The 68120-nt window shown below is 62.9% G+C and overlaps 8 non-coding genes across 8 annotated transcripts; all 8 read right to left on the bottom strand.

The window, feature by feature from the left end:
• Positions 1–5510: 5510 nt before the first annotated feature.
• On the bottom strand, positions 5511–5629 carry LOC131868384 (5S ribosomal RNA). The gene has a single exon (XR_009366842.1). It is a non-coding gene; the product is annotated as a 5S ribosomal RNA (ribosomal RNA).
• A 7804-nt stretch (positions 5630–13433) lies between these two features.
• Positions 13434–13552, bottom strand: LOC131868383 (5S ribosomal RNA). Its single transcript, XR_009366841.1, has one exon. It is a non-coding gene; the product is annotated as a 5S ribosomal RNA (ribosomal RNA).
• A 7804-nt stretch (positions 13553–21356) lies between these two features.
• LOC131868382 (5S ribosomal RNA) lies at positions 21357–21475 on the bottom strand. The gene has a single exon (XR_009366840.1). It is a non-coding gene; the product is annotated as a 5S ribosomal RNA (ribosomal RNA).
• Positions 21476–29278: 7803 nt separating this feature from the next.
• LOC131868381 (5S ribosomal RNA) lies at positions 29279–29397 on the bottom strand. The gene has a single exon (XR_009366839.1). It is a non-coding gene; the product is annotated as a 5S ribosomal RNA (ribosomal RNA).
• Positions 29398–37202: 7805 nt separating this feature from the next.
• LOC131868379 (5S ribosomal RNA) lies at positions 37203–37321 on the bottom strand. The gene has a single exon (XR_009366837.1). It is a non-coding gene; the product is annotated as a 5S ribosomal RNA (ribosomal RNA).
• A 7804-nt stretch (positions 37322–45125) lies between these two features.
• LOC131868378 (5S ribosomal RNA) lies at positions 45126–45244 on the bottom strand. Its single transcript, XR_009366836.1, has one exon. It is a non-coding gene; the product is annotated as a 5S ribosomal RNA (ribosomal RNA).
• Positions 45245–53049: 7805 nt separating this feature from the next.
• LOC131868377 (5S ribosomal RNA) lies at positions 53050–53168 on the bottom strand. Its single transcript, XR_009366835.1, has one exon. It is a non-coding gene; the product is annotated as a 5S ribosomal RNA (ribosomal RNA).
• A 7805-nt stretch (positions 53169–60973) lies between these two features.
• Positions 60974–61092, bottom strand: LOC131868376 (5S ribosomal RNA). The gene has a single exon (XR_009366834.1). It is a non-coding gene; the product is annotated as a 5S ribosomal RNA (ribosomal RNA).
• Between the last annotated feature and the right edge of the window lie 7028 nt (positions 61093–68120).

The raw sequence follows: 68120 nt of genomic DNA, 5'->3' as shown, positions 1-68120 counted from the left end.
GCTGCCCACCACGGTGCGCAACGCCGGTGGGCACCCGGGAGTGCTTCGAAGTGTGCTCCAAGGTGCTGCGTGCACGTTGTCGGAGCCCGGTTTGCCCCGGGTGCGCACCTCGCGTGCACCTTCGTCGGGGTGGGCACCTTGGCTTGGTTTGCCCCGGCTGCGCTCCGAAGCGGGGTTATTGGAGCGCCGCCTCTTTTTTTGTCGGAGCGTTTGGTGGGGTTTCTCGCATTGGCTCTTCCGAGGCCCGGTTGCCACCCTGGCGCGCACGAAGTCGGAAGTAGGGTTAATTGCCCGGGTGCGCACCTTTGCCAGGGTGGCACCTTACCTGGGCTGCGCACCAGGGCGGGCTCAAGATGGCACGCGCGTTCCGTTTTTTTCACTATCTTTCAAAACGGAAATTTTAAAATCTCCTTTTTTTTTTGCCTTTTCTGGAAATTAGTGAAGGCAGCGCATCAAAGGTGCGCACCTCGCTGCCCACCTTGGTGTGCTCTGAGGTGCGCACCCGGGAGCGCTACGAAGTGTGCTCCAAGGTGCGGCGTGCACGTTGTCGGAGCCCGGTTTGCCCCGGGTGCGCACCTCGCCTGCACCTTGGCCGGGGTGGGCACCTTGGCTGGGTTTGCCCAGGGTGCGCTCCGAAGCGGGGTTACTGGAGCGCCCCCTCTTTTTTTGTCAGAGAGTTTGGTGGGGTTTCTCGCATTGGCTCTTCCCAGGCCCGGTTGTTGGGTGCGCTCCCACCCTGGCGCGCGCGAAGTTGGAAGTTGGGTTAATTGCCCGGGCGCGCACCTTCGCCAGGGTGGGCACCTTGGTGCGCAAACCTTGGCTGGGCTGCGCACCAGGGCGGGCTCAAGATGGCACCAGCATTCCCTTTTTCTCACTATCTTTCAAAACGGAAATTTTAAAATCTCGTTTTTTTTTTGCCTTTTATGGAAATTAGTGAAGGCATCGCATCAAAGGTGCGCACCTCGCTGCCCACCTTGGTGTGCTCCGAGGTGCCCACCACGGTGCGCAACGCCGGTGCGAACCCGGGAGCGCCCCGATGTGTGCTCCAAGGTGCGGCGTGCACGAAGTCGGACCCCGGTTTGCCCCGGGTGCGCACCTCGCGTGCACCTTGGTGCGCACACCTTGGCTGGGTTGCGCGGCCTGGTGGGCACCATGGTGCGCACCAAGGAGCGCTCCGAAGTGTGCTCCAAGGTGCGGCGTGCACGAAGTCGGAGCCCGGTTTGCCCCGGGTGCGCACCTTCGCCGCGGTGGGCACCATGGCGTGCACGAAGTCGGAGCCCGGTTTGCCCCGGGTGCGCACCTCGCGTGCACCTTCGCCGGGGTGGGCACCTCGGCTGGGTTGCGCGCCCTGGTGCGCACCAAGGAGCGCTCTGAAGTGTGCTCCAAGGTGCGGCGTGCACGAAGTCGGAGCCCGGTTTGCCCCGGGTGTGCACCTCGCGTGCACCTTCGCTGCGGTGGGCACCTTGGCTGGGTTGCGCGCCTTGGTGGGCACCATGCAGTGCACGAAGTCGGAGCCCGGTTTGCCCCGGGCGCGCACCTCCGCCAGGGTGGGCACCTTGGTGCGCACAACTTGCCTGGGCTGCGCACCAGGAAGGGCTCAAGATGGCACCCGCGTTCCGTTTTTTTCACTATCTTTCAGAACGGAAATTTTAAAATATCGTTTTTTTTTGCCTTTTCTGGAAATTAGTGAAGGCAGCGCATCAAAGGTGCGCAACGCTGGTGCGAACCTGGGAGCGCTCCGATGTGTGCTCCAAGGTGCGGCGTGCACGAAGTCGGACCCCGGTTTGCCCCGGGTGCGCACCTCGCGTGCACCTTGGTGCGCACACCTTGGCTGGGTTGCGCGGCCTGGTGGGCACCATGGTGCGCACCAAGGAGCGCTCCGAAGTGTGCTCCAAGGTGCGGCGTGCACGAAGTCGGAGCCCGGTTTGCCCCGGGTGCGCACCTCGCGTGCACCTTCGCCGCGGTGGGCACCATGGCGTGCACGAAGTCGGAGCCCGGTTTGCCCCGGGTGCGCACCTCGCGTGCACCTTCGCCGGGGTGGGCACCTTGGTGTGCAGACCTTGGCTGGGTTGCGCGCCCTGGTGGGCACCATGGTGCGCACCAAGGAGCGCTCCGAAGTGTGCTCCAAGGTGCGGCCTGCACGAAGTCGGAGCCCGGTTTGCCCCGGGTGTGCACCTCGGGTGGGCACCTTGGTGCGCATGCCTTGCCTGGGCTGCGCACCAGGGCGGGCTCAAGATGGCACCCGCGTTCCTTTTTTTTCACTATCTTTCAAAACGGAAATTTTAAAATCTCATTTTTTTTTGCCTTTTTCTGGAAATTAGTGAAGGCAGCGCATCAAAGGTGCGCACCTCGCTGCCCACCACGGTGCGCAACGCCGGTGGGCACCCGGGAGTGCTTCGAAGTGTGCTCCAAGGTGCTGCGTGCACGTTGTCGGAGCCCGGTTTGCCCCGGGTGCGCACCTCGCGTGCACCTTCGTCGGGGTGGGCACCTTGGCTGGGTTTGCCCCGGCTGCGCTCCGAAGCGGGGTTATTGGAGCGCCGCCTCTTTTTTTGTCGGAGCGTTTGGTGGGGTTTCTCGCATTGGCTCTTCCGAGGCCCGGTTGCCACCCTGGCGCGCACGAAGTCGGAAGTAGGGTTAATTGCCCGGGTGCGCACCTTTGCCAGGGTGGGCACCTTACCTGGGCTGCGCACCAGGGCGGGCTCAAGATGGCACGCGCGTTCCGTTTTTTTCACTATCTTTCAAAACGGAAATTTTAAAATCTCCTTTTTTTTTTGCCTTTTCTGGAAATTAGTGAAGGCAGCGCATCAAAGGTGCGCACCTCGCTGCCCACCTTGGTGTGCTCTGAGGTGCGCACCCGGGAGCGCTACGAAGTGTGCTCCAAGGTGCGGCGTGCACGTTGTCGGAGCCCGGTTTGCCCCGGGTGCGCACCTCGCCTGCACCTTGGCCGGGGTGGGCACCTTGGCTGGGTTTGCCCAGGGTGCGCTCCGAAGCGGGGTTACTGGAGCGCCCCCTCTTTTTTTGTCAGAGCGTTTGGTGGGGTTTCTCGCATTGGCTCTTCCCAGGCCCGGTTGTTGGGTGCGCTCCCACCCTGGCGCGCGCGAAGTTGGAAGTTGGGTTAATTGCCCGGGCGCGCACCTTCGCCAGGGTGGGCACCTTGGTGCGCACACCTTGGCTGGGCTGCGCACCAGGGCGGGCTCAAGATGGCACCAGCATTCCCTTTTTCTCACTATCTTTCAAAACGGAAATTTTAAAATCTCGTTTTTTTTTTGCCTTTTATGGAAATTAGTGAAGGCATCGCATCAAAGGTGCGCACCTCGCTGCCCACCTTGGTGTGCTCCGAGGTGCCCACCACGGTGCGCAACGCCGGTGCGAACCCGGGAGCGCCCCGATGTGTGCTCCAAGGTGCGGCGTGCACGAAGTCGGACCCTGGTTTGCCCCGGGTGCGCACCTCGCGTGCACCTTGGTGCGCACACCTTGGCTGGGTTGCGCGGCCTGGTGGGCACCATGGTGCGCACCAAGGAGCGCTCCGAAGTGTGCTCCAAGGTGCGGCGTGCACGAAGTCGGAGCCCGGTTTGCCCCGGGTACGCACCTCGCGTGCACCTTCGCCGGGGTGGGCACCTCGGCTGGGTTGCGCGCCCTGGTGCGCACCAAGGAGCGCTCCGAAGTGTGCTCCAAGGTGCGGCGTGCACGAAGTCGGAGCCCGGTTTGCCCCGGGTGCGCACCTTCGCCGCGGTGCGCACCATGGCGTGCACGAAGTCGGAGCCCGGTTTGCCCCGGGTGCGCACCTCGCGTGCACCTTCGGCGGGGTTGCGCGCCCTGGTGGGCACCATGGTGCGCACCAAGGAGCGCTCCGAAGTGTGCTCCAAGGTGCGGCGTGCACGAAGTCGGAGCCCGGTTTGCCCCGGGTGCGCACCTCGCGTGCACCTTCGGCGGGGTTGCGCGCCCTGGTGGGCACCATGGTGCGCACCAAGGAGCGCTCCGAAGTGTGCTCCAAGGTGCGGCGTGCACGAAGTCGGAGCCCGGTTTGCCCCGGGTGCGCACCTCGCGTGCACCTTCGCCGCGGTGGGCACCATGGTGTGCACGAAGTCGGAGCCCGGTTTGCCCCGGGTGCGCACCTCGCGTGCACCTTCGCCGGGGTGGGCACCTCGGCTGGGTTGCGCGCCCTGGTGCGCACCAAGGAGCGCTCCGAAGTGTGCTCCAAGGTGCGGCGTGCACGAAGTCGGAGCCCGGTTTGCCCCGGGTGCGCACCTCGCGTGCACCTTCGCCAGGGTGGGCACCTCGGTGCGCACACCTTCTCAATGTTTTCTTGCCTTTTCTGGAAATTGGTGAAGGCAGCGCATCAAAGGTGCGCACCTCGGTGTGCTCCGAGGTGCGAACCCGAGAGCGCTCCGAGGTGCCCACGAAGTCGAAAGTCGGGTTAATTGCATTGTTTTCCCCGGGTGCGCTCCGAGGTGCGCAACATCGGCGCGCACCAAGGAGGGCTCCGAAGTGTGCTCCAAGGTGCGCACGATGGCGTGCACCTCTGGTGCGCACGATTCGGAGCTCGGTTTGACCGGGGTGCGCACACCTTGGCTGGGTTGCGCACCTTTTGTGCGCTCCAAGGTGCGCACGAAGTCGGAGCTCGGTTTGCCCCGGGTGCGCACCTTCGCCAGGGTGCGCACCTTGATGCGCACGCCTTGGCTGGGCTGCGCACCTTGGTGGGCGCCATGGTGCGCACCTTTCGTGCGCTCCAAGGTGCGCACGAAGTCGGAGCTCGGTTTGCCCCGGGTGCGCACCTTGGTGGGCGCCATGGTGCACTCCGAGGTGCCCAAGATTGGTGCGCACCAAGGAGCGCTCCGAAGTGCGCTCCAAGGTGCGCGCGAAGTCGAAAGTTGGGTTAATTGTCCGGTTTGCCTCGGGTGCGCACCTTGCGTGCACCTTCGCCAGGGTGGGCGCCTTGGTGCGCACACCTTGGCTGGGCTGCGCACACCTTGGCACCCGCGTTTCCTTCATTTTAAATTTTTTTTTTTTACAATCTCTCAAGTGGGAAATTCTATAATCTCAACTTTTTTTGCCTTTTCAGGAAACTTTTGAATGGAGCGCATCATTGGTGCGCTCCGAAGTGTGCTCCAAAGCTCTCTCCAGCTGCGTGCACCTGCCCCGGCCGCGCACCCGGCCCCGCCCAGCTTCGCTCACCTGTCCCGGGCGTCTGGTGCGGAACCTTAGAGTAAGAAACATCACCGTGCACCTTGGCCAACGTGCGCGACTCGACCGAGCGCGCACTGGCCGAGGTGCACACCGATTTCACCTGGGTGCGCGCGCAGCACCTCGGGCGCACCGGGGTGCGCGCACAACGCCCGGGTTGCACCGTGGCCTGTGTGCTCGGGGCGCCTCGGGTGCGCGCTCGGTGTCGCCCCCGCGCGCGCGGTAGTGCGGGCAGCGCACCCCGGCCCGGCCCGGCCCCGACGAGAACGCAAACGGGCAAAAGGTTTATTCAAATAGCATTGCGACGCCCGGCGAAAAACTAAAAAAGGGTGCAACACCGGGACTTCCCGGGAGGTCACCCATCCCAGTACTACTCCGGCCCAAGCGCGCTTAACTGCGGAGTTCTGATGGGATCCGGTGCACTAACGCTGGTATGATCGCACCCGTTATGAGCTTGTCGCAGTGTGTACTTAGCAAACCGCGACCCACGTGCGAATCCACCCCGGCCACCCACCCCCGTCGAGGTGCACACCCTCCCTCGCGAAGTGCGCCCCGTTCGCCAAGTGTGAGCCCTGCCCGGGTGCGCGCACCTTGCTAGGGCGTCGGGTGTGCACCCGGCCCGGCCTACGTGCGTGCACCTGGAGGGGGCGTCGTGTGCGTGCAGTGTCCCGTCTGCAACGCGGTGCCCACACACCACCTCGGGCGCAACGACCTGCGCTCACATGTGGGCCGAGTGCACCTTGGTGCATGTTCGGGGCGCCTCGGGTGCACGCTCGATCTTGCCCCGGTGCACCAAGGCGCTCGGTTTGCCCCGGGTGCGCACTTGGTGCAAGGTGGGCACCCAAAATAGGGATCAAGCACCAAAACACAAGTTTCGGGATGCAAAATGGGACCCAAGGACCACAAATGCGTTCCAAGACCCATGATGGGTCCACGAGAACAAAAATGTGTTCCGAGACTTAATAAACAAATATTGGGTTTTAGGAGAAGAAACATGCTCTGATGCCCAAAACGAGAATCGACCCCGAAAAGGCCACAGGCCAAAAGTGGGATGCGAGACAAAAAAAAATGGGACCCGAGGACCAAAATTGGGTTCCCAGGTCGAAGACAGGGCAACCGGACAAGAAACGACCTCTAAGGCTCGAAATGAGTCCCGACGACTAAAACTTGACAAGAAGCACCCATCAGGCACCCAACTCGACACCCATGGGATGCCGACCCACCCGGGCTTCCACCTAGCACACCTTGGCACCCACCCACCCTCGCACCCAACCTCGCACCCAACTTAGCACCTTTGAACCCACATTGGCACTCACCCTGACCCTGGCACCTTGGAACCCACATTGGCACTCACCTTGACCCTGGCACCCACCTTTGCACTCACCTTGGGACCCACCCTGGCTCCCACCTCGGCACCCACCCAGACACCCACCTTGGTTCCTTGGCACCCACCTTGGATCCTTGGCACCCACCCCGACACCCACCTTGGCACGCAACTTGGCTACTTGCCACCCACCTTGGCTCCTTGACGCCCACCCCGACAACCACCCCGTGACCTACCCTGGCTAGGGTTGGTGCACACCCACCCTGGTGCCCACCTTGGCACCCACCCTATGACCCACCTTGGCACGCACCTTAGTACCCACCCCGTTACCCACCCTAGGACCCACCCCGTGACCCACCTTGGCCAGGGTGGGTGCCTTGGTGCGCACAACTTGCCTGGGCTGCACACCAGGGCGGGCTCAAGATGGCACCCGCGTTCCGTTTTTTTCACTATCTTTCAAAACGGAAATTTTAAAATCTCATTTTTTTCTTTTTTTTGCCTTTTCTGGAAATTAGTGAAGGCAGCGCATCAAAGGTGCGCAATGCTGGTGCGAACCCGGGAGCGCTCCGATGTGTGCTCCAAGGTGCGGCGTGCACGAAGTCCGAGCCCGGTTTGCCCCGGGTGCGCACCTCGCGTGCACCTTCGCCGGGGTGAGCACCTTGGCTGGGTTGCGCGCCCTGGTGCGTACCAAGGAGCGCTCTGAAGTGTGCTCCAAGGTGCGGCGTGCACGAAGTCGGAGCCCGGTTTGCCCCGGGTGTGCACCTCGGGTGCGCACCTCGCGTGCACCTTCGCTGCGGTGGGCACCTTGGCTGGGTTGCGCGCCTTGGTGGGCACCATGCAGTGCACGAAGTCGGAGCCCGGTTTGCCCCGGGCGCGCACCTCCGCCAGGGTGGGCACCTTGGTGCGCACAACTTGCCTGGGCTGCGCATCAGGAAGGGCTCAAGATGGCACCCGCGTTCCGTTTTTTTCACTATCTTTCAGAACGGAAATTTTAAAATATCGTTTTTTTTTGCCTTTTCTGGAAATTAGTGAAGGCAGCGCATCAAAGGTGCGCAACGCTGGTGCGAACCTGGGAGCGCTCCGATGTGTGCTCCAAGGTGCGGCGTGCACGAAGTCGGAGCCCGGTTTGCCTCGGGTGCGCCCTGGTGGGCACCATGGTGCGCACCAAGGAGCGCTCCGAAGTGTGCTCCAAGGTGCGGCCTGCACGAAGTCGGAGCCCGGTTTGCCCCGGGTGTGCACCTCGGGTGGGCACCTTGGTGCGCATGCCTTGCCTGGGCTGCGCACCAGGGCGGGCTCAAGATGGCACCCGCGTTCCTTTTTTTTCACTATCTTTCAAAACGGAAATTTTAAAATCTCATTTTTTTTTGCCTTTTTCTGGAAATTAGTGAAGGCAGCGCATCAAAGGTGCGCACCTCGCTGCCCACCACGGTGCGCAACGCCGGTGGGCACCCGGGAGTGCTTCGAAGTGTGCTCCAAGGTGCTGCGTGCACGTTGTCGGAGCCCGGTTTGCCCCGGGTGCGCACCTCGCGTGCACCTTCGTCGGGGTGGGCACCTTGGCTTGGTTTGCCCCGGCTGCGCTCCGAAGCGGGGTTATTGGAGCGCCGCCTCTTTTTTTGTCGGAGCGTTTGGTGGGGTTTCTCGCATTGGCTCTTCCGAGGCCCGGTTGCCACCCTGGCGCGCACGAAGTCGGAAGTAGGGTTAATTGCCCGGGTGCGCACCTTTGCCAGGGTGGCACCTTACCTGGGCTGCGCACCAGGGCGGGCTCAAGATGGCACGCGCGTTCCGTTTTTTTCACTATCTTTCAAAACGGAAATTTTAAAATCTCCTTTTTTTTTTGCCTTTTCTGGAAATTAGTGAAGGCAGCGCATCAAAGGTGCGCACCTCGCTGCCCACCTTGGTGTGCTCTGAGGTGCGCACCCGGGAGCGCTACGAAGTGTGCTCCAAGGTGCGGCGTGCACGTTGTCGGAGCCCGGTTTGCCCCGGGTGCGCACCTCGCCTGCACCTTGGCCGGGGTGGGCACCTTGGCTGGGTTTGCCCAGGGTGCGCTCCGAAGCGGGGTTACTGGAGCGCCCCCTCTTTTTTTGTCAGAGAGTTTGGTGGGGTTTCTCGCATTGGCTCTTCCCAGGCCCGGTTGTTGGGTGCGCTCCCACCCTGGCGCGCGCGAAGTTGGAAGTTGGGTTAATTGCCCGGGCGCGCACCTTCGCCAGGGTGGGCACCTTGGTGCGCAAACCTTGGCTGGGCTGCGCACCAGGGCGGGCTCAAGATGGCACCAGCATTCCCTTTTTCTCACTATCTTTCAAAACGGAAATTTTAAAATCTCGTTTTTTTTTTGCCTTTTATGGAAATTAGTGAAGGCATCGCATCAAAGGTGCGCACCTCGCTGCCCACCTTGGTGTGCTCCGAGGTGCCCACCACGGTGCGCAACGCCGGTGCGAACCCGGGAGCGCCCCGATGTGTGCTCCAAGGTGCGGCGTGCACGAAGTCGGACCCCGGTTTGCCCCGGGTGCGCACCTCGCGTGCACCTTGGTGCGCACACCTTGGCTGGGTTGCGCGGCCTGGTGGGCACCATGGTGCGCACCAAGGAGCGCTCCGAAGTGTGCTCCAAGGTGCGGCGTGCACGAAGTCGGAGCCCGGTTTGCCCCGGGTGCGCACCTTCGCCGCGGTGGGCACCATGGCGTGCACGAAGTCGGAGCCCGGTTTGCCCCGGGTGCGCACCTCGCGTGCACCTTCGCCGGGGTGGGCACCTCGGCTGGGTTGCGCGCCCTGGTGCGCACCAAGGAGCGCTCTGAAGTGTGCTCCAAGGTGCGGCGTGCACGAAGTCGGAGCCCGGTTTGCCCCGGGTGTGCACCTCGCGTGCACCTTCGCTGCGGTGGGCACCTTGGCTGGGTTGCGCGCCTTGGTGGGCACCATGCAGTGCACGAAGTCGGAGCCCGGTTTGCCCCGGGCGCGCACCTCCGCCAGGGTGGGCACCTTGGTGCGCACAACTTGCCTGGGCTGCGCACCAGGAAGGGCTCAAGATGGCACCCGCGTTCCGTTTTTTTCACTATCTTTCAGAACGGAAATTTTAAAATATCGTTTTTTTTTGCCTTTTCTGGAAATTAGTGAAGGCAGCGCATCAAAGGTGCGCAACGCTGGTGCGAACCTGGGAGCGCTCCGATGTGTGCTCCAAGGTGCGGCGTGCACGAAGTCGGACCCCGGTTTGCCCCGGGTGCGCACCTCGCGTGCACCTTGGTGCGCACACCTTGGCTGGGTTGCGCGCCCTGGTGGGCACCATGGTGCGCACCAAGGAGCGCTCCGAAGTGTGCTCCAAGGTGCGGCGTGCACGAAGTCGGAGCCCGGTTTGCCCCGGGTGCGCACCTCGCGTGCACCTTCGCCGCGGTGGGCACCATGGCGTGCACGAAGTCGGAGCCCGGTTTGCCCCGGGTGCGCACCTCGCGTGCACCTTCGCCGGGGTGGGCACCTTAGTGTGCAGACCTTGGCTGGGTTGCGCGCCCTGGTGGGCACCATGGTGCGCACCAAGGAGCGCTCCGAAGTGTGCTCCAAGGTGCGGCCTGCACGAAGTCGGAGCCCGGTTTGCCCCGGGTGTGCACCTCGGGTGGGCACCTTGGTGCGCATGCCTTGCCTGGGCTGCGCACCAGGGCGGGCTCAAGATGGCACCCGCGTTCCTTTTTTTTCACTATCTTTCAAAACGGAAATTTTAAAATCTCATTTTTTTTTGCCTTTTTCTGGAAATTAGTGAAGGCAGCGCATCAAAGGTGCGCACCTCGCTGCCCACCACGGTGCGCAACGCCGGTGGGCACCCGGGAGTGCTTCGAAGTGTGCTCCAAGGTGCTGCGTGCACGTTGTCGGAGCCCGGTTTGCCCCGGGTGCGCACCTCGCGTGCACCTTCGTCGGGGTGGGCACCTTGGCTGGGTTTGCCCCGGCTGCGCTCCGAAGCGGGGTTATTGGAGCGCCGCCTCTTTTTTTGTCGGAGCGTTTGGTGGGGTTTCTCGCATTGGCTCTTCCGAGGCCCGGTTGCCACCCTGGCGCGCACGAAGTCGGAAGTAGGGTTAATTGCCCGGGTGCGCACCTTTGCCAGGGTGGGCACCTTACCTGGGCTGCGCACCAGGGCGGGCTCAAGATGGCACGCGCGTTCCGTTTTTTTCACTATCTTTCAAAACGGAAATTTTAAAATCTCCTTTTTTTTTTGCCTTTTCTGGAAATTAGTGAAGGCAGCGCATCAAAGGTGCGCACCTCGCTGCCCACCTTGGTGTGCTCTGAGGTGCGCACCCGGGAGCGCTACGAAGTGTGCTCCAAGGTGCGGCGTGCACGTTGTCGGAGCCCGGTTTGCCCCGGGTGCGCACCTCGCCTGCACCTTGGCCGGGGTGGGCACCTTGGCTGGGTTTGCCCAGGGTGCGCTCCGAAGCGGGGTTACTGGAGCGCCCCCTCTTTTTTTGTCAGAGCGTTTGGTGGGGTTTCTCGCATTGGCTCTTCCCAGGCCCGGTTGTTGGGTGCGCTCCCACCCTGGCGCGCGCGAAGTTGGAAGTTGGGTTAATTGCCCGGGCGCGCACCTTCGCCAGGGTGGGCACCTTGGTGCGCACACCTTGGCTGGGCTGCGCACCAGGGCGGGCTCAAGATGGCACCAGCATTCCCTTTTTCTCACTATCTTTCAAAACGGAAATTTTAAAATCTCGTTTTTTTTTTGCCTTTTATGGAAATTAGTGAAGGCATCGCATCAAAGGTGCGCACCTCGCTGCCCACCTTGGTGTGCTCCGAGGTGCCCACCACGGTGCGCAACGCCGGTGCGAACCCGGGAGCGCCCCGATGTGTGCTCCAAGGTGCGGCGTGCACGAAGTCGGACCCCGGTTTGCCCCGGGTGCGCACCTCGCGTGCACCTTGGTGCGCACACCTTGGCTGGGTTGCGCGGCCTGGTGGGCACCATGGTGCGCACCAAGGAGCGCTCCGAAGTGTGCTCCAAGGTGCGGCGTGCACGAAGTCGGAGCCCGGTTTGCCCCGGGTACGCACCTCGCGTGCACCTTCGCCGGGGTGGGCACCTCGGCTGGGTTGCGCGCCCTGGTGCGCACCAAGGAGCGCTCCGAAGTGTGCTCCAAGGTGCGGCGTGCACGAAGTCGGAGCCCGGTTTGCCCCGGGTGCGCACCTTCGCCGCGGTGCGCACCATGGCGTGCACGAAGTCGGAGCCCGGTTTGCCCCGGGTGCGCACCTCGCGTGCACCTTCGGCGGGGTTGCGCGCCCTGGTGGGCACCATGGTGCGCACCAAGGAGCGCTCCGAAGTGTGCTCCAAGGTGCGGCGTGCACGAAGTCGGAGCCCGGTTTGCCCCGGGTGCGCACCTCGCGTGCACCTTCGGCGGGGTTGCGCGCCCTGGTGGGCACCATGGTGCGCACCAAGGAGCGCTCCGAAGTGTGCTCCAAGGTGCGGCGTGCACGAAGTCGGAGCCCGGTTTGCCCCGGGTGCGCACCTCGCGTGCACCTTCGCCGCGGTGGGCACCATGGCGTGCACGAAGTCGGAGCCCGGTTTGCCCCGGGTGCGCACCTCGCGTGCACCTTCGCCGGGGTGGGCACCTCGGCTGGGTTGCGCGCCCTGGTGCGCACCAAGGAGCGCTCCGAAGTGTGCTCCAAGGTGCGGCGTGCACGAAGTCGGAGCCCGGTTTGCCCCGGGTGCGCACCTCGCGTGCACCTTCGCCAGGGTGGGCACCTCGGTGCGCACACCTTCTCAATGTTTTCTTGCCTTTTCTGGAAATTGGTGAAGGCAGCGCATCAAAGGTGCGCACCTCGGTGTGCTCCGAGGTGCGAACCCGAGAGCGCTCCGAGGTGCCCACGAAGTCGAAAGTCGGGTTAATTGCATTGTTTTCCCCGGGTGCGCTCCGAGGTGCGCAACATCGGCGCGCACCAAGGAGGGCTCCGAAGTGTGCTCCAAGGTGCGCACGATGGCGTGCACCTCTGGTGCGCACGATTCGGAGCTCGGTTTGACCGGGGTGCGCACACCTTGGCTGGGTTGCGCACCTTTTGTGCGCTCCAAGGTGCGCACGAAGTCGGAGCTCGGTTTGCCCCGGGTGCGCACCTTCGCCAGGGTGCGCACCTTGATGCGCACGCCTTGGCTGGGCTGCGCACCTTGGTGGGCGCCATGGTGCGCACCTTTCGTGCGCTCCAAGGTGCGCACGAAGTCGGAGCTCGGTTTGCCCCGGGTGCGCACCTTGGTGGGCGCCATGGTGCACTCCGAGGTGCCCAAGATTGGTGCGCACCAAGGAGCGCTCCGAAGTGCGCTCCAAGGTGCGCGCGAAGTCGAAAGTTGGGTTAATTGTCCGGTTTGCCTCGGGTGCGCACCTTGCGTGCACCTTCGCCAGGGTGGGCGCCTTGGTGCGCACACCTTGGCTGGGCTGCGCACACCTTGGCACCCGCGTTTCCTTCATTTTAAATTTTTTTTTTTTACAATCTCTCAAGTGGGAAATTCTATAATCTCAACTTTTTTTGCCTTTTCAGGAAACTTTTGAATGGAGCGCATCATTGGTGCGCTCCGAAGTGTGCTCCAAAGCTCTCTCCAGCTGCGTGCACCTGCCCCGGCCGCGCACCCGGCCCCGCCCAGCTTCGCTCACCTGTCCCGGGCGTCTGGTGCGGAACCTTAGAGTAAGAAACATCACCGTGCACCTTGGCCAACGTGCGCGACTCGACCGAGCGCGCACTGGCCGAGGTGCACACCGATTTCACCTGGGTGCGCGCGCAGCACCTCGGGCGCACCGGGGTGCGCGCACAACGCCCGGGTTGCACCGTGGCCTGTGTGCTCGGGGCGCCTCGGGTGCGCGCTCGGTGTCGCCCCCGCGCGCGCGGTAGTGCGGGCAGCGCACCCCGGCCCGGCCCGGCCCCGACGAGAACGCAAACGGGCAAAAGGTTTATTCAAATAGCATTGCGACGCCCGGCGAAAAACTAAAAAAGGGTGCAACACCGGGACTTCCCGGGAGGTCACCCATCCCAGTACTACTCCGGCCCAAGCGCGCTTAACTGCGGAGTTCTGATGGGATCCGGTGCACTAACGCTGGTATGATCGCACCCGTTATGAGCTTGTCGCAGTGTGTACTTAGCAAACCGCGACCCACGTGCGAATCCACCCCGGCCACCCACCCCCGTCGAGGTGCACACCCTCCCTCGCGAAGTGCGCCCCGTTCGCCAAGTGTGAGCCCTGCCCGGGTGCGCGCACCTTGCTAGGGCGTCGGGTGTGCACCCGGCCCGGCCTACGTGCGTGCACCTGGAGGGGGCGTCGTGTGCGTGCAGTGTCCCGTCTGCAACGCGGTGCCCACACACCACCTCGGGCGCAACGACCTGCGCTCACATGTGGGCCGAGTGCACCTTGGTGCATGTTCGGGGCGCCTCGGGTGCACGCTCGATCTTGCCCCGGTGCACCAAGGCGCTCGGTTTGCCCCGGGTGCGCACTTGGTGCAAGGTGGGCACCCAAAATAGGGATCAAGCACCAAAACACAAGTTTCGGGATGCAAAATGGGACCCAAGGACCACAAATGCGTTCCAAGACCCATGATGGGTCCACGAGAACAAAAATGTGTTCCGAGACTTAATAAACAAATATTGGGTTTTAGGAGAAGAAACATGCTCTGATGCCCAAAACGAGAATCGACCCCGAAAAGGCCACAGGCCAAAAGTGGGATGCGAGACAAAAAAAAATGGGACCCGAGGACCAAAATTGGGTTCCCAGGTCGAAGACAGGGCAACCGGACAAGAAACGACCTCTAAGGCTCGAAATGAGTCCCGACGACTAAAACTTGACAAGAAGCACCCATCAGGCACCCAACTCGACACCCATGGGATGCCGACCCACCCGGGCTTCCACCTAGCACACCTTGGCACCCACCCACCCTCGCACCCAACCTCGCACCCAACTTAGCACCTTTGAACCCACATTGGCACTCACCCTGACCCTGGCACCTTGGAACCCACATTGGCACTCACCTTGACCCTGGCACCCACCTTTGCACTCACCTTGGGACCCACCCTGGCTCCCACCTCGGCACCCACCCAGACACCCACCTTGGTTCCTTGGCACCCACCTTGGATCCTTGGCACCCACCCCGACACCCACCTTGGCACGCAACTTGGCTACTTGCCACCCACCTTGGCTCCTTGACGCCCACCCCGACAACCACCCCGTGACCTACCCTGGCTAGGGTTGGTGCACACCCACCCTGGTGCCCACCTTGGCACCCACCCTATGACCCACCTTGGCACGCACCTTAGTACCCACCCCGTTACCCACCCTAGGACCCACCCCGTGACCCACCTTGGCCAGGGTGGGTGCCTTGGTGCGCACAACTTGCCTGGGCTGCACACCAGGGCGGGCTCAAGATGGCACCCGCGTTCCGTTTTTTTCACTATCTTTCAAAACGGAAATTTTAAAATCTCATTTTTTTCTTTTTTTTGCCTTTTCTGGAAATTAGTGAAGGCAGCGCATCAAAGGTGCGCAATGCTGGTGCGAACCCGGGAGCGCTCCGATGTGTGCTCCAAGGTGCGGCGTGCACGAAGTCCGAGCCCGGTTTGCCCCGGGTGCGCACCTCGCGTGCACCTTCGCCGGGGTGAGCACCTTGGCTGGGTTGCGCGCCCTGGTGCGTACCAAGGAGCGCTCTGAAGTGTGCTCCAAGGTGCGGCGTGCACGAAGTCGGAGCCCGGTTTGCCCCGGGTGTGCACCTCGGGTGCGCACCTCGCGTGCACCTTCGCTGCGGTGGGCACCTTGGCTGGGTTGCGCGCCTTGGTGGGCACCATGCAGTGCACGAAGTCGGAGCCCGGTTTGCCCCGGGCGCGCACCTCCGCCAGGGTGGGCACCTTGGTGCGCACAACTTGCCTGGGCTGCGCATCAGGAAGGGCTCAAGATGGCACCCGCGTTCCGTTTTTTTCACTATCTTTCAGAACGGAAATTTTAAAATATCGTTTTTTTTTGCCTTTTCTGGAAATTAGTGAAGGCAGCGCATCAAAGGTGCGCAACGCTGGTGCGAACCTGGGAGCGCTCCGATGTGTGCTCCAAGGTGCGGCGTGCACGAAGTCGGAGCCCGGTTTGCCTCGGGTGCGCCCTGGTGGGCACCATGGTGCGCACCAAGGAGCGCTCCGAAGTGTGCTCCAAGGTGCGGCCTGCACGAAGTCGGAGCCCGGTTTGCCCCGGGTGTGCACCTCGGGTGGGCACCTTGGTGCGCATGCCTTGCCTGGGCTGCGCACCAGGGCGGGCTCAAGATGGCACCCGCGTTCCTTTTTTTTCACTATCTTTCAAAACGGAAATTTTAAAATCTCATTTTTTTTTGCCTTTTTCTGGAAATTAGTGAAGGCAGCGCATCAAAGGTGCGCACCTCGCTGCCCACCACGGTGCGCAACGCCGGTGGGCACCCGGGAGTGCTTCGAAGTGTGCTCCAAGGTGCTGCGTGCACGTTGTCGGAGCCCGGTTTGCCCCGGGTGCGCACCTCGCGTGCACCTTCGTCGGGGTGGGCACCTTGGCTTGGTTTGCCCCGGCTGCGCTCCGAAGCGGGGTTATTGGAGCGCCGCCTCTTTTTTTGTCGGAGCGTTTGGTGGGGTTTCTCGCATTGGCTCTTCCGAGGCCCGGTTGCCACCCTGGCGCGCACGAAGTCGGAAGTAGGGTTAATTGCCCGGGTGCGCACCTTTGCCAGGGTGGCACCTTACCTGGGCTGCGCACCAGGGCGGGCTCAAGATGGCACGCGCGTTCCGTTTTTTTCACTATCTTTCAAAACGGAAATTTTAAAATCTCCTTTTTTTTTTGCCTTTTCTGGAAATTAGTGAAGGCAGCGCATCAAAGGTGCGCACCTCGCTGCCCACCTTGGTGTGCTCTGAGGTGCGCACCCGGGAGCGCTACGAAGTGTGCTCCAAGGTGCGGCGTGCACGTTGTCGGAGCCCGGTTTGCCCCGGGTGCGCACCTCGCCTGCACCTTGGCCGGGGTGGGCACCTTGGCTGGGTTTGCCCAGGGTGCGCTCCGAAGCGGGGTTACTGGAGCGCCCCCTCTTTTTTTGTCAGAGAGTTTGGTGGGGTTTCTCGCATTGGCTCTTCCCAGGCCCGGTTGTTGGGTGCGCTCCCACCCTGGCGCGCGCGAAGTTGGAAGTTGGGTTAATTGCCCGGGCGCGCACCTTCGCCAGGGTGGGCACCTTGGTGCGCAAACCTTGGCTGGGCTGCGCACCAGGGCGGGCTCAAGATGGCACCAGCATTCCCTTTTTCTCACTATCTTTCAAAACGGAAATTTTAAAATCTCGTTTTTTTTTTGCCTTTTATGGAAATTAGTGAAGGCATCGCATCAAAGGTGCGCACCTCGCTGCCCACCTTGGTGTGCTCCGAGGTGCCCACCACGGTGCGCAACGCCGGTGCGAACCCGGGAGCGCCCCGATGTGTGCTCCAAGGTGCGGCGTGCACGAAGTCGGACCCCGGTTTGCCCCGGGTGCGCACCTCGCGTGCACCTTGGTGCGCACACCTTGGCTGGGTTGCGCGGCCTGGTGGGCACCATGGTGCGCACCAAGGAGCGCTCCGAAGTGTGCTCCAAGGTGCGGCGTGCACGAAGTCGGAGCCCGGTTTGCCCCGGGTGCGCACCTTCGCCGCGGTGGGCACCATGGCGTGCACGAAGTCGGAGCCCGGTTTGCCCCGGGTGCGCACCTCGCGTGCACCTTCGCCGGGGTGGGCACCTCGGCTGGGTTGCGCGCCCTGGTGCGCACCAAGGAGCGCTCTGAAGTGTGCTCCAAGGTGCGGCGTGCACGAAGTCGGAGCCCGGTTTGCCCCGGGTGTGCACCTCGCGTGCACCTTCGCTGCGGTGGGCACCTTGGCTGGGTTGCGCGCCTTGGTGGGCACCATGCAGTGCACGAAGTCGGAGCCCGGTTTGCCCCGGGCGCGCACCTCCGCCAGGGTGGGCACCTTGGTGCGCACAACTTGCCTGGGCTGCGCACCAGGAAGGGCTCAAGATGGCACCCGCGTTCCGTTTTTTTCACTATCTTTCAGAACGGAAATTTTAAAATATCGTTTTTTTTTGCCTTTTCTGGAAATTAGTGAAGGCAGCGCATCAAAGGTGCGCAACGCTGGTGCGAACCTGGGAGCGCTCCGATGTGTGCTCCAAGGTGCGGCGTGCACGAAGTCGGACCCCGGTTTGCCCCGGGTGCGCACCTCGCGTGCACCTTGGTGCGCACACCTTGGCTGGGTTGCGCGCCCTGGTGGGCACCATGGTGCGCACCAAGGAGCGCTCCGAAGTGTGCTCCAAGGTGCGGCGTGCACGAAGTCGGAGCCCGGTTTGCCCCGGGTGCGCACCTCGCGTGCACCTTCGCCGCGGTGGGCACCATGGCGTGCACGAAGTCGGAGCCCGGTTTGCCCCGGGTGCGCACCTCGCGTGCACCTTCGCCGGGGTGGGCACCTTAGTGTGCAGACCTTGGCTGGGTTGCGCGCCCTGGTGGGCACCATGGTGCGCACCAAGGAGCGCTCCGAAGTGTGCTCCAAGGTGCGGCCTGCACGAAGTCGGAGCCCGGTTTGCCCCGGGTGTGCACCTCGGGTGGGCACCTTGGTGCGCATGCCTTGCCTGGGCTGCGCACCAGGGCGGGCTCAAGATGGCACCCGCGTTCCTTTTTTTTCACTATCTTTCAAAACGGAAATTTTAAAATCTCATTTTTTTTTGCCTTTTTCTGGAAATTAGTGAAGGCAGCGCATCAAAGGTGCGCACCTCGCTGCCCACCACGGTGCGCAACGCCGGTGGGCACCCGGGAGTGCTTCGAAGTGTGCTCCAAGGTGCTGCGTGCACGTTGTCGGAGCCCGGTTTGCCCCGGGTGCGCACCTCGCGTGCACCTTCGTCGGGGTGGGCACCTTGGCTGGGTTTGCCCCGGCTGCGCTCCGAAGCGGGGTTATTGGAGCGCCGCCTCTTTTTTTGTCGGAGCGTTTGGTGGGGTTTCTCGCATTGGCTCTTCCGAGGCCCGGTTGCCACCCTGGCGCGCACGAAGTCGGAAGTAGGGTTAATTGCCCGGGTGCGCACCTTTGCCAGGGTGGGCACCTTACCTGGGCTGCGCACCAGGGCGGGCTCAAGATGGCACGCGCGTTCCGTTTTTTTCACTATCTTTCAAAACGGAAATTTTAAAATCTCCTTTTTTTTTTGCCTTTTCTGGAAATTAGTGAAGGCAGCGCATCAAAGGTGCGCACCTCGCTGCCCACCTTGGTGTGCTCTGAGGTGCGCACCCGGGAGCGCTACGAAGTGTGCTCCAAGGTGCGGCGTGCACGTTGTCGGAGCCCGGTTTGCCCCGGGTGCGCACCTCGCCTGCACCTTGGCCGGGGTGGGCACCTTGGCTGGGTTTGCCCAGGGTGCGCTCCGAAGCGGGGTTACTGGAGCGCCCCCTCTTTTTTTGTCAGAGCGTTTGGTGGGGTTTCTCGCATTGGCTCTTCCCAGGCCCGGTTGTTGGGTGCGCTCCCACCCTGGCGCGCGCGAAGTTGGAAGTTGGGTTAATTGCCCGGGCGCGCACCTTCGCCAGGGTGGGCACCTTGGTGCGCACACCTTGGCTGGGCTGCGCACCAGGGCGGGCTCAAGATGGCACCAGCATTCCCTTTTTCTCACTATCTTTCAAAACGGAAATTTTAAAATCTCGTTTTTTTTTTGCCTTTTATGGAAATTAGTGAAGGCATCGCATCAAAGGTGCGCACCTCGCTGCCCACCTTGGTGTGCTCCGAGGTGCCCACCACGGTGCGCAACGCCGGTGCGAACCCGGGAGCGCCCCGATGTGTGCTCCAAGGTGCGGCGTGCACGAAGTCGGACCCCGGTTTGCCCCGGGTGCGCACCTCGCGTGCACCTTGGTGCGCACACCTTGGCTGGGTTGCGCGGCCTGGTGGGCACCATGGTGCGCACCAAGGAGCGCTCCGAAGTGTGCTCCAAGGTGCGGCGTGCACGAAGTCGGAGCCCGGTTTGCCCCGGGTACGCACCTCGCGTGCACCTTCGCCGGGGTGGGCACCTCGGCTGGGTTGCGCGCCCTGGTGCGCACCAAGGAGCGCTCCGAAGTGTGCTCCAAGGTGCGGCGTGCACGAAGTCGGAGCCCGGTTTGCCCCGGGTGCGCACCTTCGCCGCGGTGCGCACCATGGCGTGCACGAAGTCGGAGCCCGGTTTGCCCCGGGTGCGCACCTCGCGTGCACCTTCGGCGGGGTTGCGCGCCCTGGTGGGCACCATGGTGCGCACCAAGGAGCGCTCCGAAGTGTGCTCCAAGGTGCGGCGTGCACGAAGTCGGAGCCCGGTTTGCCCCGGGTGCGCACCTCGCGTGCACCTTCGGCGGGGTTGCGCGCCCTGGTGGGCACCATGGTGCGCACCAAGGAGCGCTCCGAAGTGTGCTCCAAGGTGCGGCGTGCACGAAGTCGGAGCCCGGTTTGCCCCGGGTGCGCACCTCGCGTGCACCTTCGCCGCGGTGGGCACCATGGCGTGCACGAAGTCGGAGCCCGGTTTGCCCCGGGTGCGCACCTCGCGTGCACCTTCGCCGGGGTGGGCACCTCGGCTGGGTTGCGCGCCCTGGTGCGCACCAAGGAGCGCTCCGAAGTGTGCTCCAAGGTGCGGCGTGCACGAAGTCGGAGCCCGGTTTGCCCCGGGTGCGCACCTCGCGTGCACCTTCGCCAGGGTGGGCACCTCGGTGCGCACACCTTCTCAATGTTTTCTTGCCTTTTCTGGAAATTGGTGAAGGCAGCGCATCAAAGGTGCGCACCTCGGTGTGCTCCGAGGTGCGAACCCGAGAGCGCTCCGAGGTGCCCACGAAGTCGAAAGTCGGGTTAATTGCATTGTTTTCCCCGGGTGCGCTCCGAGGTGCGCAACATCGGCGCGCACCAAGGAGGGCTCCGAAGTGTGCTCCAAGGTGCGCACGATGGCGTGCACCTCTGGTGCGCACGATTCGGAGCTCGGTTTGACCGGGGTGCGCACACCTTGGCTGGGTTGCGCACCTTTTGTGCGCTCCAAGGTGCGCACGAAGTCGGAGCTCGGTTTGCCCCGGGTGCGCACCTTCGCCAGGGTGCGCACCTTGATGCGCACGCCTTGGCTGGGCTGCGCACCTTGGTGGGCGCCATGGTGCGCACCTTTCGTGCGCTCCAAGGTGCGCACGAAGTCGGAGCTCGGTTTGCCCCGGGTGCGCACCTTGGTGGGCGCCATGGTGCACTCCGAGGTGCCCAAGATTGGTGCGCACCAAGGAGCGCTCCGAAGTGCGCTCCAAGGTGCGCGCGAAGTCGAAAGTTGGGTTAATTGTCCGGTTTGCCTCGGGTGCGCACCTTGCGTGCACCTTCGCCAGGGTGGGCGCCTTGGTGCGCACACCTTGGCTGGGCTGCGCACACCTTGGCACCCGCGTTTCCTTCATTTTAAATTTTTTTTTTTTACAATCTCTCAAGTGGGAAATTCTATAATCTCAACTTTTTTTGCCTTTTCAGGAAACTTTTGAATGGAGCGCATCATTGGTGCGCTCCGAAGTGTGCTCCAAAGCTCTCTCCAGCTGCGTGCACCTGCCCCGGCCGCGCACCCGGCCCCGCCCAGCTTCGCTCACCTGTCCCGGGCGTCTGGTGCGGAACTTAGAGTAAGAAACATCACCGTGCACCTTGGCCAACGTGCGCGACTCGACCGAGCGCGCACTGGCCGAGGTGCACACCGATTTCACCTGGGTGCGCGCGCAGCACCTCGGGGCGCACCGGGGTGCGCGCACAACGCCCGGGTTGCACCGTGGCCTGTGTGCTCGGGGCGCCTCGGGTGCGCGCTCGGTGTCGCCCCCCGCGCGCGCGGTAGTGCGGGCAGCGCACCCCGGCCCGGCCCGGCCCCGACGAGAACGCAAACGGGCAAAAGGTTTATTCAAATAGCATTGCGACGCCCGGCGAAAAACTAAAAAGGGTGCAACACCGGGACTTCCCGGGAGGTCACCCATCCCAGTACTACTCCGGCCCAAGCGCGCTTAACTGCGGAGTTCTGATGGGATCCGGTGCACTAACGCTGGTATGATCGCACCCGTTATGAGCTTGTCGCAGTGTGTACTTAGCAAACCGCGACCCACGTGCGAATCACCCCGGCCACCCACCCCCGTCGAGGTGCACACCCTCCCTCGCGAAGTGCGCCCCGTTCGCCAAGTGTGAGCCCTGCCCGGGTGCGCGCACCTTGCTAGGGCGTCGGGTGTGCACCCGGCCCGGCCCTTACGTGCGTGCACCTGGAGGGGGCGTCGTGTGCGTGCAGTGTCCCGTCTGCAACGCGGTGCCCACACACCACCTCTGGGCGCAACGACCTGCGCTCACATGTGGGCCGAGTGCACCTTGGTGCATGTTCGGGGCGCCTCGGGTGCCACGCTCGATCTTGCCCCGGTGCACCAAGGCGCTCGGTTTGCCCCGGGTGCGCACTTGGTGCAAGGTGGGCACCCAAAATAGGGATCAAGCACCAAAACACAAGTTTCGGGATGCAAAATGGGACCCAAGGACCACAAATGCGTTCCAAGACCCATGATGGGTCCACGAGAACAAAAATGTGTTCCGAGACTTAATAAACAAATATTGGGTTTTAGGAGAAGAAACATGCTCTGATGCCCAAAACGAGAATCGACCCCGAAAAGGCCACAGGCCAAAAGTGGGATGCGAGACAAAAAAAAATGGGACCCGAGGACCAAAATTGGGTTCCCAGGTCGAAGACAGGGCAACTCGGACAAGAAACGACCTCTAAGGCTCGAAATGAGTCCCGACGACTAAACTTGACAAGAAGCACCCATCAGGCACCCAACTCGACACCCATGGGATGCCGACCCACCCGGGCTTCCACCTAGCACACCTTGGCACCCACCCACCCTCGCACCCAACCTCGCACCCAACTTAGCACCTTTGAACCCACATTGGCACTCACCCTGACCCTGGCACCTTGGAACCCACATTGGCACTCACCTTGACCCTGGCACCCACCTTTGCACTCACCTTGGGACCCACCCTGGCTCCCACCTCGGCACCCACCCAGACACCCACCTTGGTTCCTTGGCACCCACCTTGGATCCTTGGCACCCACCCCGACACCCACCTTGGCACGCAACTTGGCTACTTGCCACCCACCTTGGCTCCTTGACCGCCCACCCCGACAACCACCCCGTGACCTACCCTGGCTAGGGTTGGTGCACACCCACCCTGGTGCCCACCTTGGCACCCACCCTATGACCCACCTTGGCACGCACCTTAGTACCCACCCCGTTACCCACCCTAGGACCCACCCCGTGACCCACCTTGGCCAGGGTGGGTGCCTTGGTGCGCACAACTTGCCTGGGCTGCACACCAGGGCGGGGCTCAAGATGGCACCCCGCGTTCCGTTTTTTCACTATCTTCAAAACGGAAATTTTAAAATCTCATTTTTTTCTTTTTTTTTGCCTTTTCTGGAAATTAGTGAAGGCAGCGCATCAAAGGTGCGCAATGCTGGTGCGAACCCGGAGCGCTCCGATGGTGCTCCAAGGTGCGGCGTGCACGAAGTCCGAGCCCGGTTTGCCCCGGGTGCGCACCCTCGCGTGCACCTTCGCCGAGGTGAGCACCTTGGCTGGGTTGCGCGCCCTGGTGCGTACCAAGGAGCGCTCTGAAGTGTGCTCCAAGGTGCGGCGTGCACGAAGTCGGAGCCCGGTTTGCCCGGGTGTGCACCTCGGGTGCGCACCTCGCGGTGCACCTTCGCTGCGGTGGGCACCTTGGCTGGGTTGCGCGCCTTGGTGGGGCACCATGCAGTGCACGAAGTCGGAGCCCGGTTTGCCCCGGGCGCGCACCTCCGCCAGGGTGGGCACCTTGGTGCGCACAACTTGCCTGGGCTGCGCATCAGGAAGGGCTCAAGATGGCACCCGCGTTCCGTTTTTTTCACTATCTTTCAGAACGGAAATTTTAAAATATCGTTTTTTTTTGCCTTTTCTCTGAAATTAGTGAAGGCAGCGCATCAAAGGTGCGCAAACGCTGGTGCGAACCTGGAGCGCTCCGATGGTGTGCTCCAAGGTGCGGCGTGCACGAAGTCGGAGCCCGGTTGCCTCGGGTGCGCCCTGGTGGGCACCATGGTGCGCACCAAGGAGCGCTCCGAAGTGTGCTCCAAGGTGCGGCCTGCACGAAGTCCGGAGCCCGGTTTGCCCCGGGTGTGCACCTCGGGTGGGCACCTTGGTGCGCATGCCTTGCCTGGGCTGCGCACCAGGGCGGGCTCAAGATGGCACCCGCGTTCCTTTTTTTTCACTATCTTTCAAAACGGAAATTTTAAAATCTCATTTTTTTTGCCTTTTTCTGGAAATTAGTGAAGGCAGCGCATCAAAGGTGCGCACCTCGCTGCCCACCACGGTGCGCAACGCGGTGGGCACCCGGGAGTGCTTCGAAGTGTGCTCCAAGGTGCTGCGTGCACGTTGTCGGAGCCCGGTTTGCCCCGGGTGCGCACCTCGCGTGCACCTTCGTCGGGGTGGGCCACCTTGGCTTGGTTTGCCCCGGCTGCGCTCCGAAGCGGGGTTATTGGAGCGCCGCCTCTTTTTTGTCGGAGCGTTTGGTGGGGTTTCTCGCATTGGCTCTTCCGAGGCCCGGTTGCCACCCTGGCTGCGCACGAAGTCGGAAGTAGGGTTAATTGCCCGGGTGCGCACCTTTGCCAGGGTGGCACCTTACCTGGGCTGCGCACCAGGGGCGGGGCTCAAGATGGCACGCTCGTTCCGTTTTTTTCACTATCTTTCAAAACGGAAATTTTAAAATCTCCTTTTTTTTTGCCTTTTCTGGAAATTAGTGAAGGCAGCGCATCAAGGTGCGCACCTCGCTGCCCCACCTTGGTGTGCTCTGAGGTGCGCACCCGGGAGCGCTACGAAGTGTGCTCCAAGGTGCGGCGTGCACGTGGTCGGAGCCCGGTTTGCCCCGGGTGCGCACCTCGCCTGCACCTTGGCCGGGGTGGGCACCTTGGCTGGGTTTGCCCAGGGTGCGCTCCGAAGCGGGGTTACTGGAGCGCCCCCTCTTTTTTTGTCAGAGAGTTTGGTGGGGTTTCTCGCATTGGCTCTTCCCAGGCCCGTTGTTGGGTGCGCTCCCACCCTGGCGCGCGCGAAGTTTGGAAGTTGGGTTAATTGCCCGGGCGCGCACTTCGCCAGGGTGGGCACCTTGGTGCGCAAACCTTGGCTGGCTGCGCACCAGGGCGGGCTCAAGATGGCACCAGCATTCCCTTTTTCTCACTATCTTTCAAAACGGAAATTTTAAAATCTCGTTTTTTTTTTGCCTTTTATGGAAATTAGTGAAGGCATCGCATCAAAGGTGCGCACCTCGCTGCCCACCTTGGTGTGCTCCGAGGTGCCCACCACGGTGCGCAACGCCGGTGCGAACCCGGGAGCGCCCCGATGTGTGCTCAAGGTGCGGCGTGCACGAAGTCGGACCCGGTTTGCCCCGGGTGCGCACCTCGCGTGCACCTTGGTGCGCACACCTTGGCTGGGTTGCGCGGCCCTGGTGGGCACCATGGTGCGCACCAAGGAGCGCTCCGAAGTGTGCTCCAAGGTGCGGCGTGCACGAAGTCGGAGCCCGGTTTGCCCCGGGTGCGCACCTTCGCCGCGGTGGGCACCATGGCGTGCACGAAGTCGGAGCCCGGTTTGCCCCGGGTGCGCACCTCGCGTGCACCTTCGCCGGGGTGGGCACCTCGGCTGGGTTGCGCGCCCTGGTGCGCACCAAGGAGCGCTCTGAAGTGTGCTCCAAGGTGCGGCGTGCACGAAGTCGGAGCCCGGTTTGCCCGGGTGTGCACCTCGCGTGCACCTTCGCTGCGGTGGGCACCTTGGCTGGGTTGCGCGCCTTGGTGGGCACCATGCAGTGCACGAAGTCGGAGCCCGGTTTGCCCCGGGCGCGCACCTCCGCCAGGGTGGGCACCTTGGTGCGCACAACTTGCCTGGGCTGCGCACCAGGAAGGGCTCAAGATGGCACCCGCGTTCCGTTTTTTTCACTATCTTTCAGAACGGAAATTTTAAAATATCGTTTTTTTTTGCCTTTTCTGGAAATTAGTGAAGGCAGCGCATCAAAGGTGCGCAACGCTGGTGCGAACCTGGGAGCGCTCCGATGTGTGCTCCAAGGTGCGGCGTGCACGAAGTCGGACCCCGGTTTGCCCCGGGTGCGCACCTCGCGTGCACCTTGGTGCGCACACCTTGGCTGGGTTGCGCGCCCTGGTGGGCACCAAGGTGCGCACCAAGGAGCGCTCCGAAGTGTGCTCCAAGGTGCGGCGTGCACGAAGTCGGAGCCCGGTTTGCCCCGGGTGCGCGACCTCGCGTGCACCTTCGCCGCGGTGGGCACCATGGCGTGCACGAAGTCGGAGCCCGGTTTGCCCCGGGTGCGCACCTCGCGTGCACCTTCGCCGGGGTGGGCACCTTAGTGTGCAGACCTTGGCTGGGTTGCGCGCCCTGGTGGGCACCATGGTGCGCACCAAGGAGCGCTCCGAAGTGTGCTCCAAGGTGCGGCCTGCCACGAAGTCGGAGCCCGGTTTGCCCCGGGTGTGCACCTCGGGTGGGCACCTTGGTGCGCATGCCTTGCCTGGGCTGCGCACCAGGGCGGGCTCAAGATGGCACCCGCGTCCTTTTTTTTCACTATCTTTCAAAACGGAAATTTTAAATCTCATTTTTTTTTGCCTTTTCTGGAAATTAGTGAAGGCAGCGCATCAAAGGTGCGCACCTCGCTGCCCACCACGGTGCGCAACGCCGGTGGGCACCCGGGAGTGCTTCGAAGTGTGCTCCAAGGTGCTGCGTGCACGTTGTCGGAGCCCGGTTTGCCCCGGGTGCGCACACTCGCGTGCACCTTCGTCGGGGTGGGCACCTTGGCTGGGTTTGCCCCGGCTGCGCTCCGAAGCGGGGTTATTGGAGCGCCGCCTCTTTTTTTGTCGGAGCGTTTGGTGGGGTTTCTCGCATTGGCTCTTCCGAGGCCCGGTTGCCACCCTGGCGCGCACGAAGTCGGAAGTAGGTTAATTGCCCGGGTGCGCACCTTTGCCAGGGTGGGCACCTTACCTGGGCTGCGCACCAGGGCGGGCTCAAGATGGCACGCGCGTTCCGTTTTTTTTCACTATCTTTCAAAACGGAAATTTTAAAATCTCCTTTTTTTTTTGCCTTTTCTGGAAATTAGTGAAGGCAGCGCATCAAAGGTGCGCACCTCGCTGCCCACCTTGGTGTGCTCTGAGGTGCGCACCCGGGGAGCGCTACGAAGTGTGCTCCAAGGTGCGCGTGCACGTTGTCGGAGCCCGGTTTGCCCCGGGTGCGCACCTCGCCTGCACCTTGGCCGGGGTGGGCACCTTGGCTGGGTTTGCCCAGGGTGCGCTCCGAAGCGGGGTTACTGGAGCGCCCCCTCTTTTTTTGTCAGAGCGTTTGGTGGGGTTTCTCGCATTGGCTCTTCCCAGGCCCGTTGTTGGGTGCGCTCCCCACCCTGGCGCGCGAGCGAAGTTGGAAGTTGGGTTAATTGCCCGGCGCGCACCTTCGCCAGGGTGGGCACCTTGGTGCGCACACCTTGGCTGGGCTGCGCACCAGGGCGGGCTCAAGATGGCACCAGCATTCCCTTTTTCTCACTATCTTTCAAAACGGAAATTTTAAATCTCGTTTTTTTTTTGCCTTTTATGGAAATTAGTGAAGGCATCGCATCAAAGGTGCGCAACCCTCGCTGCCCACCTTGGTGTGCTCCGAGGTGCCCACCACGGTGCGGCAACGCCGGTGCGAACCCGGGAGCGCCCCGATGTGTGCTCCAAGGTGCGGCGTGCACGAAGTCGGACCCCGGTTTGCCCCGGGTGCCGCACCTCGCGTGCACCTTGGTGCGCACACCTTGGCTGGGTTGCGCGGCCTGGGGGGCACCATGGTGCGCACCAAGGAGCGCTCCGAAGTGTGCTCCAAGGTGCGGCAGTGCACGAAGTCGGAGCCCGGTTTGCCCCGGGTACGCACCTCGCGTGCACCTTTCGCCGGGGTGGGCACCTCGGCTGGGTTCGCGCCCTGGTGCGCACCAAGGAGCGCTCCGAAGTGTGCTCCAAGGTGCGGCGTGCACGAAGTCGGAGCCCGGTTTGTCCCCGGGTGCGCACCTTCGCCGCGGTGCGCACCATGGCGGTGCACGAAGTCGGAGCCCGGTTTGCCCCGGGTGCGCACCTCGCGTGCACCTTCGGCGGGGTTGCGCGCCCTGGTGGGCACCATGGTGCGCACCAAGGAGCGCTCCGAAGTGTGCTCCAAGGTGCGGCGTGCACGAAGTCGGAGCCCGGTTTGCCCCGGGTGCGCACCTCGCGTGCACCTTCGGCGGGGTTGCGCGCCCTGGTGGGCACCATGGTGCGCACCAAGGAGCGCTCCGAAGTGTGCTCCAAGGTGCGGCGTGCACGAAGTCGGAGCCCGGTTTGCCCCGGGTGCGCACCTCGCGTGCACCTTCGCCGCGGTGGGCACCATGGCGTGCACGAAGTCGGAGCCCGGTTTGCCCCGGGTGCGCACCTCGCGTGCACCTTCGCCGGGGTGGGCACCTCGGCTGGGTTGCGCGCCCTGGTGCGCACCAAGGAGCGCTCCGAAGTGTGCTCCAAGGTGCGGCGTGCACGAAGTCGGAGCCCGGTTTGCCCCGGGTGCGCACCTCGCGTGCACCTTCGCCAGGGTGGGCACCTCGGTGCGCACAACCTTCTCAATGTTTTCTTGCCTTTTCTGGAAATTGGTGAAGGCAGCGCATCAAAGGTGCGCACCTCGGTGTGCTCCGAGGTGCGAACCCGAGAGCGCTCCGAGGTGCCCACGAAGTCGAAAGTCGGGTTAATTGCATTGTTTTCCCCGGGTGCGCTCCGAGGTGCGCAACATCGGCGCGCACCAAGGAGGGCTCCGAAGTGTGCTCCAAGGTGCGCACGATGGCGTGCACCTCTGGTGCGCACGATTCGGAGCTCGCGTTTGACCGGGGTGCGCACACCTTGGCTGGGTTGCGCACCTTTTGTGCGCTCCAAGGTGCGCACGAAGTCGGAGCTCGGTTTGCCCCGGGTGCGCACCTTCGCCAGGGTGCGCACCTTGATGCGCACGCCCTTGGCTGGGCTGCGCACCTTGGTGGGCGCCATGGTGCGCACCTTTCGTGCGCTCCAAGGTGCGCACGAAGTCGGAGCTCGGTTTGCCCCGGGTGCGCACCTTGGTGGGCGCCATGGTGCACTCCGAGGTGCCCAAGATTGGTGCGCACCAAGGAGCGCTCCAAGGTGCGCGCGAAGTCGAAAGTTGGGTTAATTGTCCGGTTTGCCTCGGGTGCGCACCTTGCGTGCACCTTCGCCAGGGTGGGCGCCTTGGTGCGCACACCTTGGCTGGGCTGCGCACACCTTGGCACCCGCGTTTCCTTCATTTTAAATTTTTTTTTTTTACAATCTCTCAAGTGGGAAATTCTATAATCTCAACTTTTTTTGCCTTTTCAAAACTTTTGAATGGAGCGCATCATTGGTGCGCTCCGAAGTGTGCTCCAAAGCTCTCTCCAGCTGCGTGCACCTGCCCCGGCCGCGCACCCGGCCCCGCCCAGCTTCGCTCACCTGTCCCGGGCGTCTGGTGCGGAACCTTAGAGTAAGAAACATCACCGTGCACCTTGGCCAACGTGCGCGACTCGACCGAGCGCGCACTGGCCGAGGTGCACACCGATTTCACCTGGGTGCGCGCGCAGCACCTCGGGCGCACCGGGGTGCGCGCACAACGCCCGGGTTGCACCGTGGCCTGTGTGCTCGGGGCGCCTCGGGTGCGCGCTCGGTGTCGCCCCCGCGCGCGCGGTAGTGCGGGCAGCGCACCCCGGCCCGGCCCGGCCCCGACGAGAACGCAAACGGGCAAAAGGTTTATTCAAATAGCATTGCGACGCCCGGCGAAAAACTAAAAAAGGGTGCAACACCGGGACTTCCCGGGAGGTCACCCATCCCAGTACTACTCCGGCCCAAGCGCGCTTAACTGCGGAGTTCTGATGGGATCCGGTGCACTAACGCTGGTATGATCGCACCCGTTATGAGCTTGTCGCAGTGTGTACTTAGCAAACCGCGACCCACGTGCGAATCCACCCCGGCCACCCACCCCCGTCGAGGTGCACACCCTCCCTCGCGAAGTGCGCCCCGTTCGCCAAGTGTGAGCCCTGCCCGGGTGCGCGCACCTTGCTAGGGCGTCGGGTGTGCACCCGGCCCGGCCTACGTGCGTGCACCTGGAGGGGGCGTCGTGTGCGTGCAGTGTCCCGTCTGCAACGCGGTGCCCACACACCACCTCGGGCGCAACGACCTGCGCTCACATGTGGGCCGAGTGCACCTTGGTGCATGTTCGGGGCGCCTCGGGTGCACGCTCGATCTTGCCCCGGTGCACCAAGGCGCTCGGTTTGCCCCGGGTGCGCACTTGGTGCAAGGTGGGCACCCAAAATAGGGATCAAGCACCAAAACACAAGTTTCGGGATGCAAAATGGGACCCAAGGACCACAAATGCGTTCCAAGACCCATGATGGGTCCACGAGAACAAAAATGTGTTCCGAGACTTAATAAACAAATATTGGGTTTTAGGAGAAGAAACATGCTCTGATGCCCAAAACGAGAATCGACCCCGAAAAGGCCACAGGCCAAAAGTGGGATGCGAGACAAAAAAAAATGGGACCCGAGGACCAAAATTGGGTTCCCAGGTCGAAGACAGGGCAACCGGACAAGAAACGACCTCTAAGGCTCGAAATGAGTCCCGACGACTAAAACTTGACAAGAAGCACCCATCAGGCACCCAACTCGACACCCATGGGATGCCGACCCACCCGGGCTTCCACCTAGCACACCTTGGCACCCACCCACCCTCGCACCCAACCTCGCACCCAACTTAGCACCTTTGAACCCACATTGGCACTCACCCTGACCCTGGCACCTTGGAACCCACATTGGCACTCACCTTGACCCTGGCACCCACCTTTGCACTCACCTTGGGACCCACCCTGGCTCCCACCTCGGCACCCACCCAGACACCCACCTTGGTTCCTTGGCACCCACCTTGGATCCTTGGCACCCACCCCGACACCCACCTTGGCACGCAACTTGGCTACTTGCCACCCACCTTGGCTCCTTGACGCCCACCCCGACAACCACCCCGTGACCTACCCTGGCTAGGGTTGGTGCACACCCACCCTGGTGCCCACCTTGGCACCCACCCTATGACCCACCTTGGCACGCACCTTAGTACCCACCCCGTTACCCACCCTAGGACCCACCCCGTGACCCACCTTGGCCAGGGTGGGTGCCTTGGTGCGCACAACTTGCCTGGGCTGCACACCAGGGCGGGCTCAAGATGGCACCCGCGTTCCGTTTTTTTCACTATCTTTCAAAACGGAAATTTTAAAATCTCATTTTTTTCTTTTTTTTGCCTTTTCTGGAAATTAGTGAAGGCAGCGCATCAAAGGTGCGCAATGCTGGTGCGAACCCGGGAGCGCTCCGATGTGTGCTCCAAGGTGCGGCGTGCACGAAGTCCGAGCCCGGTTTGCCCCGGGTGCGCACCTCGCGTGCACCTTCGCCGGGGTGAGCACCTTGGCTGGGTTGCGCGCCCTGGTGCGTACCAAGGAGCGCTCTGAAGTGTGCTCCAAGGTGCGGCGTGCACGAAGTCGGAGCCCGGTTTGCCCCGGGTGTGCACCTCGGGTGCGCACCTCGCGTGCACCTTCGCTGCGGTGGGCACCTTGGCTGGGTTGCGCGCCTTGGTGGGCACCATGCAGTGCACGAAGTCGGAGCCCGGTTTGCCCCGGGCGCGCACCTCCGCCAGGGTGGGCACCTTGGTGCGCACAACTTGCCTGGGCTGCGCATCAGGAAGGGCTCAAGATGGCACCCGCGTTCCGTTTTTTTCACTATCTTTCAGAACGGAAATTTTAAAATATCGTTTTTTTTTGCCTTTTCTGGAAATTAGTGAAGGCAGCGCATCAAAGGTGCGCAACGCTGGTGCGAACCTGGGAGCGCTCCGATGTGTGCTCCAAGGTGCGGCGTGCACGAAGTCGGAGCCCGGTTTGCCTCGGGTGCGCCCTGGTGGGCACCATGGTGCGCACCAAGGAGCGCTCCGAAGTGTGCTCCAAGGTGCGGCCTGCACGAAGTCGGAGCCCGGTTTGCCCCGGGTGTGCACCTCGGGTGGGCACCTTGGTGCGCATGCCTTGCCTGGGCTGCGCACCAGGGCGGGCTCAAGATGGCACCCGCGTTCCTTTTTTTTCACTATCTTTCAAAACGGAAATTTTAAAATCTCATTTTTTTTTGCCTTTTTCTGGAAATTAGTGAAGGCAGCGCATCAAAGGTGCGCACCTCGCTGCCCACCACGGTGCGCAACGCCGGTGGGCACCCGGGAGTGCTTCGAAGTGTGCTCCAAGGTGCTGCGTGCACGTTGTCGGAGCCCGGTTTGCCCCGGGTGCGCACCTCGCGTGCACCTTCGTCGGGGTGGGCACCTTGGCTTGGTTTGCCCCGGCTGCGCTCCGAAGCGGGGTTATTGGAGCGCCGCCTCTTTTTTTGTCGGAGCGTTTGGTGGGGTTTCTCGCATTGGCTCTTCCGAGGCCCGGTTGCCACCCTGGCGCGCACGAAGTCGGAAGTAGGGTTAATTGCCCGGGTGCGCACCTTTGCCAGGGTGGCACCTTACCTGGGCTGCGCACCAGGGCGGGCTCAAGATGGCACGCGCGTTCCGTTTTTTTCACTATCTTTCAAAACGGAAATTTTAAAATCTCCTTTTTTTTTTGCCTTTTCTGGAAATTAGTGAAGGCAGCGCATCAAAGGTGCGCACCTCGCTGCCCACCTTGGTGTGCTCTGAGGTGCGCACCCGGGAGCGCTACGAAGTGTGCTCCAAGGTGCGGCGTGCACGTTGTCGGAGCCCGGTTTGCCCCGGGTGCGCACCTCGCCTGCACCTTGGCCGGGGTGGGCACCTTGGCTGGGTTTGCCCAGGGTGCGCTCCGAAGCGGGGTTACTGGAGCGCCCCCTCTTTTTTTGTCAGAGAGTTTGGTGGGGTTTCTCGCATTGGCTCTTCCCAGGCCCGGTTGTTGGGTGCGCTCCCACCCTGGCGCGCGCGAAGTTGGAAGTTGGGTTAATTGCCCGGGCGCGCACCTTCGCCAGGGTGGGCACCTTGGTGCGCAAACCTTGGCTGGGCTGCGCACCAGGGCGGGCTCAAGATGGCACCAGCATTCCCTTTTTCTCACTATCTTTCAAAACGGAAATTTTAAAATCTCGTTTTTTTTTTGCCTTTTATGGAAATTAGTGAAGGCATCGCATCAAAGGTGCGCACCTCGCTGCCCACCTTGGTGTGCTCCGAGGTGCCCACCACGGTGCGCAACGCCGGTGCGAACCCGGGAGCGCCCCGATGTGTGCTCCAAGGTGCGGCGTGCACGAAGTCGGACCCCGGTTTGCCCCGGGTGCGCACCTCGCGTGCACCTTGGTGCGCACACCTTGGCTGGGTTGCGCGGCCTGGTGGGCACCATGGTGCGCACCAAGGAGCGCTCCGAAGTGTGCTCCAAGGTGCGGCGTGCACGAAGTCGGAGCCCGGTTTGCCCCGGGTGCGCACCTTCGCCGCGGTGGGCACCATGGCGTGCACGAAGTCGGAGCCCGGTTTGCCCCGGGTGCGCACCTCGCGTGCACCTTCGCCGGGGTGGGCACCTCGGCTAGGTTGCGCGCCCTGGTGCGCACCAAGGAGCGCTCTGAAGTGTGCTCCAAGGTGCGGCGTGCACGAAGTCGGAGCCCGGTTTGCCCCGGGTGTGCACCTCGCGTGCACCTTCGCTGCGGTGGGCACCTTGGCTGGGTTGCGCGCCTTGGTGGGCACCATGCAGTGCACGAAGTCGGAGCCCGGTTTGCCCCGGGCGCGCACCTCCGCCAGGGTGGGCACCTTGGTGCGCACAACTTGCCTGGGCTGCGCACCAGGAAGGGCTCAAGATGGCACCCGCGTTCCGTTTTTTTCACTATCTTTCAGAACGGAAATTTTAAAATATCGTTTTTTTTTGCCTTTTCTGGAAATTAGTGAAGGCAGCGCATCAAAGGTGCGCAACGCTGGTGCGAACCTGGGAGCGCTCCGATGTGTGCTCCAAGGTGCGGCGTGCACGAAGTCGGACCCCGGTTTGCCCCGGGTGCGCACCTCGCGTGCACCTTGGTGCGCACACCTTGGCTGGGTTGCGCGCCCTGGTGGGCACCATGGTGCGCACCAAGGAGCGCTCCGAAGTGTGCTCCAAGGTGCGGCGTGCACGAAGTCGGAGCCCGGTTTGCCCCGGGTGCGCACCTCGCGTGCACCTTCGCCGCGGTGGGCACCATGGCGTGCACGAAGTCGGAGCCCGGTTTGCCCCGGGTGCGCACCTCGCGTGCACCTTCGCCGGGGTGGGCACCTTAGTGTGCAGACCTTGGCTGGGTTGCGCGCCCTGGTGGGCACCATGGTGCGCACCAAGGAGCGCTCCGAAGTGTGCTCCAAGGTGCGGCCTGCACGAAGTCGGAGCCCGGTTTGCCCCGGGTGTGCACCTCGGGTGGGCACCTTGGTGCGCATGCCTTGCCTGGGCTGCGCACCAGGGCGGGCTCAAGATGGCACCCGCGTTCCTTTTTTTTCACTATCTTTCAAAACGGAAATTTTAAAATCTCATTTTTTTTTGCCTTTTTCTGGAAATTAGTGAAGGCAGCGCATCAAAGGTGCGCACCTCGCTGCCCACCACGGTGCGCAACGCCGGTGGGCACCCGGGAGTGCTTCGAAGTGTGCTCCAAGGTGCTGCGTGCACGTTGTCGGAGCCCGGTTTGCCCCGGGTGCGCACCTCGCGTGCACCTTCGTCGGGGTGGGCACCTTGGCTGGGTTTGCCCCGGCTGCGCTCCGAAGCGGGGTTATTGGAGCGCCGCCTCTTTTTTTGTCGGAGCGTTTGGTGGGGTTTCTCGCATTGGCTCTTCCGAGGCCCGGTTGCCACCCTGGCGCGCACGAAGTCGGAAGTAGGGTTAATTGCCCGGGTGCGCACCTTTGCCAGGGTGGGCACCTTACCTGGGCTGCGCACCAGGGCGGGCTCAAGATGGCACGCGCGTTCCGTTTTTTTCACTATCTTTCAAAACGGAAATTTTAAAATCTCCTTTTTTTTTTGCCTTTTCTGGAAATTAGTGAAGGCAGCGCATCAAAGGTGCGCACCTCGCTGCCCACCTTGGTGTGCTCTGAGGTGCGCACCCGGGAGCGCTACGAAGTGTGCTCCAAGGTGCGGCGTGCACGTTGTCGGAGCCCGGTTTGCCCCGGGTGCGCACCTCGCCTGCACCTTGGCCGGGGTGGGCACCTTGGCTGGGTTTGCCCAGGGTGCGCTCCGAAGCGGGGTTACTGGAGCGCCCCCTCTTTTTTTGTCAGAGCGTTTGGTGGGGTTTCTCGCATTGGCTCTTCCCAGGCCCGGTTGTTGGGTGCGCTCCCACCCTGGCGCGCGCGAAGTTGGAAGTTGGGTTAATTGCCCGGGCGCGCACCTTCGCCAGGGTGGGCACCTTGGTGCGCACACCTTGGCTGGGCTGCGCACCAGGGCGGGCTCAAGATGGCACCAGCATTCCCTTTTTCTCACTATCTTTCAAAACGGAAATTTTAAAATCTCGTTTTTTTTTTGCCTTTTATGGAAATTAGTGAAGGCATCGCATCAAAGGTGGCGCACCTCGCTGCCCACCTTGGTGTGCTCCGAGGTGCCCACCACGGTGCGCAACGCCGGTGCGAACCCGGGAGCGCCCCGATGTGTGCTCCAAGGTGCGGCGTGCACGAAGTCGGACCCCGGTTTGCCCCGGGTGCGCACCTCGCGTGCACCTTGGTGCGCACACCTTGGCTGGGTTGCGCGGCCTGGTGGGCACCATGGTGCGCACCAAGGAGCGCTCCGAAGTGTGCTCCAAGGTGCGGCGTGCACGAAGTCGGAGCCCGGTTTGCCCCGGGTACGCACCTCGCGTGCACCTTCGCCGGGGTGGGCACCTCGGCTGGGTTGCGCGCCCTGGTGCGCACCAAGGAGCGCTCCGAAGTGTGCTCCAAGGTGCGGCGTGCACGAAGTCGGAGCCCGGTTTGCCCCGGGTGCGCACCTTCGCCGCGGTGCGCACCATGGCGTGCACGAAGTCGGAGCCCGGTTTGCCCCGGGTGCGCACCTCGCGTGCACCTTCGGCGGGGTTGCGCGCCCTGGTGGGCACCATGGTGCGCACCAAGGAGCGCTCCGAAGTGTGCTCCAAGGTGCGGCGTGCACGAAGTCGGAGCCCGGTTTGCCCCGGGTGCGCACCTCGCGTGCACCTTCGGCGGGGTTGCGCGCCCTGGTGGGCACCATGGTGCGCACCAAGGAGCGCTCCGAAGTGTGCTCCAAGGTGCGGCGTGCACGAAGTCGGAGCCCGGTTTGCCCCGGGTGCGCACCTCGCGTGCACCTTCGCCGCGGTGGGCACCATGGCGTGCACGAAGTCGGAGCCCGGTTTGCCCCGGGTGCGCACCTCGCGTGCACCTTCGCCGGGGTGGGCACCTCGGCTGGGTTGCGCGCCCTGGTGCGCACCAAGGAGCGCTCCGAAGTGTGCTCCAAGGTGCGGCGTGCACGAAGTCGGAGCCCGGTTTGCCCCGGGTGCGCACCTCGCGTGCACCTTCGCCAGGGTGGGCACCTCGGTGCGCACACCTTCTCAATGTTTTCTTGCCTTTTCTGGAAATTGGTGAAGGCAGCGCATCAAAGGTGCGCACCTCGGTGTGCTCCGAGGTGCGAACCCGAGAGCGCTCCGAGGTGCCCACGAAGTCGAAAGTCGGGTTAATTGCATTGTTTTCCCCGGGTGCGCTCCGAGGTGCGCAACATCGGCGCGCACCAAGGAGGGCTCCGAAGTGTGCTCCAAGGTGCGCACGATGGCGTGCACCTCTGGTGCGCACGATTCGGAGCTCGGTTTGACCGGGGTGCGCACACCTTGGCTGGGTTGCGCACCTTTTGTGCGCTCCAAGGTGCGCACGAAGTCGGAGCTCGGTTTGCCCCGGGTGCGCACCTTCGCCAGGGTGCGCACCTTGATGCGCACGCCTTGGCTGGGCTGCGCACCTTGGTGGGCGCCATGGTGCGCACCTTTCGTGCGCTCCAAGGTGCGCACGAAGTCGGAGCTCGGTTTGCCCCGGGTGCGCACCTTGGTGGGCGCCATGGTGCACTCCGAGGTGCCCAAGATTGGTGCGCACCAAGGAGCGCTCCGAAGTGCGCTCCAAGGTGCGCGCGAAGTCGAAAGTTGGGTTAATTGTCCGGTTTGCCTCGGGTGCGCACCTTGCGTGCACCTTCGCCAGGGTGGGCGCCTTGGTGCGCACACCTTGGCTGGGCTGCGCACACCTTGGCACCCGCGTTTCCTTCATTTTAAATTTTTTTTTTTTACAATCTCTCAAGTGGGAAATTCTATAATCTCAACTTTTTTTGCCTTTTCAGGAAACTTTTGAATGGAGCGCATCATTGGTGCGCTCCGAAGTGTGCTCCAAAGCTCTCTCCAGCTGCGTGCACCTGCCCCGGCCGCGCACCCGGCCCCGCCCAGCTTCGCTCACCTGTCCCGGGCGTCTGGTGCGGAACCTTAGAGTAAGAAACATCACCGTGCACCTTGGCCAACGTGCGCGACTCGACCGAGCGCGCACTGGCCGAGGTGCACACCGATTTCACCTGGGTGCGCGCGCAGCACCTCGGGCGCACCGGGGTGCGCGCACAACGCCCGGGTTGCACCGTGGCCTGTGTGCTCGGGGCGCCTCGGGTGCGCGCTCGGTGTCGCCCCCGCGCGCGCGGTAGTGCGGGCAGCGCACCCCGGCCCGGCCCGGCCCCGACGAGAACGCAAACGGGCAAAAGGTTTATTCAAATAGCATTGCGACGCCCGGCGAAAAACTAAAAAAGGGTGCAACACCGGGACTTCCCGGGAGGTCACCCATCCCAGTACTACTCCGGCCCAAGCGCGCTTAACTGCGGAGTTCTGATGGGATCCGGTGCACTAACGCTGGTATGATCGCACCCGTTATGAGCTTGTCGCAGTGTGTACTTAGCAAACCGCGACCCACGTGCGAATCCACCCCGGCCACCCACCCCCGTCGAGGTGCACACCCTCCCTCGCGAAGTGCGCCCCGTTCGCCAAGTGTGAGCCCTGCCCGGGTGCGCGCACCTTGCTAGGGCGTCGGGTGTGCACCCGGCCCGGCCTACGTGCGTGCACCTGGAGGGGGCGTCGTGTGCGTGCAGTGTCCCGTCTGCAACGCGGTGCCCACACACCACCTCGGGCGCAACGACCTGCGCTCACATGTGGGCCGAGTGCACCTTGGTGCATGTTCGGGGCGCCTCGGGTGCACGCTCGATCTTGCCCCGGTGCACCAAGGCGCTCGGTTTGCCCCGGGTGCGCACTTGGTGCAAGGTGGGCACCCAAAATAGGGATCAAGCACCAAAACACAAGTTTCGGGATGCAAAATGGGACCCAAGGACCACAAATGCGTTCCAAGACCCATGATGGGTCCACGAGAACAAAAATGTGTTCCGAGACTTAATAAACAAATATTGGGTTTTAGGAGAAGAAACATGCTCTGATGCCCAAAACGAGAATCGACCCCGAAAAGGCCACAGGCCAAAAGTGGGATGCGAGACAAAAAAAAATGGGACCCGAGGACCAAAATTGGGTTCCCAGGTCGAAGACAGGGCAACCGGACAAGAAACGACCTCTAAGGCTCGAAATGAGTCCCGACGACTAAAACTTGACAAGAAGCACCCATCAGGCACCCAACTCGACACCCATGGGATGCCGACCCACCCGGGCTTCCACCTAGCACACCTTGGCACCCACCCACCCTCGCACCCAACCTCGCACCCAACTTAGCACCTTTGAACCCACATTGGCACTCACCCTGACCCTGGCACCTTGGAACCCACATTGGCACTCACCTTGACCCTGGCACCCACCTTTGCACTCACCTTGGGACCCACCCTGGCTCCCACCTCGGCACCCACCCAGACACCCACCTTGGTTCCTTGGCACCCACCTTGGATCCTTGGCACCCACCCCGACACCCACCTTGGCACGCAACTTGGCTACTTGCCACCCACCTTGGCTCCTTGACGCCCACCCCGACAACCACCCCGTGACCTACCCTGGCTAGGGTTGGTGCACACCCACCCTGGTGCCCACCTTGGCACCCACCCTATGACCCACCTTGGCACGCACCTTAGTACCCACCCCGTTACCCACCCTAGGACCCACCCCGTGACCCACCTTGGCCAGGGTGGGTGCCTTGGTGCGCACAACTTGCCTGGGCTGCACACCAGGGCGGGCTCAAGATGGCACCCGCGTTCCGTTTTTTTCACTATCTTTCAAAACGGAAATTTTAAAATCTCATTTTTTTCTTTTTTTTGCCTTTTCTGGAAATTAGTGAAGGCAGCGCATCAAAGGTGCGCAATGCTGGTGCGAACCCGGGAGCGCTCCGATGTGTGCTCCAAGGTGCGGCGTGCACGAAGTCCGAGCCCGGTTTGCCCCGGGTGCGCACCTCGCGTGCACCTTCGCCGGGGTGAGCACCTTGGCTGGGTTGCGCGCCCTGGTGCGTACCAAGGAGCGCTCTGAAGTGTGCTCCAAGGTGCGGCGTGCACGAAGTCGGAGCCCGGTTTGCCCCGGGTGTGCACCTCGGGTGCGCACCTCGCGTGCACCTTCGCTGCGGTGGGCACCTTGGCTGGGTTGCGCGCCTTGGTGGGCACCATGCAGTGCACGAAGTCGGAGCCCGGTTTGCCCCGGGCGCGCACCTCCGCCAGGGTGGGCACCTTGGTGCGCACAACTTGCCTGGGCTGCGCATCAGGAAGGGCTCAAGATGGCACCCGCGTTCCGTTTTTTTCACTATCTTTCAGAACGGAAATTTTAAAATATCGTTTTTTTTTGCCTTTTCTGGAAATTAGTGAAGGCAGCGCATCAAAGGTGCGCAACGCTGGTGCGAACCTGGGAGCGCTCCGATGTGTGCTCCAAGGTGCGGCGTGCACGAAGTCGGAGCCCGGTTTGCCTCGGGTGCGCCCTGGTGGGCACCATGGTGCGCACCAAGGAGCGCTCCGAAGTGTGCTCCAAGGTGCGGCCTGCACGAAGTCGGAGCCCGGTTTGCCCCGGGTGTGCACCTCGGGTGGGCACCTTGGTGCGCATGCCTTGCCTGGGCTGCGCACCAGGGCGGGCTCAAGATGGCACCCGCGTTCCTTTTTTTTCACTATCTTTCAAAACGGAAATTTTAAAATCTCATTTTTTTTTGCCTTTTTCTGGAAATTAGTGAAGGCAGCGCATCAAAGGTGCGCACCTCGCTGCCCACCACGGTGCGCAACGCCGGTGGGCACCCGGGAGTGCTTCGAAGTGTGCTCCAAGGTGCTGCGTGCACGTTGTCGGAGCCCGGTTTGCCCCGGGTGCGCACCTCGCGTGCACCTTCGTCGGGGTGGGCACCTTGGCTTGGTTTGCCCCGGCTGCGCTCCGAAGCGGGGTTATTGGAGCGCCGCCTCTTTTTTTGTCGGAGCGTTTGGTGGGGTTTCTCGCATTGGCTCTTCCGAGGCCCGGTTGCCACCCTGGCGCGCACGAAGTCGGAAGTAGGGTTAATTGCCCGGGTGCGCACCTTTGCCAGGGTGGCACCTTACCTGGGCTGCGCACCAGGGCGGGCTCAAGATGGCACGCGCGTTCCGTTTTTTTCACTATCTTTCAAAACGGAAATTTTAAAATCTCCTTTTTTTTTTGCCTTTTCTGGAAATTAGTGAAGGCAGCGCATCAAAGGTGCGCACCTCGCTGCCCACCTTGGTGTGCTCTGAGGTGCGCACCCGGGAGCGCTACGAAGTGTGCTCCAAGGTGCGGCGTGCACGTTGTCGGAGCCCGGTTTGCCCCGGGTGCGCACCTCGCCTGCACCTTGGCCGGGGTGGGCACCTTGGCTGGGTTTGCCCAGGGTGCGCTCCGAAGCGGGGTTACTGGAGCGCCCCCTCTTTTTTTGTCAGAGAGTTTGGTGGGGTTTCTCGCATTGGCTCTTCCCAGGCCCGGTTGTTGGGTGCGCTCCCACCCTGGCGCGCGCGAAGTTGGAAGTTGGGTTAATTGCCCGGGCGCGCACCTTCGCCAGGGTGGGCACCTTGGTGCGCAAACCTTGGCTGGGCTGCGCACCAGGGCGGGCTCAAGATGGCACCAGCATTCCCTTTTTCTCACTATCTTTCAAAACGGAAATTTTAAAATCTCGTTTTTTTTTTGCCTTTTATGGAAATTAGTGAAGGCATCGCATCAAAGGTGCGCACCTCGCTGCCCACCTTGGTGTGCTCCGAGGTGCCCACCACGGTGCGCAACGCCGGTGCGAACCCGGGAGCGCCCCGATGTGTGCTCCAAGGTGCGGCGTGCACGAAGTCGGACCCCGGTTTGCCCCGGGTGCGCACCTCGCGTGCACCTTGGTGCGCACACCTTGGCTGGGTTGCGCGGCCTGGTGGGCACCATGGTGCGCACCAAGGAGCGCTCCGAAGTGTGCTCCAAGGTGCGGCGTGCACGAAGTCGGAGCCCGGTTTGCCCCGGGTGCGCACCTTCGCCGCGGTGGGCACCATGGCGTGCACGAAGTCGGAGCCCGGTTTGCCCCGGGTGCGCACCTCGCGTGCACCTTCGCCGGGGTGGGCACCTCGGCTGGGTTGCGCGCCCTGGTGCGCACCAAGGAGCGCTCTGAAGTGTGCTCCAAGGTGCGGCGTGCACGAAGTCGGAGCCCGGTTTGCCCCGGGTGTGCACCTCGCGTGCACCTTCGCTGCGGTGGGCACCTTGGCTGGGTTGCGCGCCTTGGTGGGCACCATGCAGTGCACGAAGTCGGAGCCCGGTTTGCCCCGGGCGCGCACCTCCGCCAGGGTGGGCACCTTGGTGCGCACAACTTGCCTGGGCTGCGCACCAGGAAGGGCTCAAGATGGCACCCGCGTTCCGTTTTTTTCACTATCTTTCAGAACGGAAATTTTAAAATATCGTTTTTTTTTGCCTTTTCTGGAAATTAGTGAAGGCAGCGCATCAAAGGTGCGCAACGCTGGTGCGAACCTGGGAGCGCTCCGATGTGTGCTCCAAGGTGCGGCGTGCACGAAGTCGGACCCCGGTTTGCCCCGGGTGCGCACCTCGCGTGCACCTTGGTGCGCACACCTTGGCTGGGTTGCGCGCCCTGGTGGGCACCATGGTGCGCACCAAGGAGCGCTCCGAAGTGTGCTCCAAGGTGCGGCGTGCACGAAGTCGGAGCCCGGTTTGCCCCGGGTGCGCACCTCGCGTGCACCTTCGCCGCGGTGGGCACCATGGCGTGCACGAAGTCGGAGCCCGGTTTGCCCCGGGTGCGCACCTCGCGTGCACCTTCGCCGGGGTGGGCACCTTAGTGTGCAGACCTTGGCTGGGTTGCGCGCCCTGGTGGGCACCATGGTGCGCACCAAGGAGCGCTCCGAAGTGTGCTCCAAGGTGCGGCCTGCACGAAGTCGGAGCCCGGTTTGCCCCGGGTGTGCACCTCGGGTGGGCACCTTGGTGCGCATGCCTTGCCTGGGCTGCGCACCAGGGCGGGCTCAAGATGGCACCCGCGTTCCTTTTTTTTCACTATCTTTCAAAACGGAAATTTTAAAATCTCATTTTTTTTTGCCTTTTTCTGGAAATTAGTGAAGGCAGCGCATCAAAGGTGCGCACCTCGCTGCCCACCACGGTGCGCAACGCCGGTGGGCACCCGGGAGTGCTTCGAAGTGTGCTCCAAGGTGCTGCGTGCACGTTGTCGGAGCCCGGTTTGCCCCGGGTGCGCACCTCGCGTGCACCTTCGTCAGGGTGGGCACCTTGGCTGGGTTTGCCCCGGCTGCGCTCCGAAGCGGGGTTATTGGAGCGCCGCCTCTTTTTTTGTCGGAGCGTTTGGTGGGGTTTCTCGCATTGGCTCTTCCGAGGCCCGGTTGCCACCCTGGCGCGCACGAAGTCGGAAGTAGGGTTAATTGCCCGGGTGCGCACCTTTGCCAGGGTGGGCACCTTACCTGGGCTGCGCACCAGGGCGGGCTCAAGATGGCACGCGCGTTCCGTTTTTTTCACTATCTTTCAAAACGGAAATTTTAAAATCTCCTTTTTTTTTTGCCTTTTCTGGAAATTAGTGAAGGCAGCGCATCAAAGGTGCGCACCTCGCTGCCCACCTTGGTGTGCTCTGAGGTGCGCACCCGGGAGCGCTACGAAGTGTGCTCCAAGGTGCGGCGTGCACGTTGTCGGAGCCCGGTTTGCCCCGGGTGCGCACCTCGCCTGCACCTTGGCCGGGGTGGGCACCTTGGCTGGGTTTGCCCAGGGTGCGCTCCGAAGCGGGGTTACTGGAGCGCCCCCTCTTTTTTTGTCAGAGCGTTTGGTGGGGTTTCTCGCATTGGCTCTTCCCAGGCCCGGTTGTTGGGTGCGCTCCCACCCTGGCGCGCGCGAAGTTGGAAGTTGGGTTAATTGCCCGGGCGCGCACCTTCGCCAGGGTGGGCACCTTGGTGCGCACACCTTGGCTGGGCTGCGCACCAGGGCGGGCTCAAGATGGCACCAGCATTCCCTTTTTCTCACTATCTTTCAAAACGGAAATTTTAAAATCTCGTTTTTTTTTTGCCTTTTATGGAAATTAGTGAAGGCATCGCATCAAAGGTGCGCACCTCGCTGCCCACCTTGGTGTGCTCCGAGGTGCCCACCACGGTGCGCAACGTCGGTGCGAACCCGGGAGCGCCCCGATGTGTGCTCCAAGGTGCGGCGTGCACGAAGTCGGACCCCGGTTTGCCCCGGGTGCGCACCTCGCGTGCACCTTGGTGCGCACACCTTGGCTGGGTTGCGCGGCCTGGTGGGCACCATGGTGCGCACCAAGGAGCGCTCCGAAGTGTGCTCCAAGGTGCGGCGTGCACGAAGTCGGAGCCCGGTTTGCCCCGGGTACGCACCTCGCGTGCACCTTCGCCGGGGTGGGCACCTCGGCTGGGTTGCGCGCCCTGGTGCGCACCAAGGAGCGCTCCGAAGTGTGCTCCAAGGTGCGGCGTGCACGAAGTCGGAGCCCGGTTTGCCCCGGGTGCGCACCTTCGCCGCGGTGCGCACCATGGCGTGCACGAAGTCGGAGCCCGGTTTGCCCCGGGTGCGCACCTCGCGTGCACCTTCGGCGGGGTTGCGCGCCCTGGTGGGCACCATGGTGCGCACCAAGGAGCGCTCCGAAGTGTGCTCCAAGGTGCGGCGTGCACGAAGTCGGAGCCCGGTTTGCCCCGGGTGCGCACCTCGCGTGCACCTTCGGCGGGGTTGCGCGCCCTGGTGGGCACCATGGTGCGCACCAAGGAGCGCTCCGAAGTGTGCTCCAAGGTGCGGCGTGCACGAAGTCGGAGCCCGGTTTGCCCCGGGTGCGCACCTCGCGTGCACCTTCGCCGCGGTGGGCACCATGGCGTGCACGAAGTCGGAGCCCGGTTTGCCCCGGGTGCGCACCTCGCGTGCACCTTCGCCGGGGTGGGCACCTCGGCTGGGTTGCGCGCCCTGGTGCGCACCAAGGAGCGCTCCGAAGTGTGCTCCAAGGTGCGGCGTGCACGAAGTCGGAGCCCGGTTTGCCCCGGGTGCGCACCTCGCGTGCACCTTCGCCAGGGTGGGCACCTCGGTGCGCACACCTTCTCAATGTTTTCTTGCCTTTTCTGGAAATTGGTGAAGGCAGCGCATCAAAGGTGCGCACCTCGGTGTGCTCCGAGGTGCGAACCCGAGAGCGCTCCGAGGTGCCCACGAAGTCGAAAGTCGGGTTAATTGCATTGTTTTCCCCGGGTGCGCTCCGAGGTGCGCAACATCGGCGCGCACCAAGGAGGGCTCCGAAGTGTGCTCCAAGGTGCGCACGATGGCGTGCACCTCTGGTGCGCACGATTCGGAGCTCGGTTTGACCGGGGTGCGCACACCTTGGCTGGGTTGCGCACCTTTTGTGCGCTCCAAGGTGCGCACGAAGTCGGAGCTCGGTTTGCCCCGGGTGCGCACCTTCGCCAGGGTGCGCACCTTGATGCGCACGCCTTGGCTGGGCTGCGCACCTTGGTGGGCGCCATGGTGCGCACCTTTCGTGCGCTCCAAGGTGCGCACGAAGTCGGAGCTCGGTTTGCCCCGGGTGCGCACCTTGGTGGGCGCCATGGTGCACTCCGAGGTGCCCAAGATTGGTGCGCACCAAGGAGCGCTCCGAAGTGCGCTCCAAGGTGCACGCGAAGTCGAAAGTTGGGTTAATTGTCCGGTTTGCCTCGGGTGCGCACCTTGCGTGCACCTTCGCCAGGGTGGGCGCCTTGGTGCGCACACCTTGGCTGGGCTGCGCACACCTTGGCACCCGCGTTTCCTTCATTTTAAATTTTTTTTTTTTACAATCTCTCAAGTGGGAAATTCTATAATCTCAACTTTTTTTGCCTTTTCAGGAAACTTTTGAATGGAGCGCATCATTGGTGCGCTCCGAAGTGTGCTCCAAAGCTCTCTCCAGCTGCGTGCACCTGCCCCGGCCGCGCACCCGGCCCCGCCCAGCTTCGCTCACCTGTCCCGGGCGTCTGGTGCGGAACCTTAGAGTAAGAAACATCACCGTGCACCTTGGCCAACGTGCGCGACTCGACCGAGCGCGCACTGGCCGAGGTGCACACCGATTTCACCTGGGTGCGCGCGCAGCACCTCGGGCGCACCGGGGTGCGCGCACAACGCCCGGGTTGCACCGTGGCCTGTGTGCTCGGGGCGCCTCGGGTGCGCGCTCGGTGTCGCCCCCGCGCGCGCGGTAGTGCGGGCAGCGCACCCCGGCCCGGCCCGGCCCCGACGAGAACGCAAACGGGCAAAAGGTTTATTCAAATAGCATTGCGACGCCCGGCGAAAAACTAAAAAAGGGTGCAACACCGGGACTTCCCGGGAGGTCACCCATCCCAGTACTACTCCGGCCCAAGCGCGCTTAACTGCGGAGTTCTGATGGGATCCGGTGCACTAACGCTGGTATGATCGCACCCGTTATGAGCTTGTCGCAGTGTGTACTTAGCAAACCGCGACCCACGTGCGAATCCACCCCGGCCACCCACCCCCGTCGAGGTGCACACCCTCCCTCGCGAAGTGCGCCCCGTTCGCCAAGTGTGAGCCCTGCCCGGGTGCGCGCACCTTGCTAGGGCGTCGGGTGTGCACCCGGCCCGGCCTACGTGCGTGCACCTGGAGGGGGCGTCGTGTGCGTGCAGTGTCCCGTCTGCAACGCGGTGCCCACACACCACCTCGGGCGCAACGACCTGCGCTCACATGTGGGCCGAGTGCACCTTGGTGCATGTTCGGGGCGCCTCGGGTGCACGCTCGATCTTGCCCCGGTGCACCAAGGCGCTCGGTTTGCCCCGGGTGCGCACTTGGTGCAAGGTGGGCACCCAAAATAGGGATCAAGCACCAAAACACAAGTTTCGGGATGCAAAATGGGACCCAAGGACCACAAATGCGTTCCAAGACCCATGATGGGTCCACGAGAACAAAAATGTGTTCCGAGACTTAATAAACAAATATTGGGTTTTAGGAGAAGAAACATGCTCTGATGCCCAAAACGAGAATCGACCCCGAAAAGGCCACAGGCCAAAAGTGGGATGCGAGACAAAAAAAAATGGGACCCGAGGACCAAAATTGGGTTCCCAGGTCGAAGACAGGGCAACCGGACAAGAAACGACCTCTAAGGCTCGAAATGAGTCCCGACGACTAAAACTTGACAAGAAGCACCCATCAGGCACCCAACTCGACACCCATGGGATGCCGACCCACCCGGGCTTCCACCTAGCACACCTTGGCACCCACCCACCCTCGCACCCAACCTCGCACCCAACTTAGCACCTTTGAACCCACATTGGCACTCACCCTGACCCTGGCACCTTGGAACCCACATTGGCACTCACCTTGACCCTGGCACCCACCTTTGCACTCACCTTGGGACCCACCCTGGCTCCCACCTCGGCACCCACCCAGACACCCACCTTGGTTCCTTGGCACCCACCTTGGATCCTTGGCACCCACCCCGACACCCACCTTGGCACGCAACTTGGCTACTTGCCACCCACCTTGGCTCCTTGACGCCCACCCCGACAACCACCCCGTGACCTACCCTGGCTAGGGTTGGTGCACACCCACCCTGGTGCCCACCTTGGCACCCACCCTATGACCCACCTTGGCACGCACCTTAGTACCCACCCCGTTACCCACCCTAGGACCCACCCCGTGACCCACCTTGGCCAGGGTGGGTGCCTTGGTGCGCACAACTTGCCTGGGCTGCACACCAGGGCGGGCTCAAGATGGCACCCGCGTTCCGTTTTTTTCACTATCTTTCAAAACGGAAATTTTAAAATCTCATTTTTTTCTTTTTTTTGCCTTTTCTGGAAATTAGTGAAGGCAGCGCATCAAAGGTGCGCAATGCTGGTGCGAACCCGGGAGCGCTCCGATGTGTGCTCCAAGGTGCGGCGTGCACGAAGTCCGAGCCCGGTTTGCCCCGGGTGCGCACCTCGCGTGCACCTTCGCCGGGGTGAGCACCTTGGCTGGGTTGCGCGCCCTGGTGCGTACCAAGGAGCGCTCTGAAGTGTGCTCCAAGGTGCGGCGTGCACGAAGTCGGAGCCCGGTTTGCCCCGGGTGTGCACCTCGGGTGCGCACCTCGCGTGCACCTTCGCTGCGGTGGGCACCTTGGCTGGGTTGCGCGCCTTGGTGGGCACCATGCAGTGCACGAAGTCGGAGCCCGGTTTGCCCCGGGCGCGCACCTCCGCCAGGGTGGGCACCTTGGTGCGCACAACTTGCCTGGGCTGCGCATCAGGAAGGGCTCAAGATGGCACCCGCGTTCCGTTTTTTTCACTATCTTTCAGAACGGAAATTTTAAAATATCGTTTTTTTTTGCCTTTTCTGGAAATTAGTGAAGGCAGCGCATCAAAGGTGCGCAACGCTGGTGCGAACCTGGGAGCGCTCCGATGTGTGCTCCAAGGTGCGGCGTGCACGAAGTCGGAGCCCGGTTTGCCTCGGGTGCGCCCTGGTGGGCACCATGGTGCGCACCAAGGAGCGCTCCGAAGTGTGCTCCAAGGTGCGGCCTGCACGAAGTCGGAGCCCGGTTTGCCCCGGGTGTGCACCTCGGGTGGGCACCTTGGTGCGCATGCCTTGCCTGGGCTGCGCACCAGGGCGGGCTCAAGATGGCACCCGCGTTCCTTTTTTTTCACTATCTTTCAAAACGGAAATTTTAAAATCTCATTTTTTTTTGCCTTTTTCTGGAAATTAGTGAAGGCAGCGCATCAAAGGTGCGCACCTCGCTGCCCACCACGGTGCGCAACGCCGGTGGGCACCCGGGAGTGCTTCGAAGTGTGCTCCAAGGTGCTGCGTGCACGTTGTCGGAGCCCGGTTTGCCCCGGGTGCGCACCTCGCGTGCACCTTCGTCGGGGTGGGCACCTTGGCTTGGTTTGCCCCGGCTGCGCTCCGAAGCGGGGTTATTGGAGCGCCGCCTCTTTTTTTGTCGGAGCGTTTGGTGGGGTTTCTCGCATTGGCTCTTCCGAGGCCCGGTTGCCACCCTGGCGCGCACGAAGTCGGAAGTAGGGTTAATTGCCCGGGTGCGCACCTTTGCCAGGGTGGCACCTTACCTGGGCTGCGCACCAGGGCGGGCTCAAGATGGCACGCGCGTTCCGTTTTTTTCACTATCTTTCAAAACGGAAATTTTAAAATCTCCTTTTTTTTTTGCCTTTTCTGGAAATTAGTGAAGGCAGCGCATCAAAGGTGCGCACCTCGCTGCCCACCTTGGTGTGCTCTGAGGTGCGCACCCGGGAGCGCTACGAAGTGTGCTCCAAGGTGCGGCGTGCACGTTGTCGGAGCCCGGTTTGCCCCGGGTGCGCACCTCGCCTGCACCTTGGCCGGGGTGGGCACCTTGGCTGGGTTTGCCCAGGGTGCGCTCCGAAGCGGGGTTACTGGAGCGCCCCCTCTTTTTTTGTCAGAGAGTTTGGTGGGGTTTCTCGCATTGGCTCTTCCCAGGCCCGGTTGTTGGGTGCGCTCCCACCCTGGCGCGCGCGAAGTTGGAAGTTGGGTTAATTGCCCGGGCGCGCACCTTCGCCAGGGTGGGCACCTTGGTGCGCAAACCTTGGCTGGGCTGCGCACCAGGGCGGGCTCAAGATGGCACCAGCATTCCCTTTTTCTCACTATCTTTCAAAACGGAAATTTTAAAATCTCGTTTTTTTTTTGCCTTTTATGGAAATTAGTGAAGGCATCGCATCAAAGGTGCGCACCTCGCTGCCCACCTTGGTGTGCTCCGAGGTGCCCACCACGGTGCGCAACGCCGGTGCGAACCCGGGAGCGCCCCGATGTGTGCTCCAAGGTGCGGCGTGCACGAAGTCGGACCCCGGTTTGCCCCGGGTGCGCACCTCGCGTGCACCTTGGTGCGCACACCTTGGCTGGGTTGCGCGGCCTGGTGGGCACCATGGTGCGCACCAAGGAGCGCTCCGAAGTGTGCTCCAAGGTGCGGCGTGCACGAAGTCGGAGCCCGGTTTGCCCCGGGTGCGCACCTTCGCCGCGGTGGGCACCATGGCGTGCACGAAGTCGGAGCCCGGTTTGCCCCGGGTGCGCACCTCGCGTGCACCTTCGCCGGGGTGGGCACCTCGGCTGGGTTGCGCGCCCTGGTGCGCACCAAGGAGCGCTCTGAAGTGTGCTCCAAGGTGCGGCGTGCACGAAGTCGGAGCCCGGTTTGCCCCGGGTGTGCACCTCGCGTGCACCTTCGCTGCGGTGGGCACCTTGGCTGGGTTGCGCGCCTTGGTGGGCACCATGCAGTGCACGAAGTCGGAGCCCGGTTTGCCCCGGGCGCGCACCTCCGCCAGGGTGGGCACCTTGGTGCGCACAACTTGCCTGGGCTGCGCACCAGGAAGGGCTCAAGATGGCACCCGCGTTCCGTTTTTTTCACTATCTTTCAGAACGGAAATTTTAAAATATCGTTTTTTTTTGCCTTTTCTGGAAATTAGTGAAGGCAGCGCATCAAAGGTGCGCAACGCTGGTGCGAACCTGGGAGCGCTCCGATGTGTGCTCCAAGGTGCGGCGTGCACGAAGTCGGACCCCGGTTTGCCCCGGGTGCGCACCTCGCGTGCACCTTGGTGCGCACACCTTGGCTGGGTTGCGCGCCCTGGTGGGCACCATGGTGCGCACCAAGGAGCGCTCCGAAGTGTGCTCCAAGGTGCGGCGTGCACGAAGTCGGAGCCCGGTTTGCCCCGGGTGCGCACCTCGCGTGCACCTTCGCCGCGGTGGGCACCATGGCGTGCACGAAGTCGGAGCCCGGTTTGCCCCGGGTGCGCACCTCGCGTGCACCTTCGCCGGGGTGGGCACCTTAGTGTGCAGACCTTGGCTGGGTTGCGCGCCCTGGTGGGCACCATGGTGCGCACCAAGGAGCGCTCCGAAGTGTGCTCCAAGGTGCGGCCTGCACGAAGTCGGAGCCCGGTTTGCCCCGGGTGTGCACCTCGGGTGGGCACCTTGGTGCGCATGCCTTGCCTGGGCTGCGCACCAGGGCGGGCTCAAGATGGCACCCGCGTTCCTTTTTTTTCACTATCTTTCAAAACGGAAATTTTAAAATCTCATTTTTTTTTGCCTTTTTCTGGAAATTAGTGAAGGCAGCGCATCAAAGGTGCGCACCTCGCTGCCCACCACGGTGCGCAACGCCGGTGGGCACCCGGGAGTGCTTCGAAGTGTGCTCCAAGGTGCTGCGTGCACGTTGTCGGAGCCCGGTTTGCCCCGGGTGCGCACCTCGCGTGCACCTTCGTCGGGGTGGGCACCTTGGCTGGGTTTGCCCCGGCTGCGCTCCGAAGCGGGGTTATTGGAGCGCCGCCTCTTTTTTTGTCGGAGCGTTTGGTGGGGTTTCTCGCATTGGCTCTTCCGAGGCCCGGTTGCCACCCTGGCGCGCACGAAGTCGGAAGTAGGGTTAATTGCCCGGGTGCGCACCTTTGCCAGGGTGGGCACCTTACCTGGGCTGCGCACCAGGGCGGGCTCAAGATGGCACGCGCGTTCCGTTTTTTTCACTATCTTTCAAAACGGAAATTTTAAAATCTCCTTTTTTTTTTGCCTTTTCTGGAAATTAGTGAAGGCAGCGCATCAAAGGTGCGCACCTCGCTGCCCACCTTGGTGTGCTCTGAGGTGCGCACCCGGGAGCGCTACGAAGTGTGCTCCAAGGTGCGGCGTGCACGTTGTCGGAGCCCGGTTTGCCCCGGGTGCGCACCTCGCCTGCACCTTGGCCGGGGTGGGCACCTTGGCTGGGTTTGCCCAGGGTGCGCTCCGAAGCGGGGTTACTGGAGCGCCCCCTCTTTTTTTGTCAGAGCGTTTGGTGGGGTTTCTCGCATTGGCTCTTCCCAGGCCCGGTTGTTGGGTGCGCTCCCACCCTGGCGCGCGCGAAGTTGGAAGTTGGGTTAATTGCCCGGGCGCGCACCTTCGCCAGGGTGGGCACCTTGGTGCGCACACCTTGGCTGGGCTGCGCACCAGGGCGGGCTCAAGATGGCACCAGCATTCCCTTTTTCTCACTATCTTTCAAAACGGAAATTTTAAAATCTCGTTTTTTTTTTGCCTTTTATGGAAATTAGTGAAGGCATCGCATCAAAGGTGCGCACCTCGCTGCCCACCTTGGTGTGCTCCGAGGTGCCCACCACGGTGCGCAACGCCGGTGCGAACCCGGGAGCGCCCCGATGTGTGCTCCAAGGTGCGGCGTGCACGAAGTCGGACCCCGGTTTGCCCCGGGTGCGCACCTCGCGTGCACCTTGGTGCGCACACCTTGGCTGGGTTGCGCGGCCTGGTGGGCACCATGGTGCGCACCAAGGAGCGCTCCGAAGTGTGCTCCAAGGTGCGGCGTGCACGAAGTCGGAGCCCGGTTTGCCCCGGGTACGCACCTCGCGTGCACCTTCGCCGGGGTGGGCACCTCGGCTGGGTTGCGCGCCCTGGTGCGCACCAAGGAGCGCTCCGAAGTGTGCTCCAAGGTGCGGCGTGCACGAAGTCGGAGCCCGGTTTGCCCCGGGTGCGCACCTTCGCCGCGGTGCGCACCATGGCGTGCACGAAGTCGGAGCCCGGTTTGCCCCGGGTGCGCACCTCGCGTGCACCTTCGGCGGGGTTGCGCGCCCTGGTGGGCACCATGGTGCGCACCAAGGAGCGCTCCGAAGTGTGCTCCAAGGTGCGGCGTGCACGAAGTCGGAGCCCGGTTTGCCCCGGGTGCGCACCTCGCGTGCACCTTCGGCGGGGTTGCGCGCCCTGGTGGGCACCATGGTGCGCACCAAGGAGCGCTCCGAAGTGTGCTCCAAGGTGCGGCGTGCACGAAGTCGGAGCCCGGTTTGCCCCGGGTGCGCACCTCGCGTGCACCTTCGCCGCGGTGGGCACCATGGCGTGCACGAAGTCGGAGCCCGGTTTGCCCCGGGTGCGCACCTCGCGTGCACCTTCGCCGGGGTGGGCACCTCGGCTGGGTTGCGCGCCCTGGTGCGCACCAAGGAGCGCTCCGAAGTGTGCTCCAAGGTGCGGCGTGCACGAAGTCGGAGCCCGGTTTGCCCCGGGTGCGCACCTCGCGTGCACCTTCGCCAGGGTGGGCACCTCGGTGCGCACACCTTCTCAATGTTTTCTTGCCTTTTCTGGAAATTGGTGAAGGCAGCGCATCAAAGGTGCGCACCTCGGTGTGCTCCGAGGTGCGAACCCGAGAGCGCTCCGAGGTGCCCACGAAGTCGAAAGTCGGGTTAATTGCATTGTTTTCCCCGGGTGCGCTCCGAGGTGCGCAACATCGGCGCGCACCAAGGAGGGCTCCGAAGTGTGCTCCAAGGTGCGCACGATGGCGTGCACCTCTGGTGCGCACGATTCGGAGCTCGGTTTGACCGGGGTGCGCACACCTTGGCTGGGTTGCGCACCTTTTGTGCGCTCCAAGGTGCGCACGAAGTCGGAGCTCGGTTTGCCCCGGGTGCGCACCTTCGCCAGGGTGCGCACCTTGATGCGCACGCCTTGGCTGGGCTGCGCACCTTGGTGGGCGCCATGGTGCGCACCTTTCGTGCGCTCCAAGGTGCGCACGAAGTCGGAGCTCGGTTTGCCCCGGGTGCGCACCTTGGTGGGCGCCATGGTGCACTCCGAGGTGCCCAAGATTGGTGCGCACCAAGGAGCGCTCCGAAGTGCGCTCCAAGGTGCGCGCGAAGTCGAAAGTTGGGTTAATTGTCCGGTTTGCCTCGGGTGCGCACCTTGCGTGCACCTTCGCCAGGGTGGGCGCCTTGGTGCGCACACCTTGGCTGGGCTGCGCACACCTTGGCACCCGCGTTTCCTTCATTTTAAATTTTTTTTTTTTACAATCTCTCAAGTGGGAAATTCTATAATCTCAACTTTTTTTGCCTTTTCAGGAAACTTTTGAATGGAGCGCATCATTGGTGCGCTCCGAAGTGTGCTCCAAAGCTCTCTCCAGCTGCGTGCACCTGCCCCGGCCGCGCACCCGGCCCCGCCCAGCTTCGCTCACCTGTCCCGGGCGTCTGGTGCGGAACCTTAGAGTAAGAAACATCACCGTGCACCTTGGCCAACGTGCGCGACTCGACCGAGCGCGCACTGGCCGAGGTGCACACCGATTTCACCTGGGTGCGCGCGCAGCACCTCGGGCGCACCGGGGTGCGCGCACAACGCCCGGGTTGCACCGTGGCCTGTGTGCTCGGGGCGCCTCGGGTGCGCGCTCGGTGTCGCCCCCCGCGCGCGCGGTAGTGCGGGCAGCGCACCCCGGCCCGGCCCGGCCCCGACGAGAACGCAAACGGGCAAAAGGTTTATTCAAATAGCATTGCGACGCCCGGCGAAAAACTAAAAAAGGGTGCAACACCGGGACTTCCCGGGAGGTCACCCATCCCAGTACTACTCCGGCCCAAGCGCGCTTAACTGCGGAGTTCTGATGGGATCCGGTGCACTAACGCTGGTATGATCGCACCCGTTATGAGCTTGTCGCAGTGTGTACTTAGCAAACCGCGACCCACGTGCGAATCCACCCCGGCCACCCACCCCCGTCGAGGTGCACACCCTCCCTCGCGAAGTGCGCCCCGTTCGCCAAGTGTGAGCCCTGCCCGGGTGCGCGCACCTTGCTAGGGCGTCGGGTGTGCACCCGGCCCGGCCTACGTGCGTGCACCTGGAGGGGGCGTCGTGTGCGTGCAGTGTCCCGTCTGCAACGCGGTGCCCACACACCACCTCGGGCGCAACGACCTGCGCTCACATGTGGGCCGAGTGCACCTTGGTGCATGTTCGGGGCGCCTCGGGTGCACGCTCGATCTTGCCCCGGTGCACCAAGGCGCTCGGTTTGCCCCGGGTGCGCACTTGGTGCAAGGTGGGCACCCAAAATAGGGATCAAGCACCAAAACACAAGTTTCGGGATGCAAAATGGGACCCAAGGACCACAAATGCGTTCCAAGACCCATGATGGGTCCACGAGAACAAAAATGTGTTCCGAGACTTAATAAACAAATATTGGGTTTTAGGAGAAGAAACATGCTCTGATGCCCAAAACGAGAATCGACCCCGAAAAGGCCACAGGCCAAAAGTGGGATGCGAGACAAAAAAAAATGGGACCCGAGGACCAAAATTGGGTTCCCAGGTCGAAGACAGGGCAACCGGACAAGAAACGACCTCTAAGGCTCGAAATGAGTCCCGACGACTAAAACTTGACAAGAAGCACCCATCAGGCACCCAACTCGACACCCATGGGATGCCGACCCACCCGGGCTTCCACCTAGCACACCTTGGCACCCACCCACCCTCGCACCCAACCTCGCACCCAACTTAGCACCTTTGAACCCACATTGGCACTCACCCTGACCCTGGCACCTTGGAACCCACATTGGCACTCACCTTGACCCTGGCACCCACCTTTGCACTCACCTTGGGACCCACCCTGGCTCCCACCTCGGCACCCACCCAGACACCCACCTTGGTTCCTTGGCACCCACCTTGGATCCTTGGCACCCACCCCGACACCCACCTTGGCACGCAACTTGGCTACTTGCCACCCACCTTGGCTCCTTGACGCCCACCCCGACAACCACCCCGTGACCTACCCTGGCTAGGGTTGGTGCACACCCACCCTGGTGCCCACCTTGGCACCCACCCTATGACCCACCTTGGCACGCACCTTAGTACCCACCCCGTTACCCACCCTAGGACCCACCCCGTGACCCACCTTGGCCAGGGTGGGTGCCTTGGTGCGCACAACTTGCCTGGGCTGCACACCAGGGCGGGCTCAAGATGGCACCCGCGTTCCGTTTTTTTCACTATCTTTCAAAACGGAAATTTTAAAATCTCATTTTTTTTCTTTTTTTTGCCTTTTCTGGAAATTAGTGAAGGCAGCGCATCAAAGGTGCGCAATGCTGGTGCGAACCCGGGAGCGCTCCGATGTGTGCTCCAAGGTGCGGCGTGCACGAAGTCCGAGCCCGGTTTGCCCCGGGTGCGCACCTCGCGTGCACCTTCGCCGGGGTGAGCACCTTGGCTGGGTTGCGCGCCCTGGTGCGTACCAAGGAGCGCTCTGAAGTGTGCTCCAAGGTGCGGCGTGCACGAAGTCGGAGCCCGGTTTGCCCCGGGTGTGCACCTCGGGTGCGCACCTCGCGTGCACCTTCGCTGCGGTGGGCACCTTGGCTGGGTTGCGCGCCTTGGTGGGCACCATGCAGTGCACGAAGTCGGAGCCCGGTTTGCCCCGGGCGCGCACCTCCGCCAGGGTGGGCACCTTGGTGCGCACAACTTGCCTGGGCTGCGCATCAGGAAGGGCTCAAGATGGCACCCGCGTTCCGTTTTTTTCACTATCTTTCAGAACGGAAATTTTAAAATATCGTTTTTTTTTGCCTTTTCTGGAAATTAGTGAAGGCAGCGCATCAAAGGTGCGCAACGCTGGTGCGAACCTGGGAGCGCTCCGATGTGTGCTCCAAGGTGCGGCGTGCACGAAGTCGGAGCCCGGTTTGCCTCGGGTGCGCCCTGGTGGGCACCATGGTGCGCACCAAGGAGCGCTCCGAAGTGTGCTCCAAGGTGCGGCCTGCACGAAGTCGGAGCCCGGTTTGCCCCGGGTGTGCACCTCGGGTGGGCACCTTGGTGCGCATGCCTTGCCTGGGCTGCGCACCAGGGCGGGCTCAAGATGGCACCCGCGTTCCTTTTTTTTCACTATCTTTCAAAACGGAAATTTTAAAATCTCATTTTTTTTTGCCTTTTTCTGGAAATTAGTGAAGGCAGCGCATCAAAGGTGCGCACCTCGCTGCCCACCACGGTGCGCAACGCCGGTGGGCACCCGGGAGTGCTTCGAAGTGTGCTCCAAGGTGCTGCGTGCACGTTGTCGGAGCCCGGTTTGCCCCGGGTGCGCACCTCGCGTGCACCTTCGTCGGGGTGGGCACCTTGGCTTGGTTTGCCCCGGCTGCGCTCCGAAGCGGGGTTATTGGAGCGCCGCCTCTTTTTTTGTCGGAGCGTTTGGTGGGGTTTCTCGCATTGGCTCTTCCGAGGCCCGGTTGCCACCCTGGCGCGCACGAAGTCGGAAGTAGGGTTAATTGCCCGGGTGCGCACCTTTGCCAGGGTGGCACCTTACCTGGGCTGCGCACCAGGGCGGGCTCAAGATGGCACGCGCGTTCCGTTTTTTTCACTATCTTTCAAAACGGAAATTTTAAAATCTCCTTTTTTTTTTGCCTTTTCTGGAAATTAGTGAAGGCAGCGCATCAAAGGTGCGCACCTCGCTGCCCACCTTGGTGTGCTCTGAGGTGCGCACCCGGGAGCGCTACGAAGTGTGCTCCAAGGTGCGGCGTGCACGTTGTCGGAGCCCGGTTTGCCCCGGGTGCGCACCTCGCCTGCACCTTGGCCGGGGTGGGCACCTTGGCTGGGTTTGCCCAGGGTGCGCTCCGAAGCGGGGTTACTGGAGCGCCCCCTCTTTTTTTGTCAGAGAGTTTGGTGGGGTTTCTCGCATTGGCTCTTCCCAGGCCCGGTTGTTGGGTGCGCTCCCACCCTGGCGCGCGCGAAGTTGGAAGTTGGGTTAATTGCCCGGGCGCGCACCTTCGCCAGGGTGGGCACCTTGGTGCGCAAACCTTGGCTGGGCTGCGCACCAGGGCGGGCTCAAGATGGCACCAGCATTCCCTTTTTCTCACTATCTTTCAAAACGGAAATTTTAAAATCTCGTTTTTTTTTTGCCTTTTATGGAAATTAGTGAAGGCATCGCATCAAAGGTGCGCACCTCGCTGCCCACCTTGGTGTGCTCCGAGGTGCCCACCACGGTGCGCAACGCCGGTGCGAACCCGGGAGCGCCCCGATGTGTGCTCCAAGGTGCGGCGTGCACGAAGTCGGACCCCGGTTTGCCCCGGGTGCGCACCTCGCGTGCACCTTGGTGCGCACACCTTGGCTGGGTTGCGCGGCCTGGTGGGCACCATGGTGCGCACCAAGGAGCGCTCCGAAGTGTGCTCCAAGGTGCGGCGTGCACGAAGTCGGAGCCCGGTTTGCCCCGGGTGCGCACCTTCGCCGCGGTGGGCACCATGGCGTGCACGAAGTCGGAGCCCGGTTTGCCCCGGGTGCGCACCTCGCGTGCACCTTCGCCGGGGTGGGCACCTCGGCTGGGTTGCGCGCCCTGGTGCGCACCAAGGAGCGCTCTGAAGTGTGCTCCAAGGTGCGGCGTGCACGAAGTCGGAGCCCGGTTTGCCCCGGGTGTGCACCTCGCGTGCACCTTCGCTGCGGTGGGCACCTTGGCTGGGTTGCGCGCCTTGGTGGGCACCATGCAGTGCACGAAGTCGGAGCCCGGTTTGCCCCGGGCGCGCACCTCCGCCAGGGTGGGCACCTTGGTGCGCACAACTTGCCTGGGCTGCGCACCAGGAAGGGCTCAAGATGGCACCCGCGTTCCGTTTTTTTCACTATCTTTCAGAACGGAAATTTTAAAATATCGTTTTTTTTTGCCTTTTCTGGAAATTAGTGAAGGCAGCGCATCAAAGGTGCGCAACGCTGGTGCGAACCTGGGAGCGCTCCGATGTGTGCTCCAAGGTGCGGCGTGCACGAAGTCGGACCCCGGTTTGCCCCGGGTGCGCACCTCGCGTGCACCTTGGTGCGCACACCTTGGCTGGGTTGCGCGCCCTGGTGGGCACCATGGTGCGCACCAAGGAGCGCTCCGAAGTGTGCTCCAAGGTGCGGCGTGCACGAAGTCGGAGCCCGGTTTGCCCCGGGTGCGCACCTCGCGTGCACCTTCGCCGCGGTGGGCACCATGGCGTGCACGAAGTCGGAGCCCGGTTTGCCCCGGGTGCGCACCTCGCGTGCACCTTCGCCGGGGTGGGCACCTTAGTGTGCAGACCTTGGCTGGGTTGCGCGCCCTGGTGGGCACCATGGTGCGCACCAAGGAGCGCTCCGAAGTGTGCTCCAAGGTGCGGCCTGCACGAAGTCGGAGCCCGGTTTGCCCCGGGTGTGCACCTCGGGTGGGCACCTTGGTGCGCATGCCTTGCCTGGGCTGCGCACCAGGGCGGGCTCAAGATGGCACCCGCGTTCCTTTTTTTTCACTATCTTTCAAAACGGAAATTTTAAAATCTCATTTTTTTTTGCCTTTTTCTGGAAATTAGTGAAGGCAGCGCATCAAAGGTGCGCACCTCGCTGCCCACCACGGTGCGCAACGCCGGTGGGCACCCGGGAGTGCTTCGAAGTGTGCTCCAAGGTGCTGCGTGCACGTTGTCGGAGCCCGGTTTGCCCCGGGTGCGCACCTCGCGTGCACCTTCGTCGGGGTGGGCACCTTGGCTGGGTTTGCCCCGGCTGCGCTCCGAAGCGGGGTTATTGGAGCGCCGCCTCTTTTTTTGTCGGAGCGTTTGGTGGGGTTTCTCGCATTGGCTCTTCCGAGGCCCGGTTGCCACCCTGGCGCGCACGAAGTCGGAAGTAGGGTTAATTGCCCGGGTGCGCACCTTTGCCAGGGTGGGCACCTTACCTGGGCTGCGCACCAGAGCGGGCTCAAGATGGCACGCGCGTTCCGTTTTTTTCACTATCTTTCAAAACGGAAATTTTAAAATCTCCTTTTTTTTTTGCCTTTTCTGGAAATTAGTGAAGGCAGCGCATCAAAGGTGCGCACCTCGCTGCCCACCTTGGTGTGCTCTGAGGTGCGCACCCGGGAGCGCTACGAAGTGTGCTCCAAGGTGCGGCGTGCACGTTGTCGGAGCCCGGTTTGCCCCGGGTGCGCACCTCGCCTGCACCTTGGCCGGGGTGGGCACCTTGGCTGGGTTTGCCCAGGGTGCGCTCCGAAGCGGGGTTACTGGAGCGCCCCCTCTTTTTTTGTCAGAGCGTTTGGTGGGGTTTCTCGCATTGGCTCTTCCCAGGCCCGGTTGTTGGGTGCGCTCCCACCCTGGCGCGCGCGAAGTTGGAAGTTGGGTTAATTGCCCGGGCGCGCACCTTCGCCAGGGTGGGCACCTTGGTGCGCACACCTTGGCTGGGCTGCGCACCAGGGCGGGCTCAAGATGGCACCAGCATTCCCTTTTTCTCACTATCTTTCAAAACGGAAATTTTAAAATCTCGTTTTTTTTTTGCCTTTTATGGAAATTAGTGAAGGCATCGCATCAAAGGTGCGCACCTCGCTGCCCACCTTGGTGTGCTCCGAGGTGCCCACCACGGTGCGCAACGCCGGTGCGAACCCGGGAGCGCCCCGATGTGTGCTCCAAGGTGCGGCGTGCACGAAGTCGGACCCCGGTTTGCCCCGGGTGCGCACCTCGCGTGCACCTTGGTGCGCACACCTTGGCTGGGTTGCGCGGCCTGGTGGGCACCATGGTGCGCACCAAGGAGCGCTCCGAAGTGTGCTCCAAGGTGCGGCGTGCACGAAGTCGGAGCCCGGTTTGCCCCGGGTACGCACCTCGCGTGCACCTTCGCCGGGGTGGGCACCTCGGCTGGGTTGCGTGCCCTGGTGCGCACCAAGGAGCGCTCCGAAGTGTGCTCCAAGGTGCGGCGTGCACGAAGTCGGAGCCCGGTTTGCCCCGGGTGCGCACCTTCGCCGCGGTGCGCACCATGGCGTGCACGAAGTCGGAGCCCGGTTTGCCCCGGGTGCGCACCTCGCGTGCACCTTCGGCGGGGTTGCGCGCCCTGGTGGGCACCATGGTGCGCACCAAGGAGCGCTCCGAAGTGTGCTCCAAGGTGCGGCGTGCACGAAGTCGGAGCCCGGTTTGCCCCGGGTGCGCACCTCGCGTGCACCTTCGGCGGGGTTGCGCGCCCTGGTGGGCACCATGGTGCGCACCAAGGAGCGCTCCGAAGTGTGCTCCAAGGTGCGGCGTGCACGAAGTCGGAGCCCGGTTTGCCCCGGGTGCGCACCTCGCGTGCACCTTCGCCGCGGTGGGCACCATGGCGTGCACGAAGTCGGAGCCCGGTTTGCCCCGGGTGCGCACCTCGCGTGCACCTTCGCCGGGGTGGGCACCTCGGCTGGGTTGCGCGCCCTGGTGCGCACCAAGGAGCGCTCCGAAGTGTGCTCCAAGGTGCGGCGTGCACGAAGTCGGAGCCCGGTTTGCCCCGGGTGCGCACCTCGCGTGCACCTTCGCCAGGGTGGGCACCTCGGTGCGCACACCTTCTCAATGTTTTCTTGCCTTTTCTGGAAATTGGTGAAGGCAGCGCATCAAAGGTGCGCACCTCGGTGTGCTCCGAGGTGCGAACCCGAGAGCGCTCCGAGGTGCCCACGAAGTCGAAAGTCGGGTTAATTGCATTGTTTTCCCCGGGTGCGCTCCGAGGTGCGCAACATCGGCGCGCACCAAGGAGGGCTCCGAAGTGTGCTCCAAGGTGCGCACGATGGCGTGCACCTCTGGTGCGCACGATTCGGAGCTCGGTTTGACCGGGGTGCGCACACCTTGGCTGGGTTGCGCACCTTTTGTGCGCTCCAAGGTGCGCACGAAGTCGGAGCTCGGTTTGCCCCGGGTGCGCACCTTCGCCAGGGTGCGCACCTTGATGCGCACGCCTTGGCTGGGCTGCGCACCTTGGTGGGCGCCATGGTGCGCACCTTTCGTGCGCTCCAAGGTGCGCACGAAGTCGGAGCTCGGTTTGCCCCGGGTGCGCACCTTGGTGGGCGCCATGGTGCACTCCGAGGTGCCCAAGATTGGTGCGCACCAAGGAGCGCTCCGAAGTGCGCTCCAAGGTGCGCGCGAAGTCGAAAGTTGGGTTAATTGTCCGGTTTGCCTCGGGTGCGCACCTTGCGTGCACCTTCGCCAGGGTGGGCGCCTTGGTGCGCACACCTTGGCTGGGCTGCGCACACCTTGGCACCCGCGTTTCCTTCATTTTAAATTTTTTTTTTTTACAATCTCTCAAGTGGGAAATTCTATAATCTCAACTTTTTTTGCCTTTTCAGGAAACTTTTGAATGGAGCGCATCATTGGTGCGCTCCGAAGTGTGCTCCAAAGCTCTCTCCAGCTGCGTGCACCTGCCCCGGCCGCGCACCCGGCCCCGCCCAGCTTCGCTCACCTGTCCCGGGCGTCTGGTGCGGAACCTTAGAGTAAGAAACATCACCGTGCACCTTGGCCAACGTGCGCGACTCGACCGAGCGCGCACTGGCCGAGGTGCACACCGATTTCACCTGGGTGCGCGCGCAGCACCTCGGGCGCACCGGGGTGCGCGCACAACGCCCGGGTTGCACCGTGGCCTGTGTGCTCGGGGCGCCTCGGGTGCGCGCTCGGTGTCGCCCCCGCGCGCGCGGTAGTGCGGGCAGCGCACCCCGGCCCGGCCCGGCCCCGACGAGAACGCAAACGGGCAAAAGGTTTATTCAAATAGCATTGCGACGCCCGGCGAAAAACTAAAAAAGGGTGCAACACCGGGACTTCCCGGGAGGTCACCCATCCCAGTACTACTCCGGCCCAAGCGCGCTTAACTGCGGAGTTCTGATGGGATCCGGTGCACTAACGCTGGTATGATCGCACCCGTTATGAGCTTGTCGCAGTGTGTACTTAGCAAACCGCGACCCACGTGCGAATCCACCCCGGCCACCCACCCCCGTCGAGGTGCACACCCTCCCTCGCGAAGTGCGCCCCGTTCGCCAAGTGTGAGCCCTGCCCGGGTGCGCGCACCTTGCTAGGGCGTCGGGTGTGCACCCGGCCCGGCCTACGTGCGTGCACCTGGAGGGGGCGTCGTGTGCGTGCAGTGTCCCGTCTGCAACGCGGTGCCCACACACCACCTCGGGCGCAACGACCTGCGCTCACATGTGGGCCGAGTGCACCTTGGTGCATGTTCGGGGCGCCTCGGGTGCACGCTCGATCTTGCCCCGGTGCACCAAGGCGCTCGGTTTGCCCCGGGTGCGCACTTGGTGCAAGGTGGGCACCCAAAATAGGGATCAAGCACCAAAACACAAGTTTCGGGATGCAAAATGGGACCCAAGGACCACAAATGCGTTCCAAGACCCATGATGGGTCCACGAGAACAAAAATGTGTTCCGAGACTTAATAAACAAATATTGGGTTTTAGGAGAAGAAACATGCTCTGATGCCCAAAACGAGAATCGACCCCGAAAAGGCCACAGGCCAAAAGTGGGATGCGAGACAAAAAAAAATGGGACCCGAGGACCAAAATTGGGTTCCCAGGTCGAAGACAGGGCAACCGGACAAGAAACGACCTCTAAGGCTCGAAATGAGTCCCGACGACTAAAACTTGACAAGAAGCACCCATCAGGCACCCAACTCGACACCCATGGGATGCCGACCCACCCGGGCTTCCACCTAGCACACCTTGGCACCCACCCACCCTCGCACCCAACCTCGCACCCAACTTAGCACCTTTGAACCCACATTGGCACTCACCCTGACCCTGGCACCTTGGAACCCACATTGGCACTCACCTTGACCCTGGCACCCACCTTTGCACTCACCTTGGGACCCACCCTGGCTCCCACCTCGGCACCCACCCAGACACCCACCTTGGTTCCTTGGCACCCACCTTGGATCCTTGGCACCCACCCCGACACCCACCTTGGCACGCAACTTGGCTACTTGCCACCCACCTTGGCTCCTTGACGCCCACCCCGACAACCACCCCGTGACCTACCCTGGCTAGGGTTGGTGCACACCCACCCTGGTGCCCACCTTGGCACCCACCCTATGACCCACCTTGGCACGCACCTTAGTACCCACCCCGTTACCCACCCTAGGACCCACCCCGTGACCCACCTTGGCCAGGGTGGGTGCCTTGGTGCGCACAACTTGCCTGGGCTGCACACCAGGGCGGGCTCAAGATGGCACCCGCGTTCCGTTTTTTTCACTATCTTTCAAAACGGAAATTTTAAAATCTCATTTTTTTCTTTTTTTTGCCTTTTCTGGAAATTAGTGAAGGCAGCGCATCAAAGGTGCGCAATGCTGGTGCGAACCCGGGAGCGCTCCGATGTGTGCTCCAAGGTGCGGCGTGCACGAAGTCCGAGCCCGGTTTGCCCCGGGTGCGCACCTCGCGTGCACCTTCGCCGGGGTGAGCACCTTGGCTGGGTTGCGCGCCCTGGTGCGTACCAAGGAGCACTCTGAAGTGTGCTCCAAGGTGCGGCGTGCACGAAGTCGGAGCCCGGTTTGCCCCGGGTGTGCACCTCGGGTGCGCACCTCGCGTGCACCTTCGCTGCGGTGGGCACCTTGGCTGGGTTGCGCGCCTTGGTGGGCACCATGCAGTGCACGAAGTCGGAGCCCGGTTTGCCCCGGGCGCGCACCTCCGCCAGGGTGGGCACCTTGGTGCGCACAACTTGCCTGGGCTGCGCATCAGGAAGGGCTCAAGATGGCACCCGCGTTCCGTTTTTTTCACTATCTTTCAGAACGGAAATTTTAAAATATCGTTTTTTTTTGCCTTTTCTGGAAATTAGTGAAGGCAGCGCATCAAAGGTGCGCAACGCTGGTGCGAACCTGGGAGCGCTCCGATGTGTGCTCCAAGGTGCGGCGTGCACGAAGTCGGAGCCCGGTTTGCCTCGGGTGCGCCCTGGTGGGCACCATGGTGCGCACCAAGGAGCGCTCCGAAGTGTGCTCCAAGGTGCGGCCTGCACGAAGTCGGAGCCCGGTTTGCCCCGGGTGTGCACCTCGGGTGGGCACCTTGGTGCGCATGCCTTGCCTGGGCTGCGCACCAGGGCGGGCTCAAGATGGCACCCGCGTTCCTTTTTTTTCACTATCTTTCAAAACGGAAATTTTAAAATCTCATTTTTTTTTGCCTTTTTCTGGAAATTAGTGAAGGCAGCGCATCAAAGGTGCGCACCTCGCTGCCCACCACGGTGCGCAACGCCGGTGGGCACCCGGGAGTGCTTCGAAGTGTGCTCCAAGGTGCTGCGTGCACGTTGTCGGAGCCCGGTTTGCCCCGGGTGCGCACCTCGCGTGCACCTTCGTCGGGGTGGGCACCTTGGCTTGGTTTGCCCCGGCTGCGCTCCGAAGCGGGGTTATTGGAGCGCCGCCTCTTTTTTTGTCGGAGCGTTTGGTGGGGTTTCTCGCATTGGCTCTTCCGAGGCCCGGTTGCCACCCTGGCGCGCACGAAGTCGGAAGTAGGGTTAATTGCCCGGGTGCGCACCTTTGCCAGGGTGGCACCTTACCTGGGCTGCGCACCAGGGCGGGCTCAAGATGGCACGCGCGTTCCGTTTTTTTCACTATCTTTCAAAACGGAAATTTTAAAATCTCCTTTTTTTTTTGCCTTTTCTGGAAATTAGTGAAGGCAGCGCATCAAAGGTGCGCACCTCGCTGCCCACCTTGGTGTGCTCTGAGGTGCGCACCCGGGAGCGCTACGAAGTGTGCTCCAAGGTGCGGCGTGCACGTTGTCGGAGCCCGGTTTGCCCCGGGTGCGCACCTCGCCTGCACCTTGGCCGGGGTGGGCACCTTGGCTGGGTTTGCCCAGGGTGCGCTCCGAAGCGGGGTTACTGGAGCGCCCCCTCTTTTTTTGTCAGAGAGTTTGGTGGGGTTTCTCGCATTGGCTCTTCCCAGGCCCGGTTGTTGGGTGCGCTCCCACCCTGGCGCGCGCGAAGTTGGAAGTTGGGTTAATTGCCCGGGCGCGCACCTTCGCCAGGGTGGGCACCTTGGTGCGCAAACCTTGGCTGGGCTGCGCACCAGGGCGGGCTCAAGATGGCACCAGCATTCCCTTTTTCTCACTATCTTTCAAAACGGAAATTTTAAAATCTCGTTTTTTTTTTGCCTTTTATGGAAATTAGTGAAGGCATCGCATCAAAGGTGCGCACCTCGCTGCCCACCTTGGTGTGCTCCGAGGTGCCCACCACGGTGCGCAACGCCGGTGCGAACCCGGGAGCGCCCCGATGTGTGCTCCAAGGTGCGGCGTGCACGAAGTCGGACCCCGGTTTGCCCCGGGTGCGCACCTCGCGTGCACCTTGGTGCGCACACCTTGGCTGGGTTGCGCGGCCTGGTGGGCACCATGGTGCGCACCAAGGAGCGCTCCGAAGTGTGCTCCAAGGTGCGGCGTGCACGAAGTCGGAGCCCGGTTTGCCCCGGGTGCGCACCTTCGCCGCGGTGGGCACCATGGCGTGCACGAAGTCGGAGCCCGGTTTGCCCCGGGTGCGCACCTCGCGTGCACCTTCGCCGGGGTGGGCACCTCGGCTGGGTTGCGCGCCCTGGTGCGCACCAAGGAGCGCTCTGAAGTGTGCTCCAAGGTGCGGCGTGCACGAAGTCGGAGCCCGGTTTGCCCCGGGTGTGCACCTCGCGTGCACCTTCGCTGCGGTGGGCACCTTGGCTGGGTTGCGCGCCTTGGTGGGCACCATGCAGTGCACGAAGTCGGAGCCCGGTTTGCCCCGGGCGCGCACCTCCGCCAGGGTGGGCACCTTGGTGCGCACAACTTGCCTGGGCTGCGCACCAGGAAGGGCTCAAGATGGCACCCGCGTTCCGTTTTTTTCACTATCTTTCAGAACGGAAATTTTAAAATATCGTTTTTTTTTGCCTTTTCTGGAAATTAGTGAAGGCAGCGCATCAAAGGTGCGCAACGCTGGTGCGAACCTGGGAGCGCTCCGATGTGTGCTCCAAGGTGCGGCGTGCACGAAGTCGGACCCCGGTTTGCCCCGGGTGCGCACCTCGCGTGCACCTTGGTGCGCACACCTTGGCTGGGTTGCGCGCCCTGGTGGGCACCATGGTGCGCACCAAGGAGCGCTCCGAAGTGTGCTCCAAGGTGCGGCGTGCACGAAGTCGGAGCCCGGTTTGCCCCGGGTGCGCACCTCGCGTGCACCTTCGCCGCGGTGGGCACCATGGCGTGCACGAAGTCGGAGCCCGGTTTGCCCCGGGTGCGCACCTCGCGTGCACCTTCGCCGGGGTGGGCACCTTAGTGTGCAGACCTTGGCTGGGTTGCGCGCCCTGGTGGGCACCATGGTGCGCACCAAGGAGCGCTCCGAAGTGTGCTCCAAGGTGCGGCCTGCACGAAGTCGGAGCCCGGTTTGCCCCGGGTGTGCACCTCGGGTGGGCACCTTGGTGCGCATGCCTTGCCTGGGCTGCGCACCAGGGCGGGCTCAAGATGGCACCCGCGTTCCTTTTTTTTCACTATCTTTCAAAACGGAAATTTTAAAATCTCATTTTTTTTTGCCTTTTTCTGGAAATTAGTGAAGGCAGCGCATCAAAGGTGCGCACCTCGCTGCCCACCACGGTGCGCAACGCCGGTGGGCACCCGGGAGTGCTTCGAAGTGTGCTCCAAGGTGCTGCGTGCACGTTGTCGGAGCCCGGTTTGCCCCGGGTGCGCACCTCGCGTGCACCTTCGTCGGGGTGGGCACCTTGGCTGGGTTTGCCCCGGCTGCGCTCCGAAGCGGGGTTATTGGAGCGCCGCCTCTTTTTTTGTCGGAGCGTTTGGTGGGGTTTCTCGCATTGGCTCTTCCGAGGCCCGGTTGCCACCCTGGCGCGCACGAAGTCGGAAGTAGGGTTAATTGCCCGGGTGCGCACCTTTGCCAGGGTGGGCACCTTACCTGGGCTGCGCACCAGGGCGGGCTCAAGATGGCACGCGCGTTCCGTTTTTTTCACTATCTTTCAAAACGGAAATTTTAAAATCTCCTTTTTTTTTTGCCTTTTCTGGAAATTAGTGAAGGCAGCGCATCAAAGGTGCGCACCTCGCTGCCCACCTTGGTGTGCTCTGAGGTGCGCACCCGGGAGCGCTACGAAGTGTGCTCCAAGGTGCGGCGTGCACGTTGTCGGAGCCCGGTTTGCCCCGGGTGCGCACCTCGCCTGCACCTTGGCCGGGGTGGGCACCTTGGCTGGGTTTGCCCAGGGTGCGCTCCGAAGCGGGGTTACTGGAGCGCCCCCTCTTTTTTTGTCAGAGCGTTTGGTGGGGTTTCTCGCATTGGCTCTTCCCAGGCCCGGTTGTTGGGTGCGCTCCCACCCTGGCGCGCGCGAAGTTGGAAGTTGGGTTAATTGCCCGGGCGCGCACCTTCGCCAGGGTGGGCACCTTGGTGCGCACACCTTGGCTGGGCTGCGCACCAGGGCGGGCTCAAGATGGCACCAGCATTCCCTTTTTCTCACTATCTTTCAAAACGGAAATTTTAAAATCTCGTTTTTTTTTTGCCTTTTATGGAAATTAGTGAAGGCATCGCATCAAAGGTGCGCACCTCGCTGCCCACCTTGGTGTGCTCCGAGGTGCCCACCACGGTGCGCAACGCCGGTGCGAACCCGGGAGCGCCCCGATGTGTGCTCCAAGGTGCGGCGTGCACGAAGTCGGACCCCGGTTTGCCCCGGGTGCGCACCTCGCGTGCACCTTGGTGCGCACACCTTGGCTGGGTTGCGCGGCCTGGTGGGCACCATGGTGCGCACCAAGGAGCGCTCCGAAGTGTGCTCCAAGGTGCGGCGTGCACGAAGTCGGAGCCCGGTTTGCCCCGGGTACGCACCTCGCGTGCACCTTCGCCGGGGTGGGCACCTCGGCTGGGTTGCGCGCCCTGGTGCGCACCAAGGAGCGCTCCGAAGTGTGCTCCAAGGTGCGGCGTGCACGAAGTCGGAGCCCGGTTTGCCCCGGGTGCGCACCTTCGCCGCGGTGCGCACCATGGCGTGCACGAAGTCGGAGCCCGGTTTGCCCCGGGTGCGCACCTCGCGTGCACCTTCGGCGGGGTTGCGCGCCCTGGTGGGCACCATGGTGCGCACCAAGGAGCGCTCCGAAGTGTGCTCCAAGGTGCGGCGTGCACGAAGTCGGAGCCCGGTTTGCCCCGGGTGCGCACCTCGCGTGCACCTTCGGCGGGGTTGCGCGCCCTGGTGGGCACCATGGTGCGCACCAAGGAGCGCTCTGAAGTGTGCTCCAAGGTGCGGCGTGCACGAAGTCGGAGCCCGGTTTGCCCCGGGTGCGCACCTCGCGTGCACCTTCGCCGCGGTGGGCACCATGGCGTGCACGAAGTCGGAGCCCGGTTTGCCCCGGGTGCGCACCTCGCGTGCACCTTCGCCGGGGTGGGCACCTCGGCTGGGTTGCGCGCCCTGGTGCGCACCAAGGAGCGCTCCGAAGTGTGCTCCAAGGTGCGGCGTGCACGAAGTCGGAGCCCGGTTTGCCCCGGGTGCGCACCTCGCGTGCACCTTCGCCAGGGTGGGCACCTCGGTGCGCACACCTTCTCAATGTTTTCTTGCCTTTTCTGGAAATTGGTGAAGGCAGCGCATCAAAGGTGCGCACCTCGGTGTGCTCCGAGGTGCGAACCCGAGAGCGCTCCGAGGTGCCCACGAAGTCGAAAGTCGGGTTAATTGCATTGTTTTCCCCGGGTGCGCTCCGAGGTGCGCAACATCGGCGCGCACCAAGGAGGGCTCCGAAGTGTGCTCCAAGGTGCGCACGATGGCGTGCACCTCTGGTGCGCACGATTCGGAGCTCGGTTTGACCGGGGTGCGCACACCTTGGCTGGGTTGCGCACCTTTTGTGCGCTCCAAGGTGCGCACGAAGTCGGAGCTCGGTTTGCCCCGGGTGCGCACCTTCGCCAGGGTGCGCACCTTGATGCGCACGCCTTGGCTGGGCTGCGCACCTTGGTGGGCGCCATGGTGCGCACCTTTCGTGCGCTCCAAG

Source organism: Cryptomeria japonica, unplaced genomic scaffold, assembly GCF_030272615.1.
Source record: "Cryptomeria japonica unplaced genomic scaffold, Sugi_1.0 HiC_scaffold_205, whole genome shotgun sequence".
Lineage (NCBI taxonomy): Eukaryota > Viridiplantae > Streptophyta > Pinopsida > Cupressales > Cupressaceae > Cryptomeria > Cryptomeria japonica.
This window is presented reverse-complemented; position numbering and strand designations above follow the sequence as displayed.